Source organism: Calidris pugnax, unplaced genomic scaffold (assembly GCF_001431845.1).
Source record: "Calidris pugnax isolate Ruff unplaced genomic scaffold, ASM143184v1 scaffold24, whole genome shotgun sequence".
Classification (NCBI taxonomy): Eukaryota; Metazoa; Chordata; class Aves; order Charadriiformes; family Scolopacidae; genus Calidris; species Calidris pugnax.
Window position 1 is genome coordinate 27,308,391 of NW_015090922.1, and position 72,089 is coordinate 27,380,479.

General features: G+C 42.9%; 1 protein-coding gene across 1 annotated transcript; it reads right to left on the reverse strand.

The window, feature by feature from the left end:
- Positions 1–8,527: 8,527 nt before the first annotated feature.
- On the reverse strand, positions 8,528–53,883 carry PGBD5 (piggyBac transposable element derived 5). Its single transcript, XM_014951150.1, has 6 exons — positions 53,461–53,883; positions 42,512–42,646; positions 30,418–30,598; positions 23,266–23,463; positions 17,913–18,018; positions 8,528–16,463 (listed from the first exon to the last, which is right to left on the reverse strand). Exons 1-6 carry the CDS (start codon positions 53,872–53,874, stop codon positions 16,268–16,270), a joined length of 1,230 nt encoding a protein of 409 aa, XP_014806636.1. The 5' UTR covers positions 53,875–53,883; the 3' UTR covers positions 8,528–16,267.
- Positions 53,884–72,089: the final 18,206 nt, after the last annotated feature.

The window sequence follows — 72,089 nt, forward strand, 5'->3', positions numbered from 1 at the left end:
TAAAGTCAGTCCTACAGAGCATTGTCCAGTTCCTGTTTGGGGTGTTACTGCCATAACCTTAGTTATTTCATTATATTTTTATATACAAATACCAGAGTGTACTTTGCCATATTTAGATGTATATTAAATGTAGATACTCTGTAGAATTTATGTGGTCCTGAGTTGCATACATGCATCACCTGTGTCCTCATTCAGCCGGAAATACAATTAATAATTTTGTAGTAATAACTTGTTATAGAACACTCTAGCAAGGGAATGATTTCAAATGAATAGAAACCACTGAAAAAAAAATAGCCTGGGATAATAAGCCATGATTACAGAATGAGCACAAATGCCAGGGTTGCATCTTTTGTGAGACTCCACGTTCTATTCACAGCTTAATATCCAGTAGCTATTTTAAGATCTGCTAGTAATCAAGCTTAAAAATTGGGAATAAAGACAGTCAGCAGATGTTCTCTCTGTACAGCCCTCCAAGAAGTTGTCTGAATGGGTGCAAAATACCCTTTTGATTTGATTTCTTGCAGCACAGCAGCATGTTGTTGCTCTGTATGCAGGAAGGGGGACCTGTTTGATTTGAAGTCCCTATTTCTACCCAGCAGATGTTTTTAATCCAAGGAATATTTTTTTTAATTTTCATTATTTTTATGGATCTGGAAGTAGCAAATAGCTACGCTTTCTGCCAGACCTGTATTAATGCCCAGCTTACCAAAGATGAGGTTTCATTGTGGTAAAACAAGAGTTAGGAAATGACTATGAAGAGTCTGCTCTGCTCTGGTTGCGTGGCGAGCACACTTCTGCAAAACCCTGTTCTCTTAACTTTTTAACTCTTGTGCCACCTTTCTTCAGGGCTAGAGAGAGGAAATAAGAAGTAATGAGCCTAGAAAAGATCTGGAAACTAATTTTGTGTTTTATTGTGAATAGCAGAAGTCTAGTGCTTTCAGGGATCAAATTCCACATGCCATTTTAAGAATTTCCTTCCTCTTCAAGACTGCTACAGATATAAACCCATAAGACCTGGCATTCTCAATAGCCTTTTAGGTAGAAGATGGCATCTTTGACATTCTGGTGTCTCTTCATTGCATGGTCCCTAAGGACAGTCTCGGAGAGCTTCTGAAGAAAACAAGTTTTTTCAGACTTCTGAAAACATGCCATGGGATTTTCCATTAGCCTGGATGCAATGAGCTTTGTGCTACATCTGAATTTTGACCTTTATTAGTGGTGCTTGGAGAAAGGCTTGTATGAGCTTCTGAATCTCCTCACCTGGCACAAAGGCGGTCCTGGGTTCCAGATGAGGCACCCTGGGCTATGTTGCTGGAGAAACGACGACAAAAAGAGGCAGTGGTTTTTGCAACCTGGGAATTCCTGTGCTGTGGGGTAGGTGAGAACCAGCCCCACTGATTTTGTTAGTGCCAATACTGTGCTTTTGTGATCCGTTTTGTACAGATGAAAACAATTTCTGGCAATGAAGGTGAAGAATTGCCTGCTCTGAGCAGAACTGAGCCTGGCAGGAGTGAGCAATGCCCTTGGAGCAACTGAGTGACTTTCTGGAAAGTTTAAAAAAATGAAGAAAAAAAGAAAAGCATTTTCTTTAACATTGAGAGGGAAAGGAATCTCTTATTCAGACCAGGCTAAATAAAAAGTCGTTTCATAGGGGCCACAAGGTGTGAGCCCAAATCCATGTGAGTTGAAGGTGGGCCTTCAGCCTGCTCGCTCTGTTCTGGCTCTGCCTCAATATTTGCGTTGGAGGGGGAATTCATGTGGGCCTCGCTCCCTGCGTCTGCAAAGCCTGGAGCAAGAGGAGCCTCAAACGGGTTTTTAAGCATTTTGTTGAGCTGGGTTGTAACATGTGAAGAGCTTTAGTGAGGTGAGGTTTTCTCAGGGCAGGGAAGGTTACCTCTTCTTCCCCTCACGGGGTTGCCCAGCTACCACCCCTCCCCTCACGGGAGATTTGGGGGGATTGCACGTACTGAGGGGAAGGCACCCACGGAGAAGATGTTTGTCTGTCTCCTTCTCTGTATGGTACGGTTGTTGCTGGGTTCACCTGTACATACCAGACCACTGTTCTTTTTTATCTGTGGGAAGTGGTTGTCCCTTTCCCAGCCGATGAGCTCCTGCTTGCCCGGCTTCCCTCGCGGGGAGGCCTCGAGCCCTGCGTCCTGCTTTTCTTTGACTATGTGCCCTGGAGCACAAGTTTCCTCAGGAAAGCCAGAGATGGCAGCAAGACAAGTTTCCTGCTGGTTCTGTTGTTCCAGTGTCCTCCTTCTGGCAGAACAGAATTTAATTTTTATTTTTTTTTTTTCCCCTTCACGATTATTATGGGCTGCGAAGAACAGCTCTTAAATTAGCCCTGAGGAGGTGGAAAGGTAGGGAAAGCTCGCTGCGGGGAGTTTGGTCTGACGCATGTAATGAGCACAAGCTCTACCTGATTCCACTGATGAACCCTGTCATATGCACAGCCCTCTCCTTAGTTTGTTTTTGTTGTTTTAATTAACTTTTGGCAGCCACGCCAAACAAAAGTCCTGTGCCTTTTTTTGAACCACTACTGCAAAATTACAGCAAAGCTCTTTGGCTGTAGCTTGGCTTGGGAGGCTCGGATCCATCCAGGGAGTGTTTCATGAAATTCAAGGCCTGTGTGAAGGTGCCAAAAGTCCGAAACATCCCACAATAGTGACCCTTTATCACCTTTTCCTAAAAAACTCCTGCTCCATCTTCTCCCCACTCGTGTGCTGTTTGGCCAGACATGATTTTGCTGCACGTGTGCCCAAGTGATCATTTGCAGACCACTTTGGGTGGTGGTGGTGAGCTGGGAAGGGCCAGCTCTGGGTCCTTTAGCTGTGCTGTGCCAACATGCACCCATGTGGGTAAGGGCCTGGCATGTGTGACGTGTCTCTGAAGGCTGTCTCTCTGTGGGGGAGACCCTCCCTCAGCCCTGGGGGCTGTGGAGCAGTTGTGTTGCTCCACACGGAGAGGATGCCCCAGGTTTGTCCTGTGGTGGCTGCTGGGGGTGAAAGCATCCCAGAGCATCTACCTGATGGAGCGGGAAGGCAGCACGTGAACCCCTTCTGTGCCTGGCAGCATCGATGGGCAAAGCAGGATTTAGGTCACCTGCTTAGGGAGCGGTGTGTTTTCTGCTTAGTGCCTCAGTCACACAGCCACGAGATGGCAACAGGAGGGAAGGGCAACTTTTGAACCAGACTGTAAATCCCGTAGACCCCAGATAAGGTGTTTTGCTTTGTTTTCAATGAGGGAAGATGACTTTGCAATTGCTCAATTTTAAGTAAATATGTCTTAAGAAGATAGAGCTGCTCAGCTGTTTCTGGATGCTTCAGCCTTTGTGTAGGATCCCCAAGAACAGCAGCAACACAAAATCTCATCCACTGCTGATTTTCATTAACCACAAGAGAAACTGGGTTAAGCTCCCTCAGGCAATAAAGCCCTGCAGGCTGCTGCGAGGCTGTCATTGCTAGAGAGGCTCTCTCAGCTGGGAAAGGGCACTGCTGTCTCGCAACAATGAACCTAACCAGGTTATAAATAACTCCTTGTTGTTTAAAAAGAAGCAGTTAGAGGAAATTCTTTCTCTCGTTCTATTCTAGTTTTCTCCCTTTTGGGTAGTGTCAAAGTGATTTGGTAATTTGCAGCATGAAAGCACCCGTAAAACTGAGGAGAAAACAGGGTGGTGAGCGCATGGAGAGAAGAGCAGGGTCTGGCTGGGCTGGCATGTCTGGTGGTTAAACCTGCTGCTGACACATGAGGTTGGGTTCCCACTACATCACTGCAGGACAGGATTTCCAGCACTGCTGAGGTCAAGACTGTAGCAGGAATGCTCCCCTGCAGCCCAGTTCTGTCAAGCACCAGGTCTCCCTTGCTCAGAGCGTGCCTGGTCATCACTCCTGCAGGCTGCTCTGCTGGGAAGTAATGGGAGAAACATTCATCCCAGCACCTTGCAAGATGTCCATGATATGTGATTTACAACTGGGCTGCTGAACCACCCTCTCGCAATAGATGTTTCCACTGAAATTTGGTGTTGATGTTAATGGAGTCCTGGGAAACAGATCATTCATGGTGACCTGTGGGAACCAAAGTTCAGGAATCTCTTTTGCTGACTGCATGAAGAATAGAAAGCTGTTGCTGGCACCAACTCAAGTCTGGCACCTACTTCAGTCTACTCAAGTGTCTACACTCAGCATGTGTGCCTTCGCCCCAGGCCAGGGGGAAGGCAGGTCTATTTTATGCAATATAAAACTCGCTTCTGAAATCACTGTAGTGCACAATGCCTTGAAATTGGCTGCTGTTATCCCAGGTAAGAGAGTGCTGCTGAATATGGATGATTTGTTTAAACTACCCAATGTCTGTTTATTGCATTGGCCAAGACCCCTGTAAGGAATACAGATGTTTAGCAGCTGGTCTGAGTTCTACTGGTCCTTTCAGGTAAGTCAGAGCTTCTCCTTCCTGGGGTCACATGAACCAAGTTCCTGGCTGCAGTAAAAAAATTTCTTCATTAAAAGTGCTGGTATCTCTTCTATTTTAATAGGTTTATTAAACCTGATTTACAGTATTTAATAGCACTGATTCCTCAGTCTGGCTGCAGACTGTGGGTCATCATCTGTGTTTGGTTTAGTAAATACTTGATATTACCTGGTGTCTGAAAAGGCAGAAACTGTGGAACTCTGCAGTGGCACTTCTGAAATTGCTTTTCTGAACAGAGCAGTGCTCTACCTGCTCTATGTTAAACATGGGATAGAAAAAAAAAAAAAAAAGATTATTTGAACACAAAGATGTTATGCATGTTATGCTAACCTAGCATCTCTTTCATCCAGTCTCAGAAGTAGCTCTGTACCGGGTGGTAGTGGTTTGCTGGGCACGGTAATGGAGAAGACTGAGAAAAAACAAATTGAAGAGACAATGAGAAGAGGAACAGCATGCACAAACTGGAGGAAAGCTAACAGGTATAGAATTATATTTTCCTTTGCGAGTGTTTCCTCTTTGGCTGGGTGGAGATACAGTTGCTTGTGTTTGGAGACCAGCTTTTTCAGTTCAAATGTTCAAGAGGTACATAAGTTTTTGTACATATGTATTAATTCATGTGTTTGTCTTCATCTCCAACAGTTTCAATGTTAAAAGGCTTTGAGATACAGATAGACTGGTAGGCAATGAACTTTTCCAATTCCTGAGACTGGTTTGCAATTTATTCTGGTGTGTCTGGCTGCAGATGCTAATCTTCTTCATAGCAAATTAAATAAATGTCTTCCTGCCTCCTGTCCTTTCCCTCACAACTTTCCATTTTTGTAGATTATTATTTGGCATCATTGTACCTTCCTGTTTGTTTTTAAATTTTGTGTCTGTCCAGAAGAGGTTGAAGTGGTTTGCTTTGCTGTTTCCCCAAGGGGTATGAGACAATGCTGCAATTTTAAATCCAGCCTTGTTCTTAGGGAGCCTGAATCTGGCAGAAGGAATATCTCACCCTTCTTTTAAGGTTGCAATCCAGCCTCAAGTCATGGCAGTATGAAAAGGAGCATATTTTGGCTTGTTGTACCTCGGCATCTTCACGTGGCATTTGCCTCTGGGTCAGTGCAGGGCGGGGGCTGTGCTGCGGTAGGTGAGCCTGTCTGCCCAGGGCAGGTTATTCTCATCCAGGTTTGTGGACTGTGAAGTCCCCAGGAGCCTGAGAATCTGCTTTACTGCTGCTCTTGCTTCTTGGGTGAAGGAAAGCTTGTGGTTTCCCAAGCAAAAACTGTAGCTAGAAACAGATTCTGGAAAAAAAAAAAAAGCAAGCTAAAGCTGGTAAAATACTTGAATCCTGTGCCAGTACCTTTGGTGCAGGTGTTCCCAGGGAATCCTGTCCAAGCCCTCACCTGGGAATGTAGGAACAGCAGAAGAGGGAGAGGTGTCTCTGGCTCCTCACTTCTCATCACCTTTTGCCTTTTGTTTTCTTGAACTGTCATTCCCAGAGACAAAGCGTGGCTGGCTCTGCCTCTGGCCTGGGCTGTCACTAAGGAAACTGGAGCAGAGACGATCTCTGAGGAGAGTTGAGATGGCTTTGCTTTGCAGGGGTCTGATGAGAGGCTGTTCATTACCCAGTGTAAAGTGCTTTTTCAAGCCTCAGATGAGGATGCTTTAAGAGCTGCTTGTGCTCTGACCAAATGATGGCTGGGGGGATCCTTCTTTGCATTGTCTGTGACTTGGCACTTTTTTCTCCCTGCTCCCCTTTGGGGATGGAGGGGCAACCGGATACTAGAAAACACCGCAAAATGGAACATTAGGTTTGGCTTAATTAAGAAAGGCTACATTGATGGAATTATTAATTGCAAATTCTCTTGAGAATAATTTCGCAGGAGATTTAGTTACTGCTGGCCCTGGCCTGATCTGAATGGATGGCATTGTTTTAAATGACAGTGCTGAGGTTGTGTGTGTCTTGATGTTAATCAGATCCTGGATTCCATAATTTCACAAATTAAATTCCTTGTTTTCTTCAATGAGTGTGTAAAAGACAATAGACATTGCTTCTTACACCTCTGATTATGTAGCCTGATCACACACAGCATTAGCTCTGGTCATGGCACATCCAGGGACCAGGGAGCAAAGCGATGTGCTACTGGGGTGGCTCTGCAACCGTGGCAGTGAACTCGGAAATTCTCATTTGCCTCATGACCCAGCTGAACGTCTAGACTGGTGTGTGTCTGGTCCCACTGCAGGGTCTTGTAGTCATCTCCTTAGGTCCCCCCTGCCTCTGTGTGCCTGTGGAGTGACATACAGAGCCACCCGTGGGTGCAGGTGCTGTGCAGTGTGTGGCTGTTTGCACCTTGTGGAGCCCTGCCACCAGCCAGGGTGTGTTTGTGCCCATCCATCACCCTGATGACGCACCCAGATGTTTCCAGGCTTGGCACTCACTAGGGATGAGCCAGCCTCCACTGTGCAGGTAAGCACTGTGGTTTGGTTGCTTCTTGATCCTGGATGTGATGTCTCAAAATAGAAGCCTGTGGGTTCCCCCCAAAAATACAAGGCATAGGAGAAAAGGAACCTGTTTCTTGAAGGAGCTGACTGTATGAAGTGTCCAGAGTGCCTTTTAGATCACACTAAAATGTCTTTCAGACTGGCAGACTAAGGGATGTTGATTCAGCTGCCTATAGGCTGAAAAGTTTTCTGAGAGCTTGGCTGTGTTGAGCATGCCAGAATCTTCTGCCCTCCAATTCTTTGTTACTAGCTGAGTAATTTAAAGTAAAAAGTCACCTCCTAGAGACTGGGTCCATAGAGATATTAAAGAGGTAAAGGAGCTTGCTGCTGGTTGCTTCTGTTAATGTTTTATTTTCCCTGAATATCTGGATTTTTATTTGGACAATTTAGATGCAAACTAAATTTCTTCCTATGGGAAACACAAGTTAATATGAAGAAATACCCTTGTCAACTTAGACACATCAGACACCTGAGAGATCACAGCAAGAGGTCAGTGTTGAGCCACACTAGCACCTACTTGGAGGATGCTCTGCATCCTGGTCCCTGGCAGACGGCTCTGCGGCCATGGGGGAATGAGGGACACAGACCCAAGACTTGGGGGACATCTTTATTGTGGTTGTTGGCTAAGACCCACTGTAACCCCATTTACATGTTCTCCTGCAAGGTTTCTTCTCCCTTTGTGGATTAAGGTTTAAACCAGGTCATAGTAACTCGTTGGCTTGGAGCTGTGAAAGAGGGATCATCGCTGGTTTTGCCTGCAAATGTCACTTATTTGCCGTGGAGGTCATGTCTTACATGGGCACCACTGGTGGTACAGACAAACCTTGCCAGGAAGTGGGTGTTGGCCTCTTCTCCCGAGTGAATAATGACAGGACCAGAAGAAAAGATATGAGGTTGTGGCAGGGGAGGTTTAGATTAGACATTAGAAAGAATTACTTTACTGAAAGAGTGGTCAGGCACTGGAACAGCTTGCCCAGGGAGGTGGTGGAGTCACCATCACTGGTGGTATTTAAGAAACATGGAGATGTGCACTTCAGGGCATGCTGTAGTGGCTGAGATTGTAGGGATTTTTTTGTGTGCGTATGGTTGGACCTGGTGATCTCAGAGGTCCTTTCCAACCATGACGATTCTGTGATTCTGTGAAATTTTCAGGAAAACCAAGATTGCATCAAAGTTGCTTGATGAAGAGTTAGAGCAGTGAGGGTGAAGGGCTGGTACCCTTTCAGCAGAGCCACCTTTGAGAGCTGGGACAGTTCCCCCTGTCCTTGTGCCCACTCCTCCCTGCCCTGAGGAGGCTGGGAAGCATTGCTTACTGGTGGTGGTGGGGCAGCAGTCCCCTTTCCTATGCTTGTGTGCGGACTGTGTTGAAAGGCTTTTAAAACTCAGTTCTTAAAGAAAATGCCTTTGTACACAGTGGCTGGATAAAGATGTCAGGCTTTCGCCTCTAATGGTCTTAGATAAATTACAGGCTCTTACTTCAGCAGTATTTTATCCATGGCTTTGCGCCTACCCATGCAGAGAACCATGAAATACCTTCCCCACTTATTTCAGAAAAGAATGAGACAGAAAAGCAACCGGTAATATATCTGACTGTATTTCAAAGTTGTTGATTGTAAACAAACTTTGTTGAAGAAATAAAATCACATGACAAGATATCAGAGTGATACTATAAATCCATTTTGTTATTGTTGCCACACTTCACATTTTTGGAACTCAGAATTTAGCTCATGGTGTACAAAACTCGTAAAAATTTATTGCAAGCGTGCCTTTGTGTAGAACAAAACTGGTGTCACAAAAGTAGTTCCCTGTCCCATGCAGAAACACAGTTGTGTGTCTCTTACCATGAAGAGGTCACACACCTGCATTTCCTGAAAGACTTGGCTGTTACAAAATTGCTCTGAGTGTTTGAAAAAAAAAAAGGGGGGGTGTATGCTTTGCCTCCGAATTTTAAATTTTCAATGGAAACCTTTAGAATTATAAAGAATATAGAACTTTTCAACAGAACTGGAGTCGCTGATGTTGTGAGCACAGCCCGATGGAGTTAGTGGGAAAGCACTTGGCCAGGCACGGCCGGCCTTTGCGTTTGGTACTGTCACTGCATTTGATGGAATGTAAGTGGCACATACCGAAAGGAAATGAAAACAAAACATAGAGGGGAAGATTCCTTTTCCAGAATCCCCATTTGTCCTGTTTCTACTGTGGCACTTCCTCAGACTGTCGCTTCCATGCTGTGCTGACATGCAGCAGTGCTTTGACTCCAAGGCTGACGACTACTGAACATCTATAGCATAAGGACAGGCACGGAGTGAGGCCAGGGATGTAGCTAAAGCAGGGTTGGTGTCACTAAAGCAGGTGTGTTAAACATCGGCCTTTTCTTTGTAATTCGAAGGCAGCAGGGGAGGGGGGTACACATGCTGGAAAGATGGGAGTTAGAAGGGATCACCTGGTGCCTCTCCCTCTGTGTGCCCAACCTCTGAACTTTCCTCTGCCTCCTCAAACCCACTGCTCCCCTTGAACTCCTCCTCCTAGCAGACTGTGCTGATCAGCCTCACCTGTATGGATCAGATTAATCTCTGGTATAAATCTGAGTTTTGCTGTCTCTCATCTCATGGGGGGCAAGTTATTTTTAATTTCTGTACTGAAATGCCAGGCAAAGATTTGGCTTACAAGTAGAAGAAAAATCCAGGTTGCAAAAGTAAGTCAGAGAGACCTGCAATTTGTTTTCCATCAAATGAGTAACTCCTTTCACAGAGAGGTGTGAATTGTTCAGCAGTCACGTTTTGCATACACCTTTTGACACAGATTAATTGGAGAACAAGACCACAAAGTTACTTTGACACCAAGTGGGTTGGGGTTCTGGACAGATGAACCTAGTGTACTGGGCTTTGCTTTTCAGTTTCCAGGTTTGTTTTTTTTTCTTTGTAACTAGTGAAAATAGGACAAAATGCTCTGTTTGAAGTCCAGAGCACAGCATAAATACTTGAAGAGTGAAAGCATTTGCCAGCTGCTTTATTTTAGAAACAGAGTTGCCAGGGCTGGGAGGAAACTTCATGGGCCTGGAATCTTCCCGTCCCTATTAAAACTTCTGAGATTAGCTTGACTATGAAAATCTCTTTATTCAAGGATCCTGCATCCCAAATTGCACTCGTCCCTTCCCTCTTTGTTTATCCAATCGGGTCCTGCACATCGTGGCCCCAGAGGACAGCATTACAGTCCTTTCCCACTAGGTTCTTCATCCAGGTCCCCCAGGCATTCAAGGGTTGTTGCAGTTACATCAAATGAGCACTTCTGCAGAGTGATGTTTTCACGGATAAGATTTTTTTGCACTACACATCGTGTGGATCACCTTGACATCTAATATAAGCAATTATTTACTTCAGAACAGTGATACAAAAGGGATTTACCACTTAAGGCCTTTTCGTGATACCTAACAGCTGTTCACCAGACCCATCAGTGTGGAAGGGTTTAAAACAAACCAAAACACCAAAAAACTGCCCAGACCACGTCAAAGGCCCCTCTTTGACAGCGATCCAGAGCTGAGGAATGTTGCAGCCATTCCAATGGGAGCGGTGGGTGTGGTGATGCTGATACCTGTTTTGGGTCCATACAAACCCAACTGGCAGCACTAATGGGGCAAAGCAGGCAACACCTTCACAGTGATTGCAATTAGAGTATAGGCTTCAGAAATAATACCCTGTTCCATCTGAGATTTGCAAAATAGCAGAAAAGATCAGCAAAGTAATACTATAAAAGTAAACTGAAAAGCCAACTCTCTGTTGTCGCATCTGCCAGACTGACGAAGAACCTGCAGGATGATTTGGATGTGCTCTAAATCCATGGAATGAAGCAAGCATAGGGCAGGAAACTCCTCCAGGGCTAGATTTCTGAAGACACAGAGCTGCCTCTCAAAAGAAGAGGAAGAGACCTTTTTTTACAAAGCACAGATATTCTCCGCTGTGCCTCAACAATGAGATGACGATACAGAGGCTTTTCCAGTTCATAATGCTTCTGGAAACAAAGGTAGGATCGGGAAGAACTGTTACAAGAAGGACTGTACATCAAGTAGCACTGGTGATAGGCTTGCGTTAGAGCAGATGATGACATGATCTGTCTGTGCACAATATCCTAGTTAATCACAGGCCCGATATAAATGTGTTTTGAGCCTAGAGTTCCTTGCCTTTGTGAAGCATTGCTAGCAGTCCTTTGAAACTTGAATGTTCTCAACCAAATTGAGATGAGCTCTTGTTTTACAAACAGCTAATCTTACATCAGTCCTAGCAACAAGAAAGTGCCATGGCAAACTCCACAATAGAGATGGATGGAAGACTTCATATTCCATCTAAGCCTCAGTGACTTTTCTCAAGTCAATTTAGTAATGATTTGTCTGAATTTCGCATTGATTACTGGACTATAGCAGAGCTTCACGTTCTCCGTTTATCTCCTCTAAGCCTCTCTAGGCAGGCTGGGCTGCTATGTTTTATCCAGTCTTCTCTTACCTTCAGTGCAACTTGGTTTCAACTCATTCCAGCCTATATGGAGTAAGGACCCTGTGCTGATGAAGTCCCACAGCCCTTAGTTCATGGTGGAACTATGTTCACCATGCTTTCATTTCTTGTTTGGAAAAGTGCATTTGAACAAGAACTAAGTCACTGAAAATGCAGAATATGGACTTAATCAGCAAGAGTGAAAACTCTACTTCACAGTTTCATCACCCCCTTATCTGTGCTGTGCCTTGGTGTCTGATTAGGAAAGGGGACACTCCTATTTGGGGAGTTAATGATGTCTCATGAGTAGTGCTGAGGTCGTTAAAGCACTTTGCAATCCTTGCATGGAAAATAGCACAGATGCACAAAATTATTATAATCCCCCACTCATGCCTAAAATCAGCTCTAGGACTGGGGGACTAAGACATGTAAGACTGAGATAGTTTCACTACTCACCAGTCTAGAGAGACTACTAAATAAATGTCAGAAGGAAAAAACCTCTTCAGCCAAAAAAAAAAAACCAAAACCAAAAAAGCCACAGAAGTATAGCTGGAGGTAAAGAATGGGAATCCTGCTTTGAGTTGCTGTCCTTAATGTCAGTCTGGAAACAGCTGAATTAATTTTTCTCTTGGAATTGTCTGAAGGAAACAAAGTTGTACCTATTAGAGACACTGAGACTTCTATAAATTGGGATTCTTGAACTACTTTGTAACTGCTGAAAGGTTGGGGCTAGAGAACAGAAATCGAAAACAGAGAAGAGATTCCTTTAAATTGTGCCCTAGTGTCAAGTGCACAGATGGGCTGAAGTAAAAAGTGGCAGAGTTTCTGCAAGCCCTTGAAGCATTTTTCAACTGAGACAACAGCAGTGGAAAAAGGTTTTCCAAGAATGGATGGTGGCACGATAGACATTTCTTGAAAGAAGTACTGTGCATAGAATGGTCTCAGTTCTTTGAAACAAAGTTTGCATACCATAAATAAGTAATTTTCATTTTTCAGAAGTACGTGAACAGAAGTTCAGTTCAGCAGGAGAGAAATGAGCTTTGCTGCCTTGTCTATCAGCTGCAAACTTTTTTTCCCCCCGGAAAAAATTAGAGAAGTTCCTCTGTAACCTGGTTGGCATTTCCACTGCTTTTTAGCTACTGCTGAGCTTAAGATCTCTTACCCAGATTGTCTCAAGGCTACAAAAAACCCCCAAGGAATCCCAACTTCCTGTCATTTCACAAGCCATTGCACAATTAACACACACATACACACACACTATAGCTAGCCTCCTTGCACTACTTTGAGACTAACCCCCACCCTCATTTTTCTCCCTTTAACTGGGGAGAAACTTTAATATTAGTTACAAGCAGGTGGGGAACCAAATCTAAGCCAGTCTTTGCAGTAAAAGGTAATGCTACAGAAGCTGAGCTGCAGTTAACAAACTTTTGCCTTTTAAAAATGATTCCGTTTCTTCCTTAATTACTTTGCCTTGTTTGTTGTAACATAGAGAAAGTGCAAGATGCTTTTTTAAGAAGGAGAAATCTTAACTTTCCCCAACCCTATCCACTCCTAGTCAATAAATGGAGAAGATGATGTGGAATAGTCATCTGTGGATATAGGCTATGCTTTGGTGGGTTTTGCTTGTTGGCTTTAAGAGCCAGAATGCAGGCATTTTGTACATATAAATATATATAAATATTTTTGCTTACTTATGGAATGTTTGTGCATATGTAGGGCACCAGTTCAAAATGATGAGGGATGGTTAAGGCTAAGAAAATGAAATTCATTGCAAAGCTATAATTTTGTCTTAATTTTTCTCCTTTACAAAGGAGACTAAAGCATCTTCCCTGTAATAGTCAGCCACTGTGTAATCCCCTGTCAACACCAATTCTAGGGAAAACTACTCAGGACCCAGTCCCTGAGGCAAAAAGCTAGGACCTCATGATTTTAGCTCAAGTATTTCACAAAATTAACAGCCTACATTAGTGGAAAATTAAACATTCCAAGGCCTTGGACCTACTGTCACCTGAAAAAGAAAAGGCATTTTCTGTATGGGATGGCCTAGATCCACACGTTTAAGCATACAGCGCAATGTAACAATTGGCCAAGGGCTTCAGATCTATCTCAGGGGTCTACAACATAGCTGGAGAGTGCTGTGCTTACTCCTCAGAAGTCCTGTGAACCTCCCCACCTCTGCTGGGGGCATGTTCACTTTGCAAATGCTCCAGCATTGCAGGGGAACACAAGGAAGCTGGGCTCCCAGCAGCTACTGTTCATCCAAGCTGTCCCAGTAGCAAAGTTCCAGCCAGACCTTCCTTTACTGCCCCAGTTTTGGCTACTATATAAATTTACAGGGCATAATGAACTTGTAGCTACTCTTCCTGTTGCAATATTGGCTGGCATTGCCTAAAGCAGGGCACCAAGCAATAAGAACACCATTTGCCTTTAGGTACCTTGGCGGAATTCCCTCAAAAAAGGAAATCGTGGACTTATATTGCTGAACATTTCTTTTTCGTGCCTCACACTAGCTCTTTTCCCTCTTTGAATACTTCCAAGACCAACAAGAACCAGTCACCACACAAACTCAGTCTGAAGAGGGGTGGTCTCAGTTCTCTGCAGGACCAAGAAGTTTTGAACTCATCCTTGGGCTTCCATGCAGCTTGGCATTGCCAAGAACCAGAGTGGTACAAACCCTCTCCTTCCTTTTGAGGCCAGGAGATCTCAGTGCACAAGGTTTTGTCCTTTCTCCTGCGTTTCTTGGGTGGAGACCTTGTGGACTGAGCAGTGAAAAGGCATGCTTAGGAAACCCGCTGCAGTACATCGTGCAGCTGGCAAGCAGAGCAGGATGTGTGGGACAGTGCCAGGCTGTATTGTAAGCAGAACCACCATGGAGCTGGCCATCCCCTTACTCTCCCTGCAACCAGCTGAGATCTGCTTCTAAGTCTACTCCAAAAAAAATAAGACTTTGGTGGAAATAGATGTCAGTGCAAGGATACTCTTTGGGCTAGTCAGTAATTTACTAACCCCTGCTGGACTCTTCCTCTATTATGATTTCCATGCTATGCATTTGCACATCACATAATGATGAAATCTGATGAGTTCTCAAATTCATGTTGATTACCCTCTGTTGTCTCTTGCCAGATAGATGCATATAACCTGGTGAGGTTTACACCGATAAATAAATCACTCCATCAATCACTCCATTCCTCTTCAATCAACCACAGTCATTCTTCAGTAAAATGTTTCAGGCTTGGGGCCCTAAAACCAGCTGGTCCTCTAAGCAACATGTTTTCTGCCCAGGAAGTTAATGCAATTGTGTTTGTGTCCATCACTGCTAACCTTTAGAACACAGAGTTTTTTGCTGATTGAGTTGTGGACTCACATCAGTAATGTGTAGAGGGCAGGGTAGTATTTTACCCCAGTATCAATTCTCCCGTTTTTCAATCATGTCTCTCTCTCTCTCTCAGCATCGTCTTCCAAAGCTTCAGTGGCCTTCAGATTCCACCAGCACCAAAATGTGGTGTTTCAGCCATGGACACCAGCTCATGACGATGCTTGTCCTCTGCAGCGTTACTCAGGAGAACTCTTTGGGCTTGCTCTGTTTTAGTGAGGTTTAAGGTATGGTTGCAACTGGGCTTCTTCCTTTTTTTGTAAAACACAATGCTATGTTATTTTGCTAAACATGTAATCTGCCTAATTACAACTACTGTGACAAGCCCTGCATTCTAACAAGAATAATTCCTACAGAACACCCCGCAGTGATAATGGGAAACACACTGCTATTAGTGACTTATTTTTTTCTTGCCAACTGTGTATTGAATGAAATTCTAAAATGGACCAAAAAAGTCTTGACAGTTACAAAAGGAAAAGAAAGAAATCATTGTTCCTAAAAACCTAACAGTCTGTTACATTAGATTTTTAAGCAACATTTAAGATACAGTTGAAATCAAGAAAAAATATAATTGTTATACTTTGATTTCTCACCTGTACACTGACCGTGGCAGTTAAGATGTGAGGCAGTATTTACTTAGTGGTTTACTTACTGTTAATACTTACAGAGTTACTCACTGCTTGTGTACAAAATGTTTCAACTTGGTTAAAAAAGAAAATAAATGTAATGTATTTTCCATTTTAAATTCACTAATGTATTTGGTTTCTCCAAATTTTGCTGTGCTCTACACCTGGGATCAGATTGCCTTACATTACGTTAATAAAAATAGAGGAAAACCAAAAAATAATCAGAAAGAAAAAGTCTTGACTCGTCCTCAGCTCCTGGCTGCCTGCGTGTGAAGGTTTTGTTTGTCAATACACCTGCTTCAGTGTTCGTGCACCTGAACTGCTTCGTGTAGCACACCGGGAGGACGGCAGCCATGCCTACGGGGTGGCAGGAACTCTCCGCCACAGCCCACGGTGCAGACTGATGTCACTTTGTCCCCAAATTGAGTAACACCAAGTAAGGTATAGAATTCTCTGTAATGCCCGCCTAGGACTGCTGAGCTACGTCAGCTTATGATAAGCTCTTAGCCCAAGAAGAACTTTACAAGATGACCCTGCTCAACAAATAGTATTGAGATGATGACTAGCTTAAGTCTGTTTCTGGTGTACAGATTCCCACAGGGCATTCACATAACGCAATTTTGTGTCAGCTTTTCCACTGGCACTTTCTGCAGGACATGTTTACATCCAGCTCCTGCTAGGAACAAAGTTTCCACCTCTCTAGTGGCATCACTTGGCATTTTTGGATAAGGACAGCATTGGTGGTGTCACAAGTTCCTTGCTTTGCCGTTCCAGGTGTGGTATCTTCTTCTGCTTACCCTCCACCCCCTGCCTACCCCACCAAGAACAATGCATCAATGGGAGGGTGAGGTGTCTTCCAAACCCAGAAGCTCCTTTACAAGTCTTTCACCAAACTGTGCGCGGCTATACCTTGTCACATGGTAGGCCTCTGACATTTTGTAGAGGATGTAGGCATTGTTTATAGCGATGCTGATGGCAAACCAGAATACTTGCTGCCAGGTCTTGTTTGGTTTGTGAGAAATGAAATACCTAAAAAAAACAAGAGAGAAGGGGAGGGAAAAGCACTGTTCAGCTAAATGCTTGCAGCTGAGATGCAAGAAATAACCCCAAAGATTCTGCAGTCCCAAAGAGAAAGCAGGCCCAGGACTTAATACCTAGTGCAAGTATCATCTGAATAAATTTTGTACAAAGTATGTAACAGTCATTTACGTTTAAGTTGCACAATTTTGGAAATTTCTAGCAGCGTCTAAAAGAACCCCACTTCCTTGCTCTCAGAAGCAAAACGTCAGCAACACTCTCACCTCTTCACTGCTCTACATAAGTAAGACACTGATACAGACTCCTTGAGCTCACCTGTGACAAACATCCACGTGATAGGAGCTGTGGGTCTGAATCCCTTCAATTTGTAACTAAAAAAAGCCTCAGGCACATTACGTTACACTTTAGAGAGGATTGCTGATGCTTTTCTCCTCTTATTTATCTCTATTGCCAGCAGAGAATGATTTCTGCTGCTGTCAAGAGTAGGTGGGAGGATGTGGGGGTAGAGCCAGAGCATGCAGTGCTGGTATGTGGAGCACCTCTCCATAAGGCAGAACTAGAAAAGACTGACATCCTTATATTTAGGTTCTGACTAATTCTAGGACTGCCAAAATATTCACTCTTTGGTCATAAGATTTCCCACTTTCCTACTTTCATTTTTTTAGTAACCATTTAAATCTACTACCTCATCTCTTTTTCATATTGATTTCCTCAAATCAGATGCCAGCATCGGTCTCCAGCAAACACCTCTTCCTCTTTTATCTTTTCTACTGAATTCTTGCTGCCTTGGAAAATCCCTGCTGCTTTTTCTCTCTCCTCAAATTTTAATTCTTGAAATGTTCTGTACCTCTTCACTATTCCCCCAGCCAAGCTTCACCCCTGTTATTCTTACTCTTTTCTGTTTCTCCCTGCTACATTAAGAGCTAACACTGAGGACCCCAACTGGAATTCAGGAGCCAAAAGTTCTACATTCTGCTCTCCCAGATCACCTAGATCAGCTTTACATCCACAACTGATTGTATTTATCCTTCTGACTCCAGGTAACACAAGTATTACAAGTATCAAGATTATCATAGATAATCACTTAAACACCATCTGCTGATAGGGGTGGAGAGCTGAGCTAGCCTGAGAGACTTGTGGGGCTGGTAGACCCTTGTTGAGTTTTCTATTTAGCCTTCAATTTGATGTTTGATGCTAAGAACATGTGTCTCAAATTTTTTGTGACTGGCAGTTGGGAAGATAGAGCCAAAACACTAGCCATGCAGCTTTTGCCCTTGCGCAGAGGCAGCTTCTGATCTTTGATTGAAAGAGGAGTTTTGTCAGAGATTAATTCCATGAAAGCAGTATTGGTCCCTCAGCTGCAGCTCAACATGGACAACTCAAACATTGCAGCAACAGAGAAGAAGTGAAAGAAAGACACATGAACACATTCTTACTTACTTGCTGTATTTGTCATCATATTTGCAGATATAGCTAAGGTGAGCAGCAAAGGCTTCAACTGCCAACGGGCATGGAATTTCTCCGCTTTTTCTCTTAATTATAACTCCTGCATCAATTAGAAACATAACAGTTTTAAATCCACATGATAGATCTACCTATTAAAATAACAGTTTCTATATACAGTTTATTATAAAATAAATCTTATTGACATTTTCTGCCCTGAATCTATGAAGTTATATGTAACAGAGATGCTAATTTGATTTTTTTTTTTTAAATTGGTAATATATTGAGCTAGTGGAAGGGGAAGAAGAAGGATCATTTTTCAGTTGGAAATGGAAAGGTTTTGGACACAAACCCTTTTACTATAGGTTTAGATTAGCTATTAGGAAGAATTACTTTACTGAGAGGATGAGTAAAGCAAACATACAGTACAGGAATCTGTTCCCTAACTTTTGACTTTACATCCCCACAGAGTTTGATGATCTCCAGGGTATGGATCACCTCTTGCTCCAAGTCTATGACACACTGTCGAGTGAGGATCTCCACTCTCTCCTCAGCACAATGCTATTTTTCTCCAGGTCTAGAGAAGCACAGGCTTGATTGCATCCTTTTTCAGCGTTATTTCACTACAGGTACAGTTCTGGGTTTTCTCATTTCTCAAGCCTTCAAACTCTCATTGCCTTCCTTCTGCCAACTCTTTTATAATCATCCCTAAAATGCTCCTCACGTTCTGATTACAGACTTCATCATTTCATTCCTTCAGCTGGAAGTCTCATTCCATCCATTATCCCTGTCAAGCCCCCTGTGCTGTCCTAGCTGGCAGGCTCTATTTTGAAGCAAGACTTACGACACATACTAAATGTCATGTTACAGCTGAGCCACGCGGCAATTTATTTGGAGTCTTTAAAGTCTGATTTTTCAAGAGTCCAAAATTATATCACCTCTAAATTGTTCAATACGCTCTCCTTTTACCTTTGCCTCCTCAAGCTAGGTGTAAATGTAGCCCAAGGGGAGGGGGAAAAAAACCCAATCAAATAAATGAACCCTTCATTACAGTCACATACTTATTGTAGCACTTTAAAAATCCTTTTAATGAGTTCTACAAAAATCTGGCCAGCATGAGGTAAAAAGAACTGTTATACCACCAGCCTGCTGCATCAGTGCTGCAAAATCATTTACCATCCCACCTGGGCAGGTCAGGAAAGAGTAAGTATATTCCCGGTGCCAGCTTTTTACAAAAAAATCCCATTTCTCCTCATGCTCTCCTCTCTTCTCTTTCTTCCCCTTCTCTTCCTTTGGAGGATTTAGATTTCCTTTGCAATTTGCTTTGTATTCACAGCCCTCAAAAAATTGCATTGCAGTGGCAACTATGTGGGTACCATATACTCCCTCTCGCTTTCTATTATATTCCACATAACATTCCTCTATTTTGAGAATATAAATAGCTTTATAGGCACATTATTTGTATAGCCTTTCCTAAGCTTGTTTCGTAGCCATAGGCCACCTCTCCAGGGAAGACGACTGCCAGAGCTGGGTCATTCCTAGCTGCAGGTCTCTCTGGCAAGTGGTCCCAAGCCAGCTGACTCACCGGCACAGTCGATGAGTTATTTCCCCTCCTGGTCCTCCCCCAGCATCGCTGTGTTCCCATCCCTGGCAGCACTCCAGGGAACACACCGCCCGCGCTGCAGCCCTGGCCTGCCTTTGCCTGCGTGCTGGAAAAGGTGGCCTCCATGCTGCCATGGGGGACAGGCATCACCTTTTGGGTTTGAGGGGGTTTTTAGACTTTTTTTTTTTTTTTTATAAAAAAGGTTTTTTTAAGCTGTGTGCTCGTCAAGCAAAGCTTGAGAAATACCACCCTGAATGAATCAAGCAGAAAGAAAAAAGCATACATATGTCTGCTTCCTCAAAACACTTATTCTAAGCAAATCCGTGATTTTAGGAGTTAGAATCGTGTTTTTTTTTAATTGGAGGCTCAGTAATACTAGCACTTGCACTCACCTGGGCAAACACTGAGATTGCACAACCTAACAGAGGGGGCACTCCATGTTTGAAATGCTGTGTGGCTTTTTATCAGGGCTCAGATTTGTTACAATTCTTTATCAGAATTGCAGACAGTACAAGGCCTAGTTTTCAAGGTGTTCCCATTAGTCCTCCAGCCCCATCCACACTGTCACTATACTTGGACAGGACTCCCTGAATGTAGTTTTACAAAGGACACATGGAAATAAAGTAAAAACCCTAAGTTTCCCCATCCTGAAACATGCTTTTTAACTAAAAAGTATGCTTCTTTCCACAGACTTTCGAGTTCTGGGCCAATTTCACAAGTGTATTTTTCCAGGAAACTAGATTTCCACCAGACAATCCTCACTCCAGCTTCTCCTGGCCTATGAACTACACAGGGACTTAAACAACCGCTTTCTACAATTGTGATGCCTCCACATCATCTCCCATCTTCTCACAAGTCACTTGTGAAGTGCCAACATACCATTTGCAGCTCTTCAGTCCTTGTATCTGTGGCCCAAGCTTTGTTTTCTATCCTTAGCTATTGCTTATTTAGCTTTCTAATACAGCTGGTTAGTGAAGAGCAGCTGTGAAAGCTCTTCTCAGAAAGAAGCTACTTCTTAAAAAGATCTTGGGTTCAACAAGCTTTTGCTAAAGATGTCATCCTGCTGTGCAGCAAGTGAGGCTGCTGCCTACTCTGTCCTGCTTCATATGAAAAATACAAAAGACTGTAGTTATTTCTAGAACATAGCAATGAAGATGCTGGGAAAGTGGACACCAGATCTATAGTGGAAAAACAAAAATGCAGCTTTGATGACCCCAGAGATGGAGTGGTTTGGGACAGCAGATACATCACATGCTTTAGAATAAGGGTAACCTTTTACTCTCTGGGGGTCCCAATCTCTTTTGGTTTCTCAATTCTTCTGTAATACAGGCACAAAGGAAAATTAAACTCAATTTAAAGCTTAAGGGAAATTAAAAACCCCACTGAATTTTGTTCTAGGAAGAAACTTCATAGTTGATAGCACAATAAGCAGGACATTTTTGCAAGACTACAGGAGTAAGATTCATCCTTTACCATCTGAGATGATGTATTATGACATGTTGGTTCAAAACATCCATAATAAATAACTTGCTGCATCTAAGAATAGTATTCATAGATCAGCTCTGACAAGTGTACTGCCCTCCTGGTGCCTCTGGCTTGGGTGAGACTTACACTCTGAGTACAGGCAAGATTTACCTTCTCAACTTTCCTTTAAATTGCAAATAAGTATTAGCTACATCTACCTCTTTTCTCATCATAAGTTTTGGGTTGACTGTCCCTTGCCTTCTGTTTTTAAGGTTTTTCTCTTCACAGCCTCCTCCATCGCTGTCAACATTTATGCTCAACCAAGAGCAAACGTGCACCATGCACTGTCAGGCAATCCCACTGGTGCCAGTCTCTGCCCAGCTACCCTGCCTGCTTTAGTCCCCTGTGCCCCTACCTCCTCTCCTGTCTAACACGTGTATAGCTGGTGTCACTGGTCTGTGCTGCAGGCTGACCCAAGGAGCATAGACTCTTCCTCTTCCTCTCTACTGACATGCCTTAGAGGAGACTTTGGTGGTCCATCTCCAAGTTGGTTTAAACTAGCTTTCCTGCACTGACTTTAGAGATGCCAAATCAGAAGCAGGCAATCTGGTTTCCTGCCTTCCTGTTGAGTCTCCATCTGTTCCCAGTTCTCCATTAGAGACACTTTTCCCCCTCAGCACCACTCTTTAAAAAGCCAGTCTCTGTTTTCTGCTCTGATTCACCATGAACTATGTCAGCTGTCCCAGACAGCATTTGGTGAGCAATTTGTTGGGCAAGTCTTGCCCATCACACATACAGGTCCTAATCAGTGGACGTTAAACTATCTCACAGATGCAGCCTAAAATCCCATCTATGTCAAAACAGACCCAAGGTCAATCACAAGCACAACAGCTCATATCTCTATGTGCTGTTTGTAAAGGAGGTTGCCAGTGCAGAGTCTGCTTGTGCTCCCTCTTTTAACAGGGCAGTTAATACTGACATTTACAGTTACAGACAATTTTTCTAGTGATTTTTATTAACTATAAACAAATGCTCCCTGATAGCCTATAAAAACCAGGTGACAGGTAGTGGTAACTCTTGTCCAGTTACTGCAACTGAATAATCTAAATCTGGAAAAGGGCACAAGGGAAACAGCACGAATCCTGATGGTGAACACCCCTCGTAGGGAGTAACACTACTCCAGGGACTGGCATCAGCAGGGCCCCCAAAGTGTCATATTTCCTTCATGTACGTATTTTCAGCATTTGTGATCAGACACTGGTTCATCCAAATCACCAAGTCCTCACTCTGCTGGGGTGCCTGGCAGAATTCCTTGGGATCAGCCACTCTTTGCAAAGGTAATGAACCTTCTGCCAAGGCATCAACCAACACACTAAGGCGACTTCTCAGCTTACCAGACAGTAAAGCTGAAGTCCTTAACTTTGCTTCTGTATCCTGTACACACATGTGAGAGTCACTCAGGATTCAGCACACGAGTGTACAAGATGCCTTTGAATTGGTGGCTTTACATTTAAAGTTTGAGGTTAATCTTATTTGTCTGAAGCAGTTCTACATAAATCTGAATAATAAAAATGAAAAGTAACTGAAACAGTAATTTCACTGAAAGATGAATTTCAAAGAGTTAGCTTCTTACAGAAGCTTCTTATAGATATTGCATCTTACAGAAGTTTCCAAACCTTAGAACCATTTGTATACTTTCGAAAAGGACAGTATCAACAAGCTCTTTGCAATTATTCGAACTGTCAAAGTTATATGTTTTGGTTTCTTCTCATCAGCTGCTAAAATCAATTTAATGTACAACAGGAAGCCTTAATCCTATTTACTTCTGGCAAAAAGACATTTGTTTGTGACTAAGTTTTTACTGGATAAGATAAATTAATTGTAGGATCTGCTCAGAGTTCTAAGTACATCATGACATTTATTAATTTTTCTGTAGCAGCAACCCTACGAGATGCTTTGCAAATGGGGCTAGTATAGTGTTATACAACAAACATCTTCCCTTCTCCTACCATCAGCAAAGATATAATCTTTATACCTAAAAGGACACTGCCTCCACCAGCTCAGGCAAAGGACGCTGCATTAGCAGGAGGCTTTTAACCTTTGTATGGGGAAAAAAATAGCTGTAGGAAGACACAAAAGGGAAGTAATCACTACTGTTACTGTTAATCTAGGATATTATGATCAAGCTTTGTGTTCAGGCTTATTATCAATCTCAGTGGCTCATTTTGCCTTGTCACATAAAGCATGTGCACTTTAGAGATGAGCAGTAGGAATATTGCTTACCTTGTTGAACTGGTGAATAGGCATTGGTCAGAAAACGAAAGTGCCCTTTATTGTACCAGCAGATCAAAGACATGTTTCCCTTCATTCTTATTCTGTACTGTCCTCTGGACTGTGGAGTTTCAGGGTTGTTCAGCATGGATGGAGGTAGGCCTGTGCAGTCACTCTTCCTGGTGCTCAGCAACCCGCAGCAGTAAATCTCTGCATGTGAACAAAAACATTCCCTATCAGCAAGACATTGCATGGACCCAGAAAGCAAGAGCCATGGAGCAAGTCTGAATGACCAGATTAGACAAAGAACCTGTCCTACAACATTCTAGTGCAGCAGATATGTTAGCCAACTGGCTGTCTCCTGTAATAACAATAGGATACAAAGATTTGTACCCTTTATCAATGTCTCTGGAAACCAAGAAAAGTGCAGAAGGCTTACTCTCTAGATGAAATGTATTGACATCTCCTGCACAGTCATGATGAAATGACAAGGAGAAGAATTCAGGGTATCTTCCCAACAATAAAATCTGTGCAATAATCTTCACAACATGTTTAAAATTGGACTGAAAAAAATCCCAATGGCGATGTGCATTATGGAACAAATCGGAATTCATGATCCAAGAGAATCTTTGATGTTTAACTAAGAGAATAAATTGTGGAGGGAGCAGAGAGGTAGGGAAACCTATAGCATCTTAGATGTTAACTGAAATAAATTCTCCAACATGACTCGCACGATACTTTTAATCACAGTATACATAGCTGACAAACTCTGGTTTACTGCTTCACTGTGCTGCCTGGTTCTTGATTTTCAGCTCACTGCTCCTTGCACCTACATCACCTGGTGTGTTAAGGAAATACTGCTTAAGCAATTAAGAACCACTGAAACCACTGGCTGATTTAAAAAATGCATGTGTCAGAAGGATGGAGAAGGTGGAAATACAACTTCAATGAAAATGGATTTTAGGGAAAGGAGATAAACCAAACAGTGCCCTAGTTGAGTGAGCACTAACCTTGTCCTGCACAGACATAAGAGGCTCCACAGGCAACACATTCTGCTGTTCACAGCTTCATATGTGTGAATAAAATCTAACACCAAAAAACATGTCTCAATGCAGCCAGGTGGGTACAAACAGGATTTGGAAATAATATTAAAAATTACAATGCTTGATTTTGTCATTTGGCTGTGAAATAATAATTTTGTTAGGCCAAGAGAAGCAGATCTTCTTGATCAAACTAATTAACTCCTGGAAATCTTAGATGGAAACTTCCTTGGTCTCCCTAGGTTTTTGTTAACCCACCTGAATGGAAAAAAAAAAAGATGGGCATTGAAGCAGGTGACATCTGTGCACATCTTTCATATGTCAGCAGAGGCTTTTGATAATTTAAAGCTCATCTGTCAGCTAAGTCTACTTGATCAAATTTTTCATCATGCTGAATTTTGCATGTTGAATAACTGGACAGCCTTACAAGGATATAGTGTCTGGCTTCCCCTGAGCATGTTACCATTTATGTGGCTCTTCTGCCTTTGTCCTTCTGGGATGACTTAAGCTCCCAAATGCAGGTGCAGCCTTTGTTCTTGGTTCATATAGCCCTGGTACACTGAGCATCCCCTCAACAGCTCACAGATACTACAGGAATACTAATATAGTAATTGCTAATACTCATTATTTGGTCCAGTTGCTGCAGGCAGGTCTACAAGGAGCTAAGGCTCTTCCATCAGAAATTTAAGACTCATGCCAGAAGGTGGTCAACCAACACAGCAATGGGCCAACTTCATTTGGAAGGAGAAAATCTGCACTCCATTGTTATTTCTAATGAATGAGTCAGTCCCTGGTAAGTTCTTTCCATAAAAGACAACGAAAAAAGCCTAAAAAGTCTCACAATCTATATAGGAAGAAGTGCACCACCAATGGAAGGCTGTTTTTTTTTTTTTTTTTTTTTAATTTCTTGTCTTGCTAAGAGGTACACAAGCAGTGAAGGTCATGTACCTGCAAACTTTGACATTAACATAGCAAACTTTTAGAAAGCTTTATTCTAGCCAATATTAAGATCTTCCTGCCTTGATAACAAGCCAGCCTGAGAAGCATTTCCTTAGCCACCTAAAATTTATGACTCACTGAATGGAGATGCTTATTCTCTCCAGGAGAAGCAATGGTATAAGAACAAGCTAATAACTACATTATTGTGCTAGAGTTTCAAAATAGCAACAGCCATCTCTGAGATGCCCATAATAATTAATTGTAGCCTTTCTTTTAGCTCAGGCAATAAGCCTGCAGAAAGCTTCCAGCAGATGTTCCACTCTTCACACAGAATAATGGGAGCCATTTCCTCTCTTAGGAACACGCTGTGGAATTTTCCTGCTGTATAGTCTATAAAAGTGCAGTACTTCTGCAGATTTATTAGCGTCTCTCATCATGGATAACACCCTTAGTCTGTTGAGTTTTTAAAAATCACCCAGTTACTATAGCAATAGAAGAAATAAAAATTATGCCCATCTGGCTCAATGAAGTTTTTGTGCGTAATTAAATCAGAATCACAACAGGTGTTTGCCACATACACAGGAGTCAGTGGAGACAGGTTTTCCTCCTCTGGTCTTCTTAAACTGTAACTGCAATGTAAATGCATACACCTAAGCTAGCTTAGCAAAGATGGGGAAATGGGGTGTAGTCACCCAAGATTCATTCACAGGGTCTCCAGGCCTCAGCTTGTGCTGAAGCTTTTTTTACCACATCTTCATTAGTACTATTTGCAAAGGCAGCCAGGCTTGAGTTAGTTCAGGCAAAAATGCACATTCTGCACTCATTTATCCTGCATGCAATGGGCTGAGTCAGAGGTAGGGCAACTAGCGGGCCTGCTGTGGGAAGGAGATGAGACCTTGCTTTAGTCCATGTGCTGGAGTTGCAGGATCCTGCAGAGCTTGTGGGGGCGTCATGGTCACCCAGGCTGGCAACTCCTGCAGCTTTGCCAACCCCAGGCACTCTGCTGAACAGAGCCAGCTGCTCCTGCTGGTTCAGAAGGTGCAAAAGGGACTTTTGGGGAACATATGTTTAAGGAAAGCCCAGGACACAGGGCTTTAGGAGGTGTTGTCCTCTTTAATGGACAGCAGTAATGTTTAAAGGGGGGGAAAAGAAACATGCACTATGAATGAATGTCACAGCAAATAACAGTGACAGCTGTCTGCTCACAGAACAGAGAATCTGGGTCATTTCAGTGCAGGTTTGCACTTCTGTTCAGAGGCCAGAAAAAGAAATGCTTTGCGTGTTCCCTGAAAAACAAAAAAGAAGTCTATTCAGGTTTCTGATTTTGAAAAAAAATCAAAGTGCTTTGTCTTATTTTCTGAAGCTTTCTCAGCTCTTGATACCTTCATACACCTCAGAATTATGTTCCCTTGACATCCCTTTATATTACTGGGCACATATTCTCTACTGCGGTACAGTGAAGGTCCTATGTAGCAGGCTTTCAATAAAGAACGCTGGTTTTTGCAGTAATACATCTGTAGGTTAAGGTTAGGAAAAGCAAACAATAGTTTAGTTCCACAAAATTCTTCATAGGATCACAGGATCCTATGGATTAAAGGATAATTCAGGTTGGAAGGCAACTCAGGAGGTCTCTAGTCCCATCCCCTGCTTAGAGTAGGGTCAGCTCTGAGGTCAGACAGTGCTGCTCAGGGCGTTATCTTGTCTGGGCTTGAAAACCTCTGAGGACAGAGACTGCACAACCTCTCTGGGCATCCTGCTCCACTGTCCTCAGGAAAAACCTTACATCTAGTCTGAACTTCTTCTTTTGTTTCAGCTTATGTCTGTTGTTTTTCATCATTCCACGATGCACCACAGTGAAAAGCCAGCTCCATTCTCTCAATAACCTCCTCGGGGAGTGTAAGGCTGCTATTTAGCCCCCACACCACCCCAAAGCTTTCTCAGGCTGAACAAGTGCAGTTCACTTCCCATAGTGAACATGTGGTCCAGCCCCTGGTCAGGTTGGTGACCCTCTGTTGAACTTATTCCAGTTTATCAGTACCTTTCCTGTACTGGGAGGGTGTTGTCCAAAAACGTGCTATATAGGAGGCAATACACATGGGGAGTAGGAGACAGTAATTGCCTCCCTCAGTCTACTGCAGTCCTGTTAACACAGCCCAGGATAGTGTGGACCATCTTTGCTGCCAAGAGATGCTGCTGACTCACGTTCAACTTGCTGGCTACAAAGTCCCCCAGGTCCTTTTCATCAAGTGTTTTGAGAAGAACAAATACATTTTTGGTGGTTGCCTGATTCTAGATTTTCCAGAATTTCCTTTAGTTCCTTTAAATGTTAGTTTAGGTTCCCAAAATGTTTATCGTTTCTAAGCATTTAAATCTCCCCCTATTTTCTGTTGATAGTTACAAAAAACCCCAAACAACATAAAGCAGTTAAGATCAATACCAATTTCTTTTTGCTTTCAGTTCTCAATGGGATCTTTCTCTTTCCACTACTGATCCTGCTCTAGCCCAGAAACAAAATTTTCTTGAGTAAGAAAAGTAAATTTGTCAGTTTAAGAATAGAGCTTGAACTGTCCTGAGCACCTAAGCATGGATGCTCTTCAACAGGCTTTTGTCATACTTCTTGGTCATGGTGTGGCTCTGTTGAGATTTAGTTGGCTGTACACCAAAAAAGCATTAAGGTCATTGCTGAGGACAACTGTGTGAGAGAGAGATCTCTCTGCTGAGTCCAGGCGTCTCTGCCTGCCTCTCCCCAAATGTCCTGCCAATGCAGTAGGATCCCAGCAGGTGCTGGCAATATATTAGCTGCTTTGCAGCAGTCAGTAAACACCATCTCCTCCCAGGGCTCTCACTGACTTCAGCACTGCTTGACATCTCTAGCATCTTACCTCTCCCAGTGTCTCATAGTCATTCCAGTTCAACATTCCCTCACCAAACCTGTGAGCTAGCCCCTCAGTTCCATTTAGTTCTGGAAGCAGCTGTCAATTATCATAAAAAGTCTCATGAAGCCATATAACAAATCATGAACCAAACTGGAATCTCAGTATAACATTAGCATATTTGATCAGATAGTAAGTCAAAATTGTATGCTTTAAAAAGACATTACTGAATTTGCTACCTGCTGGAAACTGTTAATTTGAACGATCTGTTCAGGGTAAAGACCATGAATAATTCACCCCTGTGAACAATTTGAATTATCTGTAAGTAATAAACACTCAGCTGGTTTAGTAGCCACACATCTTTTTCACTAGGGTTATGGACCAAGTGCGTCATGACATACTGTTTTTATCGTTCCCCAGCTGAGCATAAAGGTTGCAACTCAGCAGTCAAATTTTTGTCTATCAGTCTTTATATTTAAACCTGACATCACAGGTACTATGAGTATGTGGGGTATCCTCTAAATTTTTTGGACCCTCATTTTGCATCATTGCTTTGGTAGCCTTAAAATTGTAATGCTTATAATCAGCTGTGAACAGAGTCATTTACTAAAGAACAGTCTCCGCTCAGAGAAAAAACTCCAGTGCACTATAAATATGCTTGACTTCCTTCCCATTTGGCTGTTTGAAGCATTTGGGAAACCATGACTCTTTTGTGAGAATATAGCAGTATTCCACTGTACTCTGTGAGCTTACCTAAAATAATGTAGGAGTTAAGTCCTGCACTGACCTCAACAGAGACAGCCCTCAGTGCCAGCAGTCTTAAGTGCTCAGCTACAGCACTGGTGCAGCTCACTGGTGTTCTCATTTCAAATTAGAATCAAGATACGGCCTACAGGAGAGATGGGGAAGGGCTCTTTATCAGAGAATGTAGTGATAGGATGAGGGGTAATGGTTGTAAACTGAAAGAGGGGAGATTTAGATTAGATACTAGAAAGAAATTCTTTAGTGTGAGGGTGGTGAGGCACTGGAACACGTTGCCCAGAGAAGTTGTGGATGCCCCATCCCTGGAAGTGTTCAAAACCAGGCTGGATGGGGCTTTGAGCAACCTGCTCTGGTGGGAGGTGTCCCTGCCCATGGCAGGGGGGTTGGAACTCGATGATCTTTAAGGTCCCTTCCATCTCTAACCATTCTATGATACTGTCTCAATTCCCAGTTTTTTCCCCTGCTTTGGGCCAAATTTCATTAATATAATGCTCTAAGTGGATATAATATTCTGCAATGCCAAAAAACATGCCAAAAGCAAAACTCGGTTGTCAGTGGTGTGTTGGAAAGGGAAATGGCCCTGCAGCCTCCTCATATGTGACGCATAATGGCAGAGTCCAGTCTTACTGCTACGAAGGATCAATTCTATGCACCACACTGACTCTGAAAGGCTGTGCTGACTGAAAAACGAGCCAAGAGTTACATTGAGATGACTGTCAGTGGTGCAGGAGCCTGTAATTTAAGGGAAGTCATAGAACTGTTTGGGTTGGAAGGGACCTTAAAGATCATCAAGTTCCAACCCCCCCACCATGAGTCACAAGTCCTCAGTATTTCTGAAAGCAAAGTAACACGTGGCTCTTTTACACCCCAAGATGAAGGGGCATTTGACAGAGAGAATGTCCTGAGACTACTCTTTGGACTAAAAAGAAACTGGCTGGGAGAGCCATATTGATGGACACTCTGCTAGTAAGCGTGCTTTTGCTAACGTAGAGTTTATTATGCTTTCTAAACTAAAAACTGTGCTACCGACGCATGTTGATACCAGCAAAAAAGGCAAACTTTACTAGGGCTTTTGCAATGGAATAAAATGTCATCTAGAGAAGTCACATCTTTAACAGATATTAAACCAGCAATGATTTCTAAGGCACAGCTTTAAGGATTCATCCCATAACCTAGTCTTTCACAATGGGAAGAGAAAAACAGCAGGCAGCTAGGAATCCCCTGAAAAGTCCCCCAGGCCATATAGGAGATTAGACCTCACATTTCCAAAGCAAAGAACAAAAGCAAGGGCTTTAAATAACCTTATTTAGAATGTTTTTACATCCTCATTTTGAACTTCAAGAAGATTGAAAGAGGAAGATTTAAAGAGTAATTTCGAAAGTCCTCTGCATAGAACCTTTCCATGAATGAGAACTTTTCTTAGAGATGACCAACTTATCTATACAAGGATTGAAATATCAGTGAAGCCTTTTGGGAGTTTTTTTTAATTCAGTGGCAGGAGACACTGAGGTCTGTCATTAATAAAACCCAGTGAGTCACCCGATACACACCTTGCTTCTCAAATTCTTCAAAGAGATTCAGGCTGGTAATGCTTGGGCCAGTGAAGATGATGTAGTTCTTCCCAGAGGCGTTCTGACAAAGGCTTTTGGCCACCATACTGTGAAGCTGCGGTTTGTTCTTCAAAGCATCCAGCCCGTCAGCACCACTCCCTTCTTTGAGATGGACATAAATCTGAAATGAGAAATGGTAAGAAAAATCAGAAGGTTATAAGGAATCCAGAGGAAGCAGATGCAAATGCTAACGTACCTGCTCAGCTCAACTGGAGACAAGCTGAGAATCAAGGCCGCAAATACTTTTTATAAACTGCTAATTAATCTAAAGTCGCTTTCAAGGGGCTGTTGCTTTAAAAACCCCTCAGGTTAGCTGTCACAGCTACCTATAAATGCAGCGTCCTTTGCCTCAACTTAAGGTCTTCCTGAGGTTCTTGTCACTGTTGTGCAGTTTGAAGATTGTTTGCTTGGCAGGAAAAGACTCCAGTCATAACTGAGATTACGTGTTGTACTGAATCTGCATAGGCTTCAACGCTGCCAGCAAAAGGAGAGCATGGGAACTTTGGTTTCAAAAAAGGCCCTTCCAGGATGGCCAGAAGGAAATGTCCCATTAGCTTCGCTGCAGTAATGTTCAGATTTATTTCTGCTGGCAGCAACCATTAGGCTGTGACGCAACTGAGTGTGCACACCCCTAAATGAGAGGAGCCAGCAACACACATACCCAACCAGCCAGAACACCCTCACCAAACTCTCCAGGCACAGCGCTAATTCTTACATCCTTTACTTCCATCATGATTTGGAGACAACCCACCAAAACAGATTGAACCAGGAAGCAGGGTACGGAGTGATATGCTGCTGCTAATAAAAATGCCTGGCTCATTTGTAGCAGGCTGCAGTAGCTTTAGCATGTAGCCTGTGCAGTCCACAATGCTATGGATTTCAAGAGAGCTGTCACCATCATCTGTAGGTGAACAAACATGTTTGTGTTAGAGTGCAGGAACATTTATCCCTTTGTAATATGACTACAATTAAGCAAACGCAGTCCAGCTAGTATACCCAGCAACTGAAAGAGCACTGAAGTAAAGCTATTCCTTCATTCTTGCAAGTGGTCCCTCTAGAAGAGGAGTCTTCTGCATTGTCATGCAGAAGGAGAAAGCACATAACCCCTTCCTTTGTACACAGGCCTTCAATTTTATTTCACTGATAGCATTTTACAAGCATAACATTCACCAAAGTTGAACATCTATTAAAATAACTAGGCAGCTGACCTTCATCTTGTTCTAAAAGTCAGCAGAAATAACCTGCTGGAAAGAGAAATGAGAAGAAGCAGACACTGTGCTCAGTCACTCAAACAGTACTGCAACACCATGGAACTTGCAAAGATTTAAAAACGCACAAAAGTGCAAATTTTCTGAAAAATTTCATTTTTTCTGGAAGGCCTGCCTTTGAGACTTTGGCTCTGAAATACTTTGATCTTTTAGGAATTCCAGAAAATTTTACCCATCACAGACAAAGTTGAAACCTGCTCAGTATTCAGGGGCAGGGAAAAGGAATTTTGCCTTGTTTCTTGGAGTGATGCAGCCACAACAAGCTTTCGTTAAACTTGCTTGAGACTTCAGCCACCCAGATCATGAAGCATAGCATCTGGTTCTCTTAACAACATACTCCTTCATAAAGGAAAGTTCATTACACTGCTCAGAGAACAAAAATGGTCACGTTTGCAGTAGTGCTCCCAGTAATTTATATCTCAATGATCTTAGAGGGGAACAAAATTCAATTAAACAGCTTCTCCCTATTTTAGATGGTGTATCTCCCAGCACTGGTATTCTAGACATATTAATGTAATATTCCCCAGCAATTCATGTATCATGGAACAGACCCCAGAGGAGCATGTTATTTATGAAATCTCTGAGAAATGAGACATATTTTGTATATTAAAGTAATTGAAGTGCTAAAGAACCAAGTTGGTGCAAGGATGAATACATGGTAATTCCAAAAGAAAATTATCACAGAATTGTTGGAGTTGGAAGGGACCATCTACAGATCATCTAGTCCAACTCCCCTGCCAAAGCAGGATTTGCCTATAGGACATTACTCAGGACTGCATCCAGGTGGGTCTTGAAAATCTCCAGGGAAGGGAACTCCACAACCTCCCTGGGCAGCCTGTTCCAGGGCTCTGTCATCCTCACCTAATGAAGTTCTTCCTCATATTTGAGTGGAACTTCCTATGTTTCAGCTTGTGCCCATTGCCCCTCATCCTCTCACTGGGAGCCACTGAAAACTGTTGGGCTCCATCCTCCCCCAGACTGCCCTTTAGATACTTACAAGCATTAATAAGGTCTCCCCTCAGCCTTCTCTTCTCCAGGCTGAAGGTCCCAGCTCTCTCAGCCTTTCAATAAGGCTGAAATAATATTTCATTATATTCCTTAATAATCTATATTAAAACAAAGTCTTAAATATACATTATTTACCTTAAAAAAAAATAATAAATCCCTTCTCTGATAGAAACACTTTCCAGATGAGGACAAAAGCAGGAATGTGTGCAGACTCCCTGACTGTGCTCCACTCATTTTTGAAAGCTGTCAAATTTGTGCCTTCCCCAACGCTAAGGCTGAGGACTAGCTAATTACAGTAAGTAATTTAGGTTATTAATCAGGGCTCAAGAGAACAGTTTAACAGTGGAATGCATATAAAGGGCAGATTGTTCCAAATTTACAGCAAAGGTATTTCATGATTATTGGCATCAAAATTAAGATTAGGTTACTAGTATGTCAGCACAGAGACCACACATCAAGCCATTTTAAGGCAGTGGAGACAAAAGATGCAGACAGATTAGTTTTGACTTTGGATTAGCAGTTGAGCTGAAAACAAAACAGGAATCTCTAAGTCCAGGAAAGTGTCTTACACCTTCCCTCCCCTACCGCAGTAAGTCTTTGCCAACCAAGAGCCTCTCCTGCTCCGTGCTCCCTTTGTGTTCCCCTCTGTGTACCCCCTAAGGGATGAGACAGTCTGCTGGTAACCCAATTGGTCCCTCAACGTGACCTGGTTTGGGTCTTCAAGCAGCTAGTTCAAAGCGCACGCCCACCATGCAACTGTCTACTGAGATATCACTGTTTTCCTACTAGGATACTACATGCTCCATAGGTTCTGTCAGCAGAGTTCCCCTGTGCACCTGGCACCTTCCTCCTGAGCTCGGCCCTATTTCGAGGGTCCTTGTAATGGCCACCTTGTGATTTTCATTCCCCCTGCTCTGTTCACCTTCCCAGTGCCCTTTACAAAACATCTATATCCACTACTGAACCTTCCCTCCTCCTCCAATGTTAAATATATCCCCCTTTTTTCTCCTTGGGCATTTTCCTGCCTGTCCAAGCACAGCCTTTGTTCTTGGCACAATTTTTCCTGTTTTGGAGAAGCATCATTCAAAGCTTTATCATGCTGAGCTCTACTGGGAAGATGGGTGACGGCAGCATAATGTTGGAAGGCATTAAGGCTGCTGTGAAACAGCAGCTTGGTGCAGACAATTGGCAAAGGCATAGCTTTAAATATCCTTGCGAGTGCCTAGGATCTCATATGGCCTTTATTTCCCCTCTCCCTGTGCTCTCATCCAGCTTATTTTATTCTACCTCAAATGATTAAGATCCTACCTACTGAAGGCCACAGCATTCCCTCCTGTTCTATAATGCCTTAGAAGTGGTATTTAACAGTTAGCAGCCTGCAGAAAAAGCAGAGTTGCCAGAAATTGGCTGCAAGGTCTTCACAGGCACAGTCAGAAGCTGCTCCCCAAAAATATTTGTTCAACTGTTCACCAGAGCTTCTGGTTTGCCCTGTGACAGCATCAGAGCTTTGTGTTCTTTCCATGTGCTCCAACAGCAAAATGTCATCAGAAGTATAAGCTCAGCAACTGCTGCTGGACAACAGATGGAGATGTTGGCAGCAACATCCCCTGCTTCTGCGGGTGACAGTCAAAGTCGTGCTTCTCGAATATCTGCAGAGATCATTTCCACTGTGTATCCTTTTCTAGTGGCTACTGATCCATTTGATCTACAGCACCAAATGGCATAACTTCTAGAGATGTAACATCATTTGGTCTTAGGAGCCAACTACATGCTGAAGGTCTTTATTCTATAATGCTGAGACGAAGAAGGAGCTTACTCTAGTCATCCCTCAATTCTTCTTTTATCAGAACAGCTATACATTCAGCTCTACCATCTTTCTATCATTTAGTGCAGCCCTACTGCACCAGATACTTTTAATCCAACATGTTTTAATCCCCTGCACACAATATCAGCTCGCTCTCTGTTAAACTCACACTGTTTAACTCATCCCTCAAACCCTTCTCTCTTCTGCCTTCAGTTTCCATGCAGCACTCTAATAGCCTCTTCCCCTTAAATGCCTGACTAAGAAAAGACCTTCACAGTCTCTGGCTTGTCTTTCCTTCCACCTACAACTGCTCCTGCCTCCTTCCATCACAAACACAAAAGTAAATATCAATCAATATACCTGAATGCCAGAGCGACAGGGTATGGTTGAAGGCTGTGCTGAGCTCTTCCAAATCAAGAAAAATAGCACAAACTGTTCTGGGAAGACCATTTGCCTACACAGAGGCAATCAGAAATGACATCGCATTTCTGAGCAGGAGAGATGAGAGACAGGTCAATCACCTGTCATTCAGAAACTCAAACCAAGTATGTTAGGCTACTGAGGCAGACTGCTAGAGAGAGTGCTTCCAGAGGAAAGAAGATCTCAGAGTAGACATCTGTGGTACAAGCCAACAGGAATTTCTCTGCTCACTGCTTCTAATTTATGGAAAATTCATGTGGAAAGTTCATAAGGTCTTGCTAGAAACAGAGTAAAAAATCGAGCACTTAGGAACAAAAGCTGCACGTTTAAGAAGTGCCCTAGAAACTAAAATATTGGTGATTCTGCTAATATTCAAAGCTCAGATGGCAAATTGAAAGCACTTGTGAATAGCTCACCCCAAATACTCCACATTCATACATAATTGAAACACCCCAGGGTACAATTCTCAAATGAAATAGATGACATTTGGAAGAAAAAAGAAAGGGCGGGGGTAGTAATAAACAGAAGGAAGATTTTGAAGGCTACATTGTGAAAAATATCTCACAAAGGGCAGACCCTAAACAACCACAAAACAGAAGCCAAGTTTTCAGATGACACAATTATAAAAGCAAGAGAACAAAGAACAGAACTGACATACTTTTTGGATCCTGAATAGTTATTGAAAAAATAATTTCATTTTTCTATAGACTTCACAGGCAAATAAAGAACTTCTTCCTAGCACCACTTTCTAGATCCTGCCTTATTCTGTCTTCACCTCTCATCCTAAGCCCCATCTTTAACTGTTGCTGTTACCATTGATGTTGGGTGACCCTCCCCTCCATTTCCACCCCAACCCTTCTGCATCCCATGCTCCCCCCTTCTTTAATGCCCTCTTCTCAGCCAGCTCTTAGGCCTAGCTCTTCCTCAGCAACTGTTGGACCACTGATGGTGCTCTTACCGAGACTGGATCTTTTCATTGGTTCATTGTTTTGAGCTTCTCTTCATTCTCTGCCTACACTTCTAAAGGCTATTTTGCAAATAGCATGCAAGGGCCATGCAGCTTTCCCAATCTGTTCCCAGCTAGCTTTGGGGTTCCCTACAAAGCTCTTTCCTTGGCCCCCCTCTCTTCTCCCTCTGCCTCCTTCTTTGGGTGATTTCAGTCTGAATTAACACACAGATCCAGCTAACATATTTGTGCTGAGGACTGGCATATCCCTGTCTCGTCTGCACATGTTCTTCAAAGTTTCTAGCAAGATCTTCGTGAGGCTGGCAGAAAGATCCTGGTAGACTTGACAATGCAAGCCCAATATGGCTTAAAGTAAAGCTCTTTGTTTTCCTTCCCATGATATCCCTCTTGTATGTGATTTCTTCATCACATCACAACATCTTACCTATACCTCTTCCTATACCTTTTCAGTATACTGACTCCTGCCTGTGTTTGCCCTGTGAAGCCAGGCATCCAACCACTGATGCCAAACAAGGCTATATCTTCTTCCTTCGATGCTGCCCTTCTCCTGCCTGGTTGGAAATCACCACCAGCCTCTGCAAAGCTCTTTGTTTTGGCTCTTCAATACCTTTTTTAGGAAGAGCGTGCTAGAGCTTTGGCTCTAGTTTTACTAAGAAAATTACTATTGAGCCACAAGAACATGTAGGGGATAATACGTAGTAGCTCAAGGACAAAAATACTTACATAAAAAGCTATAAAATCTTAAGGAAAAAAACCAGAAGATGGCAATTCAGTAACATCAAAGGACCCATCTCATTTCCAGGAAGCAACCAAACTGATGACCGCCTGGCCTCTGCGGGCTCCCCGGGAGTGGGGAGCATACTGGTGGCCAGCAGGGTGCTGGTCCCAGCTCCCCACTGTGTGAATTAGCCAGCAAACACTGCTGCACACATCCCACTTCCAGAGTCTCTGGGCAGCTGAAAGGTGCCCCAACTAAAGTGACTCACCATGGGAGGCTTGTTTTGCCTCCATCTTGCATGTAGATGCTAAACTTGCTGCAGCAGGGATTGCCTTTTTGTTCTGCCCACAGCACCCAGCACAAAGGTGTGGGATCTGTGAGGGGCATTCCTACGGCAAACTATTAAGTGGGGAATAGAGGAAGCTCTGGTGCTTTTATCCTCCTTCCCCAGGCAGAGCTGCACTGAGTGACAACAGCTGCAGAGAGGAGGCAACCACACAGGCAGTTTTATCATCAGAAACTCCAGGCACCACGGATGGGAACTGAAAAAATAACCTTAATTCCCACCTGCAAATAGACACTAGGACTGCAAGTAAACTCTAGGAGAGATCTTTGTATTAGGTCTCATTTAGATGTTTGGTTTTCCCATTTACCTAGAAACACGGTAAGATTGTGAACTCTACAGAAGTGAATGGGGCTGGCCCATTACACATCTGCAAAAACTACCTTCCCACTTAATGCCAGTGAGCAAGAGGAAAACAGACTTTTAATTGAGATTTGAGATTCTCAGAAGCAGACAGAACCGCATGCATTAAAAAGCCAGAGCCTGGTGGGAGCCAGAGGAAGAAAGCAGATAGGATTTTCCAGCCACCAGTGACTAACAAATGAAAGCGATCAAATTTCCTGGGATCCCCTCCCAGCCGGAGCCTGACCTTCAGAACCTCCTCAAAGCAGCCGCTGCATCTGTGCGTTCCAGATGCAACTGTTCCAGCAACAGAGAAATTATCAGGGCACTGTTTAAAGAAACCCAAGGGCTCAGACTAATCTCTAAACAGAACTTAAACAGGCTGAAACGCCAATATTTCTGAGCAGCTTTATTAAACAAATGCACAGATGGCTAACTCTCCTGCAACTCTGACCTTGAAAACAAAATTCACTCCAGGCTTATTTACCCCTCCCTTTCGCAGTGACTGAATGCACTTATGTGCTGTGATGTGAAATTAGAAATTCTTTGGGGCATCATCTCAGTTTCCCTAAATTCTGGAAGTTCTTACTCTGTAAAATCAGCAGGGTTATAAAACATTCAAGCTGACCGGACTTACCCTGTTTGAAATCAAGAATGAACTACGACATTGGCTTTAAAAGCGTGATTTTTACAGTGTTTTCTTTTTTTGCTGCAACTGCGAGAGACTGTAAGAAAAGAAGACATGATGCAGCAGAAAAGGCAACAGAAAGCAGCAGATGAGGCACTGCCGTTCGAGTGGGGTGAGCTGAAGTTATCCCCAGCTCTGCCACTAATCTGTGGAGCAACCTCAGACACCTCACTTCACTGAGAGCTGCTCCTCAGGAAGAATAATTTCTTACTCCCTCATGGTGGGGACACCCTGATCCAGGTTGCACTCTTTGAATACCACTATAGTGCGAGTCGCTGATCGTTCAGTAATGTGGGAAGACTCACGCTGCAGAGACACAGTCCTTTTCCTTAATCTGTTGTTCTTCAGGGTAAGCAGGGGAAGGTGGAAGCTCAAATTTAGTCCCACAGTGCAAGGATTTAAAGGACTTCATAAATCTTAGTGACACATTTTCCAGGGATATTAGTGAAAATGAAATGCATTATTGGAAGAACTTTCTGCCAATGAATAAAAGCAAGTGCAGAGCCCATATAGTTGGGGGCGGGGAGGGCCTGTAGGAAGGGAAGACTGTCCAAAATAGCCTCAGAGAACAAATTTCATCCCAAGGAATAGGAAAGGATATACACATCCATAAAGTCATCTCTTCTCCACCATGACATTTTTCTAAGTGAATAATTAGGTTGATGAGCTAATTCCATTACCACCTATCATAGTGATTAATATTGCCTGACTGTCCCTTTGCAGTTCTCTCTACCATCTACACACTGCTTTCAATTTTGTTGATTAATGGCTCTTTGGGCCAGGGACTGTCTTTAGGGTTATGTTTGTGCCATGGGCCTATGATCCAGGACAAGACACCTATGGGAATACCTTGTCCTGCCGGACTACCCATGGGATTCAGTGCATGGCACCAGCTTCCTTTGCTTCCTTCTCCTTCTGCAAAATGACCAGAAAACCTTCTTGTGCAGGAAGAGCTATGCAAGGACTAAGCATCACTTAGTAACAGTTACTCATGACCATGTTCATTCCTTATGAGCCATACAAGAAAAGGAAAGAGAGAGCATGACATGTCCTACCAGGACAAAATATCTAGCCTTGATCAGGTATTTGTGAACTTTCAGCATTTTTTTATGAGCTTTGTTGCTATATCTAAAATGAAAGAGAGCCCTACTAATCATATTTATGCTCATCTTTTACAAGCAAGTGCTCCAGAGTTTTGAGAGAAAAAGAGAGAAATAAGAACTGACACAAATAGAGTTTTGATTTAAACAGGATGACTTAACTCAGCAAACACTCTAAGAAAGAAAGAAGCAATTCTAAGCTCCTGTGGTCATTTAAAGTGCAATCAAGATATTGAAGTATTGGTTTGAAAAGTGTCTTAGCGGTAAGACATATGTAGGGAAATACATTGGAGGGAAATGAGGAAAGCAGGGAGAAGATGGAGCAGAGGACACCTGGGGTCCTGCAAGGTGGGTTTGCTGTTCTCTCTGAATTAGAAAGAAAGAAAGGAGAAGGCCCCAAGCCTTCTGCTGCAGCAGCAGCTGCTGCCACCTTGATGTCCCGCATCAAGGATGGGTAAAAAAAGCAACAGTATCAGGGCAGTTTTGCTGCCTACTTTGCCAAAGTCAGCCTTCCTGGAGCCCTTCTAACCCTCTGAAAGGTTTTGCTCATGTTCCCAGCTGCTGTAGACGTGTATTTACTTTGTTTGAATGATCTGTCCTTCCTGCGTGTTCCTACTTGGCCAGTTGACCGTGAAAAGGTACTCAGTAAAGCAGCTATTCACTGCAACAAGATGCTTTGCTTGAGAAATTCCAAAGCAGAGATATGATCTGAAATTGTGCATCCATCTCCTGGTTTGAGGCCCAAACCACGACAGTCCATCTTAAAACAAAGACTTAACTGTCAGGGTGGATTCAGGTTATCTGTATTACAGAAAGCAGAAAAGTAGTCTAATAGGTATACATTATTTATGTTATGCATATAATGCCTATGCACCTTATATCCACAAACAATATTTGGTTTTTATGCCACTTCTGTTCCATGAATGGCTTATTGGGCTGGATTTTTAACTGAACACCATTTGCTTAAAAAAAGCAAATAATGGGCCATCAAACAGAAGTATTCACTCATACTAAAAAAAATGATTCAGTTTTTTTCATGAGAACAAGCAGACAGAGCTAAAACTCCTAACATTAACAACTGCCCAGTGAGTTACCACAGAGCAGCTCAACACATGGCTTTAAAACACTGATATCTGTTTTACATTAGGAAATCAAACCTATCAACTCTTTTCATTGTAAAAAAAATACAGCACTGGGAAAACTGAGATGACCTCAAATGGAGATTTTTTAACATCAGACTCCTCATTCAAGTTTAGAGGACCTTGCTTTCGGCAAGGAACATCACAGACCTCTGGAGGTTCATTCCATTCCTGAGAGCCAGTCATATGTATCTCATTTTCCTCTTCTGCCTCACCTTTTTATAGGTATATATGATTCAGGCTTTTGAAGCTGAATTAGCCTGATTTATGAAGTGTTTATAGTCATATTTTATCCTGAATAAAATGACCCTGATGTAACCATGTGGAAACAATGAAAGAGGGAATTCATCCAGACAGTATTACAGAATATCTACATATTTCCAATTGTGTGCTGTAAGGTTTTTCTGACAGCAGACAGACATTAGACCAGTCAGTCCTTAACTATCAGGCAACATGTCCTTCCTTCAGAGATGGAGGCAAAGGTGTGCACATGAAGGGGGAAAACATTGGATTTTTTTCTTGTTTAGATCAATTCTCTTCCTATATTAAACACAAAATAAACCAAACAACCACCAAATAAGTGTTTTAAATTCTGCAAGATCCCTCGTAACTGTGACACATAACTGAACGTAACATTTCAAACATACCGCAGTCGAAGATCCCCATCCTCCCTAGACTAGGTTTTTCCATTGTAGCATGAACGTTCGTGTTCCTGTATATTCTTTTTCACCCTTCCCTAAGGTCCCTCTCACCCAATCATTTTAGCATGATGATAATTACAGCCGTCATGGAATGAAAGCAAAAGACAGCTGGTAAGATGATCCTGGACGTCATCCGGATGCAAGTCAAGCATGAGTATCTAATTCATCAAGGGAGCAGCAGAAATAGGGTGGTGCTGAGCATCTATTCTGTTTCATTTGACATTCCATTAATTTATTGTCTCAATGGACAGGATGGGAGGTGCAACATAATTATAGCTGGGCATCTGAAACCTCTGGCATGTCTGAAGACTTATTAGTTGGGTGGCAGTTGGCTGGGGGGGCACAGCAAGAGAGATCAGCAAACTTTGTGCTCGTTGTACCCATTACGCTTCAGTAATAAGCTGTGTGTGGAACTGGTGGAGTTCACCTTGGAGATTAAGGGCACTGCCTCTGTGTAGCAAATGACTTTCCAAAAGCCTTGAGAGAGGAAGCTTCCAAGGATGCTTCACAAGATTAATCTATTTTGTATTGGACAAAACAACTGCTTTAAAACCTGGGTGGAAGATGTACGATCCCAATTTTCTTCTCAGAGTGAATAGCATTATTGAAAACGCAAACCCCTGTTCCCAGCGAGTCCCTTTCCTTGCGGAGCTACTCAAACAGTCATAGTGATTCACGGATCAAATTTTACTGTTAGCAAATGTTCAACCACAGCAAATCCATGGGCCCTGCAGTTTTGACATGCATTCAGCCTGAGCAGGCAGCGTGCATGCACATCCTTCCTGCACCTCTGAACTGCTGCTCGGGAACATGCAGGACACCACATTTTCACAGAAGCTCTTGCAAAAGAGAAATATCAGAAGATATCTGCCCCCTCTACCCCTCTAGGTAACAAAATAAATGGCCAGATTTTTTAAGAGCTCTCAAAATACATCAGCAATTGGGTAAACTGAGAAACTGAAAACTTGTTCCCAGTTCTTTTCAACATGAAACCCAACCCTTTAACACATCTCCTGGTCGTCCTCATATCTCACCTTGAAGTCACATCAGATTTTATTTCTTTGGTAGAGAAGTAGAGGTGTGAAAAGATATGCAATAGGAAACCTCACTAATATGTTTCTCACAGAAAAATAGACATCTTGATACCGTATTGATTTAGTCTATTGGACACCACTGGCTATCACAGATGCAGGGTTATACTTAGAGAGAGAAGCTGACTCATTAAAAATGACAGACGTCACAGTATCTAGACATTTAGACAAACTTAGGATGTACAAACAGAGAGGCTTTTTAAGTCCATTTCATTTTAATTAGCTTAGGGCTTGCAGCCAGATGGACAGTATCAGAGACAGGCACCCTCAGTGAAATCATACAGCAAACAGAGCACCGGGAACTTGTCATCACTGTCCTTTGGACCTAATATCTGTGGGAGTAAGAGGCCTGCTGCATTCAGATTGTATGAAGAGAAGTGACTGGTACCTTTGGTCCTACAATACACTGAAAAGGAATCGAGACACCTGAAGAGGAAAAACCCACCTGGCAGATGAAACCAGTGGATGAGCACTGCCGGACCCAGAGACTGAATTTCCTCTTTTTTCTCTTGCGCAGCTCCCTCTCTGTGCATGTGGCAATGAAAACAGGATCCTCGTCAATCAGGGGCTCATGTAGCACCTGCAATTGGCAAGAAAAGAGAGGTGGGGGGAAGAAACAGAAGAGTACACAATTATTGGGAAAAAAATGGTGCTTTAAATTCTTCCAAGGAAATACAATTATTGTATTGTGCTTGTGCACATCACCTCATACAAAGGAGCGAACCCACTTTCGTTCAACGCTACCATCCAATAAACCCTAAAGCCTGGCCAGGCACATTCCATTGTGGATGGTTCTGCTACACCTGGTTTGCAAACATCGCAAGGCATGGCTCTCACTTCTCACAATCAGCTACAGTTTAACATCCATCCAAAATGTAGCCTCTACCTCTCACAATCAGCTGCAATTCAACATCTCTCCAAAATGAGGTGCAGGGTAGGGGGGTGGGGGTTGTTAGCAGCATCCTTCTCCAAGCTTCATCATGAGCTTCATCTTGTTTGGCAGAATGTCTTCCACCCAAACATCCCCTACAATATGTTGTAAAGTACACTCCTTGGTTACAGCAAAGGGAAACACACAGCAGAGAGGAAGAGAAGTTAAGGGAGAAAAAAATATTTTCTGCTGCCACTTAAGGAGGTGGTAAAGAGACAGAAAACATTTTTCCTGGTGGTGGCAGCTTCAGGGAAGCCTCTCTTGCCTCAGGAGCTGAAGAATTTGACAAAAGGAGACAGAGAGATAAAGGACCGGAGGCAGGAATAGAAAAAGACAAGGCAGACTGGAGCAAGTAATGAAAATCTGTGAAAGTGAAGACATTTCTGCATTCTGCATCCAGATGATGCAATTGGTTCCCTGTTCCTTATAGCTGTTGTGTCACACTTCTCTCCATTAATTCTATAGCAAAGTCAATAGGTTTTGCACTACAGAACCCACCTATAGAAAAGCACTACTACCTCCCTCCAGCACACAGGTAGCTGTGTATGACATACACATCCCTGGCTGCATGAGCTATGAGTTGTCTAGCAAGTCACTTGTCTTGGAAACTGTTGAAAAGTCTCAGCTGATGAATGCTGACCGAATTCAGACGTCTACATCTCAATCAGAGCAAGTCACTGCAGGCTCCCCTCCTAGTACACGCAGGGGAAGCAATCCCGGCAGGCCAAAACTAATACCCTTTTACAGACGGGTAAAAAGGTCAGATGGGTTATGATCTAAAGGAGACCATTCTTTCCCAGTGACCACCACCCCAGGAGGCAGGCTCAGATGTATCCACAAGGCAGAGGTGCTCCCCCTCAGATGGACCCTTTCCATGTGGGCGGGTGTGCTACTTTTGTGCACATCTGCTGGCAACCAGTGGTGGAAATGAGAACAAAGCTGCAGTAAACCTGAGAGCGATGCTCCTAGGAGAGATGTGGTGGGTGAGCAGTTAAGCACCAGTGAGGAGCAGCTGCTGGCCCCCTCAACACAAGACGTTTGTTGAACATCATTCTGTCAGCCCAAAATAGGCACCCTGTGCCCTCCCCACACAGCAGCGGCTGCAGACTTTCATTTATACGCACTCCACTTCTTAACAGCTCATAAAACATTCACAGGACCATCTGAAAGCACTCTTGTGAAATGTTCAAATTATAGACCAAAATGCAGATGCGAGCAAGGAGAGCTGCACACAAAGCTATTTGTTCTTAAAGCTGCAGCTGCCCCGTTTCCCCGCTGGAGCCAAATCCTCTTCCTCTTTCAAGGTCCACACAAAACACTGCCCTTCCTTTCCTAAGGCCACCTGGGGCATTTCACGCTTCCACCTCAGTGAATTCTGACAGTCTTTTGCAAATATTAAATGTGCCCTCATTTGCTTTTGCTTTTCTGCATCTTCCATGCAGAGGGGAGGACCATATTGCTTGGGATGGGGTTGGTTATATTCCTCATACTCCTTATTCCTCAGCTTCTGGAAAAGGCCCTCTTACCTGCCAGATCCCAGAGTGGTGTGGTTCAACTGTTATAATCTTCCCCTCTGTAGGATGGAGAGCAGCAGAAAGAAAAGGTTGTATAAGCATCACTTGAGGACATTTTTTTACTCTCTGTCATTAGTTCAGCTCCCTCCTCTGCACCACAGCATCAGCTCCCATCACAGCAGCTCTACTGCATCCTGCTCACCCTTCGCACTCACTCTTTCTGCATTCTAAGACACAGGAAAGCCTGTCAGCCTTAAATTTAGAAAGCAAATTAAGATACTGAAAACCTTTCCTCATCTTCCTCTTCTCCCTGCCCACACTCAGACCTGCCTTCCCCTAGGACCCAGAGCTTCCCCTCCTTCCCCTATCCCAAATGTTTAAGTCATTCCCATTTCTTCATAAGAAGACTAATGCTGCATCAAAATCCCCACTGAACTGCTAGAAAAAGTGAATGAAAATGGAAACAGATTAGGGCAAGATTTGTGGCTGCTGCAAAGAGGGAATGTGGACCGGCAGGGAAACAGAAATGAAAAGCCAGGAGCTTGCTATTCTTGCTTCCTCCAGACGGGAGGCAAGTGTTGTCACCCCTCCATATGCAACCACTGCTTCAACAGCTGTAGAGGACTGCAAGCAAGTCACTGTATGGGCTGTCCCTGCTGCTGGAAGAGCTGATCCCCATCTCATTTTCAAAGGCGGCAATTTTTGGGGGACTTTGACATGGTTTTCTTGTGACAAAAGTTACCCCTGTTGTCACTGGCCAGTCTTATTAGTTTGTTTACCCTCCTTCATTTGCAGTCTCCTTGCTCCATCCGTAATCTCAAATCCATCTCTTCACCAAATCCCCAAAGTGGTGGTATTTTCTCCTTCCCCATTCTGGCTGTCGCTGCAATACTTGCTTTTCCAGGAGTGAGCTTACTGCCCCCATGGCATATTCTTTCCTGCTTCTCATCTTCCCAGATAAAAATCTACTTGCAGCCTTAATTGACTCCTACATATATTCCTGGCCGCCTCTTCACCATCTTTGACTCACTCCCCAAACCCTCCCATCTTCCTTTCATGTAAGTTATATTGTGGATTTTTAAATATAAATCATCCCCATTTTCTTCTCTCAAATTCCCAGTTTTGTTCAGGTCTAAGAAGCTCCTAATCTAGCTGCTGCGCTCCCCCAGCATTGTGGGTTATTTTTCCTCTTCTTTATAGCCATCCTCTTCCTTGCTTGATCTTCTTGTCAAGCTTTCATTCTTTGTTTTCCCCTCAGTATGTACATGCATTCCAAGTGTTGGAGTTCCACCTTGGGGTCTTGCCCCTCTAGCAATCGCTCCATGTCACATCTTTCATTCACTGAACAAAACAGCTACCCATTGTCAGGAGTGCCTGCCTTCCTTCTCCATTTTAGATCTCCAAAGCTCCACAGTTCCTCTGATCCTGCTCTTGCCACAGCCCAAATAGGCTTTTAGGCAAAGTACAGAGCCACTAATTCTTTTGAAATTGGACTTCCTACACTCCATTTCCCTAGATAATCAACCAACATGTCCTTGAGATAGTTCATCTTCTTTTAGCTCCTTGACCATCCCCAACACAGGCTGTGTCTTCAGCCTGCCTCCTGGAGAAACTGCCTCAGCTTGCCTTGTCTCTGGTTTTTGGTGGGTACAATCCAGTTGCAGAGTCCCCTGGGCAACTGCACCTGTAGGCACAGATTCAGCCATTGCTTCTGCAACAGTAGCTTGTGCTTCTGCTTCTTTGCTCCAAAGCTCCTCCCAATTAAACTAAATTCTCTGCTAGTATCTGACATCTCTGCTTGCGTATCTGTCAGTTCTGATTTTATTACGCTGTGTTTGAGAGCATCTCCCTCCCCTTCAGATAACCCCTTGCTATTTCCTTTTTTGGTCATTGCAGACATCCCTCTTCTCCTGCTGCAGATCTCACTGGCCAGTGAATCTGAATGTCAGTCTTTACCTCCACCTCCTTGCAAAGTCTCCTGAGCCAGGCAGTGCCTGCATTTTTCATGCTTTCTGAGTAACAGCTCAAAAATATTACTCCTTTTAGAGTAACAATCCACCCACCCAGTCAAATTTTCATCCAAGCCCACAGCCATCCTTCAACAGTTTTCCTTTTAGCCTCAACATAAGGCAATTCTGCCCTACAGATTGCTGTTGGAAAACTGTTCTTAGTCCATCACACTGGTCACATTACTTTTCTTTATTTCTCTCTGACAGCTCTTCTGCAATGTATCAGACAGATCCTTTCTCTTCAATTTCAAAGTCTGTCTGGCCTATCCACATTTCACTGATCCTCTTTGCCATCACTCAAAGGTTAACTCCCACTTCCGATGGAGCCATGATTTCATGCTCCTCTGCCCATTTGTTCAGTCTTCAATTGACTCTCTTTAAAGAAAAAAAATACGTTCTTACAGCGCTCCATTACCATTAGGCAATTTAAAAATAGCCATAACAGTTCATCACTTTATGCTGTCAAACTCTCCCTAAAATCTGGCTTCATATGACGACCAACTGGCCAAGAGGTAGAGGATATCAGAAATTTAACTTGCTATTCAATATTGTTATTGCTTCTCGGTCTTTCTCTTGTTCCATGTCTTATACTTGGCCAACATTCTCTGAATACTTACATCTTTGTGTTACACTCACAGAAGCCCTAAGACAGAACAGTCCTTGTTTGGGATCAGCACCCTTGCTCACAAAGAATCATTCTGAAAACAGGAAAACTGAGATAGAGGCGTCACTTGATCAAGATCTCATAATTTGGAAATGCCCAATACCAAAGCAATATTTAATCATGAAGACACAAAAGAGCTACAAGTTGATCAGCCTGGTTTTGCCCCTCTGTTTTCAGAGAAAGCTGTCATCTAATGCTGTGAGCTGGTTTGGAAAAACTATGTTGAAACTGCTTAGCTGTTCCCTAAGACACCACCAAAAGTGGGACACAAACAAGCCCCCTCATAACTGGCCAAACTTTAGCTAGAGGTCAGAGATCTCTCTTTTTACCTGGGAGTTCACACCTGCCCGAGGTAAGGACTTAAACCAGCTGTTCCCAGCTGATGTTTCACTGGGCAGATGCAGAACTCTTTGGTTCCAAGATGTCAAAGAGAAGGTACCCTGGAGGGAGAGGGAAGAGGAGAGTGCTCAGAATTGTGCTCCTGACTTCTCCCACACCAGTCAGAGGCAGGCAGAGACAGCAGTCCTGTCTAGTCACATCCCGCTGACAAGCATATAAATACTCAGCAGGCACAGAAGGATATTTGAGCAGTGATGTTATTTTCCTGAGCTCCTCTGGTTTCTGGAATTCAGTGTATATCCTTGGCAGGTGAGTACCCTTGAATTTGTTGCAGTATACCTCCTCATCTCAGGCAGGGCATCCTCCCTGTCTTCAGGCTTCCACAGTAGCACTGAGCTGTAGACAGCAGCAGAGCTAAACAGCAAAGAGACGACACTGATTCCAGGAACAGACAGAAAACTCCACCTCTTCTTGCTCAGGTAGAGCCAGTAGTTATCTATACAGAAGATGCTGGGGAAGTATGGGATGCAGAGAATATTCCTGTTATTCCTATCCAATCTAGGTCAGAACACCATTTTTTTTTTACTTCAGAAATTGAAGCTAGCACTTCTGATACACAATTATAATATTCTGGGCTTTCAATAACTTCAATGAGCTGGAAAGTAATTATTTCCTTTTGTTTGCCTGGTATATTTAGCAAAATAATTATAATTCACTAGATGATTGTTTTCTTTGTTTTGGTATATTAGCATAGTTCTTTCTGTCTCTGTGTTTCCTTTCATAGAAACTGTGGTATCATTTTTTCATGCACATTTTTGGGCAGGGGGCTACACAAGAGAAAAAACCCCTAAATATTCTCTGACAAAAATTCCACTTGAAGAATCACAGAATGGTAGGTGTTGGAAAGGACCTTCAGAGATCATCTAGTCCAGCCCCTCTGCTTAAGCAGGTTCACCTAGAGCAGGGTGGACAGAAACACATCCAGGCAGGTCTTGAATATCTCCAGAGAAGGAGACTCCATAACCTTTCTGGGCAGCCTGTTCCAGTGCTCTGGCACCCTCAAAGTAAAGAAGCTTTTCCTCACATTGAGATGGAATTTCCTGTGTTTCAGGTTGTGCCTGTTGCCCCTTGCCTGTCACTGGGCACCACTGAAAAAAGTCTGGCCCCATCCACTTGACATCTGCCCTTTAGATATTTATAAGCGTTGATGAGATCCCATCTCAGTCTTCTTTTCTCCAGGATAAACAGACCCGGGTCTCTCAGCCTTTCCTCATAAGAGAGATGCTCCAGTACCCTGATTGTCTTCACCGAACTCTGCTGGACTCTCTCCAGTTATTCCCTGCCTTTCTTGAAATGGGGACCCCAGAAGTGGACACAGAACTCCAGATGTGGCCTTACCAGGGCAGTGTAGAGGGGGACAATAACTTCACTTGACCTGCTGGCCACGTTCTTTTTCACGCGCCCCAGGATACTATTGGCCATCTTTGCCACAAGGACACATTGCTGACTTTTTTCACAAAAAATGTGAAAGCAGACGTTGCACTGCTGGCTGGACGCGGACTGTCTGCTCTGTCCATAGGAATGAGTTAAACATGGCATCTTCCTAAACTATGTTCTGTGAGTCCACACTGCCAGAGGAAGCAAGTCAAGCAAGTCAGTAACAAGTTTACCTACAAGTCTGAACAGCCTTGCTATATTCAACAGCAAAGAGCCCAAGTCATTCCTCTGCTTGATGCCATTTACAAGACATTAGCCTAGAGCTTTAGCATAAATCATGGCCCCAGCACAAGCCACCCAGATCCCATGTCACCCACACCCCATGAACCTCATGTTTAAGATACAGGTGTACAAATCCATTTTGAACTTGGGATTCCAGATATTACTGATTACAGAAATCTGTGCCCCTCTTCCCAAAACGCTTTCAGAGGCAGCACATCCAAAAGCCCATCTGAATTGGTCTTTCCTCTTGCCTTTTCCCTTTCTTTCTGTGCAACTGCGTTATTATTTTTAATTATTTCTATTATTTCTCACTGGGCCTGACATTCTGGGCTTGATGTTTACTAAAGTCTGCTAATCTGCACTCAAGACAATTTCTAGGGAGAGGTTTTTCCTGCTCTTTTGAGCAGATGGGGTCCACGTCTCTTGAGGTAGACAGTGTGCAGCCCTGTCTGATGGCACCCAGGAGGATGTTAGGCACAAGGCTCCTTTCGGGAGGAGGCCTGGAACATCCCTCAGTAGGCTACCAGTGCCACAATAGAGTATTTTTAACAACAACCTTTTTTCTTTCTCACAGAGTTATTTTTGAAGCTGTATTTTCGTGCTTTTTGTTCTGCTCAATACCACTGAAACATGTTGTATAGAAATCACTGACGTAAACACTGACGAAGGAGCAGAGAAGTGGAGGGGGAAGGAAGAGAACTGGGTTGTCATTACTTCTCCCCCCACATTTTTTTTCTTTTTTAAAGTAGCATCTCCTTACCAAGCTCAGCACAGGCACACATTTTGCTTGTAGAGAGTTAGATGTTTTGCATCTGCAAATAGGACGCTATGATTTTGTCAATTCAATTCTCAAACCTTGCTTGGGAGGGGGGGAAGGGAGAAGGGATATACATGCAAATCAAATTTTATCCTTTAATGGATTTGCACTCACAGCGTGTCCCACAGCACACCATTATCTGCTTAAGCAGGTTCACCTAGAGCAGGGTGGACAGAAACACATCCAGGCAGGTCTTGAATATCTCCAGAGAAGGAGACTCCATAACCTTTCTGGGCAGCCTGTTCCAGTGCTCTGGCACCCTCAAAGTAAAGAAGCTTTTCCTCACATTGAGATGGAATTTCCTGTGTTTCAGGTTGTGCCTGTTGCCCCTTGCCTGTCACTGGGCACCACTGAAAAAAGTCTGGCCCCATCCACTTGACATCTGCCCTTTAGATATTTATAAGCGTTGATGAGATCCCATCTCAGTCTTCTTTTCTCCAGGATAAACAGACCCGGGTCTCTCAGCCTTTCCTCATAAGAGAGATGCTCCAGTACCCTGATTGTCTTCACCGAACTCTGCTGGACTCTCTCCAGTTATTCCCTGCCTTTCTTGAAATGGGGACCCCAGAAGTGGACACAGAACTCCAGATGTGGCCTTACCAGGGCAGTGTAGAGGGGGACAATAACTTCACTTGACCTGCTGGCCACGTTCTTTTTCACGCGCCCCAGGATACTATTGGCCATCTTTGCCACAAGGACACATTGCTGACTTTTTTCACAAAAAATGTGAAAGCAGACGTTGCACTGCTGGCTGGACGCGGACTGTCTGCTCTGTCCGTAGGAATGAGTTAAACATGGCATCTTCCTAAACTATGTTCTGTGAGTCCACACTGCCAGAGGAAGCAAGTCAAGCAAGTCAGTAACAAGTTTACCTACAAGTCTGAACAGCCTTGCTATATTCAACAGCAAAGAGCCCAGTCATTCCTCTGCTTGATGCCATTTACAAGACATTAGCCTAGAGCTTTAGCATAAATCATGGCCCCAGCACAAGCCACCCAGATCCCATGTCACCCACACCCCATGAACCTCATGTTTAAGATACAGGTGTACAAATCCATTTTGAACTTGGGATTCCAGATATTACTGATTACAGAAATCTGTGCCCCTCTTCCCAAAACGCTTTCAGAGGCAGCACATCCAAAAGCCCATCTGAATTGGTCTTTCCTCTTGCCTTTTCCCTTTCTTTCTGTGCAACTGCGTTATTATTTTTAATTATTTCTATTATTTCTCACTGGGCCTGACATTCTGGGCTTGATGTTTACTAAAGTCTGCTAATCTGCACTCAAGACAATTTCTAGGGAGAGTTTTTTCCTGCTCTTTTGAGCAGATGGGGTCCACGTCTCTTGAGGTAGACAGTGTGCAGCCCTGTCTGATGGCACCCAGGAGGATGTTAGGCACAAGGCTCCTTTCGGGAGGAGGCCTGGAACATCCCTCAGTAGGCTACCAGTGCCACAATAGAGTATTTTTAACAACAACCTTTTTTCTTTCTCACAGAGTTATTTTTGAAGCTGTATTTTCGTGCTTTTTGTTCTGCTCAATACCACTGAAACATGCTGTATAGAAATCACTGACGTAAACACTGACGAAGGAGCAGAGAAGTGGAGGGGGAAGGAAGAGAACTGGGTTGTCATTACTTCTCCCCCCACATTTTTTTTCTTTTTTAAAGTAGCATCTCCTTACCAAGCTCAGCACAGGCACACATTTTGCTTGTAGAGAGTTAGATGTTTTGCATCTGCAAATAGGACGCTATGATTTTGTCAATTCAATTCTCAAACCTTGCTTGGGAGGGGGGGAAGGGAGAAGGGATATACATGCAAATCAAATTTTATCCTTTAATGGATTTGCACTCACAGCGTGTCCCACAGCACACCATTATAAGCATTTACATTAGACACAGTGATCACATTTCTGAAACCTTTATCTTCCACCCATTGAAGTCAGTGGCCAAAAGGATTAGATTTCATATCTTAATGAGAGCTCGGTCCCAACAATACCGTGTCTCTCACTGCCTGTTTTGTCTTGATGAAAATGCACCTTGCTGGCACAGCTTAGTGAGAGCACTGCTCCCTCCTCCACCCTATCAGCTTTTTAGACAGCTGTGCTGTCCTGTATTTATACAGGTATGATTTTTTTATTGTCTATAAAGTAGAAAAAACCCGTAATCACTCCCAATTTTTTTTAGGCACACTTCAATAGATGTAATGCATCTATGCCTTCATTAATTTTGTGCAGTGGGCAAAAATGTGATCCTTCAGAGTGGAAACAGGAAGAAAAAGAGGGCGACGGACACAACACCCTTTCCAAATGTCTAGGACAAATCTTTATATTCTGAAAACAGAGAGTTGATTGAAAAGTTATTTCAAGCAGTAACATATTTCATCCTTACTCCTTTATCTTTCCAGGCTTCTGAATATGACCAGTAGCAGCAGCTCCAAAAGGAGATCAATTATACTGGAACAAAGTTTAAATAGTGTATGATGAATATGACAAAAACATTTCTTTGTACTTTAAAAAAAAAATAAAATTGTTCAACTGTACAGCTGTAGTCAGATAACCACCAGCTGCAGAATTTTCTATATTTAGCTCCTTACATTGTCTGCTCAGTCTACGGAGCAGTCTCCCTACAGAACAGCATTCTGCTGTACCCCTAGCTGTATCTGCAAGTGAAAATTTATTGGAGTCCTGTTTATTTTTTTTCCTGGTACTCTAGAAATAGTTCCAGTTCTCTGGCGCTTTGGTTACAAATCCACAAATCGATAAGTTTTTCCATAGGAGTATCACCTGCCATTAAAAACCAGGACTGGCACAAGGAAAGGGGGTGCTGCTGAGGGCAACTGACAACCACAGTGAGCAAAGGCACCTACCCCCTGCTTATTGTCCCTTGGCCCAGTCGTGAGGAGGTAGCTGTGCGGCTGGACCATATGCCAAGCTAAGGTCAGGGACAGTCACTCCTAGCAAGCTCAACTCCTGCATCCAACCCTCCACCTGTAGCAGGAGCAGCTATGGGTTCTCACTGCACCAGCTCTGCCTTTTCCACTCTCCCTTACAGGAGCAGCCTGCAACCTCCCATTCTCAGGAGAGCAAAACCTAGTGGTGCCAACCTCACTGAGAAGTCTTCAGGCTTGTTTAGACCACTAAAGCAAGCAGCCTCAGCTCGGAGAGCATCATTCCTATTGAAAGATGTTGGGTACCTGCACTGCAGAGCTATAAGTCAGACTTTGCTGAGCACTGGGATAGGACAGTGCTGCTTTCTCTCATGCTTCGTGGAGGCACTGCAGCATGGCTTCACACTGTAAAGCCCCAGCTCTTTCTTCAGGCATCTGTGCTCTGTGCTTTCAGTCACAGCGCAACAGCCTAGAGCATGTAGGTTAGATGTTCCCTGCCAACAGCTTAACTCTTACCTGGGCTTGTGAAGGTCTAAAAGCGGAGTCAAAGCCATTCTGCAGAGAGTCCAGAAAAGGCTGGATTTTATAGAGGCCATGCGTTGTCTGGCTCGAGCGGAAGGCCACAATGTGGAAGTACTTCAGGATCTTCTCAAACCGTGATTGTGTCATGATGAGTGCAATGCTCTTGTTGCTGTAGAAGCCACTGCTCCAGATGCTGAGAACGGACTCACAGTGGTGGATGCTGGTTGATATCATGTAGCCTAAGAAGGCCTTCATTTCCGTCAAGGTGACATCAATCCAGGCTTCATCACTACCGAACCTCTCCTGGTACTTCTTGGCATACATGTTGGTTTGGACCACCATATTCTTTAGTACGTTGTCAGGGACAAAGAGCTGAAAAAAGTCCATGGCACTGGCAGTCAGGGGCATTTTTCGTGTTGGACCTAGGACAAAAGCAAGAAGGGAAGATAAACTCACTCCAGATCATCTCAAGGAATTTTAAAGCAGGATTAACTTTCCTAAAGCAGGAAAACAAGGCCAAAGTGACAGCAAGTCAGCTAACTCCTTTGAAAGTGTACTCACAGTCTGACAGATCTCATCAGGAAACTTTCCCACTACATTCTCTGCCTTCCTCCTATATGATAGAAATGTAACACACTCTGCATAGTTTATTCCTCTGCCCTGCACACTCAATAGTTTGTAGTGTGCAGGTCTGTGAGGCAGCATGTGTTTCATTTTTCCACTTATACGCTATCTATATCTTTTACCCTCAGCAGCTGTTGAAGCCTTTCTCTGGAGAGTTTTTTCCTTGTCCATATGCATGTCAAAGCAGTGCCTTCCCCAAAACAGCCCAGAAGGAAGGTGTTCGAGCCCTCCAGAGGGAGAGTGCTGCCCCCATCACAGCTGACATGATTCCTGGGCACTAGAACCTGAGCCCACCTTTTATTTTGCCCCTCCAGTTCCTGCCCGGTTCATTGTCGTTATCCCTGTGACTTTCAGATCTGCTTCCACTCCACACACACAGCCATGCAGGTCATGTCTATGCGCTTTTGAGTTGTGTGTCCCTGCCACCCCATCGGAGCCTTACCCTGCACTCTGACATCGCCGTGAGAGCACATCACCAGAACAAGTCAAAGACACCACGTGGCTAGTGTCACTGTCCCACGTCACAGGGAATTATTTTTAGCATTGCAATGCATAGGCCGGTCATCTTCCTCCCATAATGTAATAAAACTTGTGGTCCTGTGCTGTCATTACTCTAGCTTTTCACTGATCTTGCAGCTTCTCTGCCAGTTTCAACTATTCCATAAGAAGAAAGGGGTGGGGGGAGGAAAGGGAGGCTGTAAGGGTTGTCAGCACTGTATCAGTGTAACAAGGTTATCCTGTCGGACCCCAGATTACATTAAGCTGAATTAGGAACGTTGAGCCTGCAATACCAGTGACACAGACACCATTCCTTACATCCCTCTCTCCTCTAATTCATTCCATAAGCTAATCAAGCTCCATTTTAAAAGTAGTGTTTTTCATGCTCCCACCCCGTGGCCGTGCTTTAGTCACCAGGTAAGGGCTATGGAGACAGAGACATTCTCTATTTACCTACAGAAGGAATGAAAATCAATACACCTGAGAGGGGCACCATGGATAAACCCAACGGACAGGGCAGTGCTCGAGAGCAGTTCTACATCCCTGTGTGAAAGACAGTGTCGTGACTGTAGCCCTAAGCTAAGAGCTGGATCCAGTAAATACTGTGCCTTCGTTTCACAGCCTTGGGACTGTCTGAAAAACACTCTTCCTGACCAAAAGCAGGAAGCAAACTTAGGAACGTTGAGCCTGCAATACCAGGGACACAGACACCAGTCCTTACAGCCCCCTCTCCTCTAATTCATTCCATAAGCTAATCAAGCTCCATTTTAAAAGTAGTGTTTTTCATGCTCCCACCCCGTGGCCGTGCTTTAGTCACCAGGTAAGGGCTATGGAGACAGAGACATTCTCTATTTACCTACAGAAGGAATGAAAATCAATACACCTGAGAGGGGCACCATGGATAAACCCAACAAACAGGGCAGTGCTCGAGAGCAGTTCTACATCCCTGTGTGAAAGACAGTGTCGTGACTGTAGCCCTAAGCTAAGAGCTGGATCCAGTAAATACTGTGCCTTCGTTTCACAGCCTTGGGACTGTCTGAAAAACACTCTTCCTGACCAAAAGCAGGAGGCAAACAGCTTCTCATTCGAAGTTCTGCCTAACAAGAGCAAGTCTTCCTTGCACCACATGGCTGCTTGGATCTCAGCATCAGTTCTCCCAGATGAATCAGAGCACAAGATTTGCCATTCTGCGATCTGGCTCTGCAGAGATCCACTAATTTATTGGTCAGTTTGCATTGTCCACTACCCCTGTATCTCAGCTCACATCCTAAATTACAGCAACAACTATAGTTTGCAGAAATTTTTCATGAAACTTTACTATAAGGAACCACATAAATACTATGGTTGGACTTGCTCTTAAGCCTTAATGCTTGGGTGCACTCTGGCAAACTCAAGCTATTAGAAGGACAGCAAAAATAGCACCAAGACATTGAAACAGTGAATCTTCAAATTGAAAAAAGATCCAAAAATCCAAACAAAAGTGGATTATTTTTTTCCAAGTGCGGTGGGGAAAGAAACATATATTTAAAGATTACTTTCCAATTTCAATTTGTGAGATGATTGAGAAACTGGAAGCGAAACAGTTCAGTTGAAAGCAAATTCCTCTATATAGCAAGACCAGAGTAAAGACCCCCACACAAACCATGTTCTGGTTTCTAAGCAGAAAATGTCAGCTTAAATGGCAAAGGGTTTTCATTAACAAGTGAAAACTATGGGGCCAGATAGATATATTTACTTAACCTTAACTGCTATTGCGGTAATAAAGCCTCTTAACAAAGAGTTCTCTTCTGCTCAGGAGATTTATATTCTGCTGGCACCCACTAGACTGTTGTAGCTGACATAAAATGCTCTACAACTGATTCTGTATGAATGATTTACAGCACATCACTTCCTCCTTCCACACAGCTTAATCAGGTTTTGACATCCTACAGTAGATATGGCTTTCTGATACCAACACACTGCACCGAGCATATTCCTACTTATACAGAAAGTCTTGAGCAGCTATCGAATACAGCTCCAGTGCCCAGGCAGCCCTCCAGGTGAAGCACAGAGGCAGTTTTTAAAGTCTTGCCTTTAGAAGCAGAAGTTGGGAGTGGGGGTAACATTTTAAATCTTGCCTACAGCAACCAAAATGCAGCCATAAAGCAGTAAGTCTTACCAAGTGAAATATGTCAGTCTTGAGACAGGTAGACATGGACAATAGGGTGTACTCCACCTTTAGGAAGTCAAGAGCAATTAGAAGCACAAAAAGGTATGTTTGTATGTAATTACGTTTCCAGTAGCTGCACAAGTCTACCTTGAAAAGTGATTATGGAAAACTGCCAGGTGTACTGGATAGGACCGACCCTTCTTGCCCAGCAGTCCTGCTCCAGCCACACAGAATCTCCTATCTGCTCTCCTTCAAATAAATGTGCAAGATTTGCAGCCCACTCACCATGCAGAACCCACGCAGCTCTAAAAAAGTGAGGTGAATCACTTTCTGACTCAAACATCAACCTAATTGTTGACTAAATATAATTCTGAAAGCCCCTGTATAAACTCATTGTCTTAAAAAACAGCCTTTATTGGCAAAGCGAGCAAAATTGATTCATAATTTACTGATATGCAATAAAACAGGAGTGACATTGAATTTCTGTAGGAAGATAACTGAATTTTTAACATGAATTGGGTTTTGCATAGTTAATGACTAGTCTAAAATGAATTATTTAAATACGACTTTCTATCTAAGTACACAACATATCCCATATATAGAGCCAACTGCGTAAGAAACCTAAGTAGTGAATTCGCACATTTTAAGGATTTTTACATTGACTTAAATGGCACTTACCCAGATGAAAAGAGTTCAGTGTTCCATACATGCACCACTCACCTTTCAAAGCTTTACTTAGTCAAATAAAATAGTGACTTTGCCTAGTCTTCCATTCTCAGAAAGAATACACAGTTGTGACTGTAAATTTTGGATTTTTCTCTCTCTTCTGCCCTAAAGTGTGTGCATGGAGAATATCTTAATTTATGTAGGGTTTTTTTGCTTTATAAACCAATCAGGCTGCGGACACCCAGGGTGGGACAGAGCTCTACTGAGTAGCCTCTGCCCAGGCAGCACCCATGCCAGCACTAGCACTTTGGCCTTGCTTAAGTGACTTTGCAGAATGTGTAAAATAACATAAACTTCCTCTGTTATGATACAATGTGCACACACAAACTCTCCTTCTTCCTTCTCACCCTGTCCACCAGCAAAAACTTGCACGTGCAATCGGCAGCAAGTACCTTGCCAGTCATTCCTGCTACTAAAACCTATTTTGACCAGGTTCATTCCATTTTCTGTTTTGCACTCAGAAGCAATGTCTCCCCCGGAGCCATAGTTATTTAAATTGTAAGAATAGACTCAAAATAAATGAAGCAGCTAAGCAGGGAAAGCCATTTGTGTTCATACTGGAGATAGGATCGTGGAGCGGAGGCTGGCACCTCGCCCTTGGACTGCACACTCTGCAGAGCCCATTTTGGCTCAGCTCAGGGCAAACTGCAGCAGCCTTGCTGGGTCCAAAGCCTGGCGAGATAGCAGGCTGCATGCTCAGCTTCTCAGCAAACATACACATTGCAGAAAAAACAGAAAGATTTAAGAAAAAGTTCACGTGAAACTTCTGTGTGACCATCCTTCAGGCAGTCCCTGCGTCTCCTCCTACAATCTCTGGTCTTCTGTCTTGGATGGGCCCCTACCAGTCATATTTTTTCCCCCTGCTCCAATCCCACCAGCTTCTAGTCTTCCCTACTGAGCAGCACATTAGGAAAAAAAAAATAACAACTCCAAGTGGATTAACTGCTTCTTCCTTACTTAATTGGTTTGCAGGACTATGTAATTTGAGCACATTTTTAATAGGTTAATTTATCCTTTTCCATTTTTCCCATTCTGATAACCAACCATTATTTAGTAGCTCACAGTTCATAGACTCAGAATAAAAGATAGAAAGTTCCAAAACCTACCATAATCTATTGGTGGTTACAACATAATATACAAATCTTAAGGAGGTCAAAAGCATTGTCATTTTGGGTAGGATAAATCAAATCTGTAAGAAGAAAATGCAGTGCAAGAAAATTCTCCTTTTCCTCTCCTGTGCAAAAGAGTAAGTGCTCTCATTCAAGGTGTAACAGAGGTTCGTGATAAAATATCCTTGTACCTTGAGAGGCCCAGGTATCACCATATGTATGTCAATCCAAATTTCATGGTTTGGAAAAAAACATTGTACAGAGCTAATCCACGTTGACTTTGATATTAATTTACCTTCACTAGCAACTGGGCAGAACCTGAATAGGCACAGGAGTAGTAGAAGCATCAGATTAAGAATTTAGAAGTAATTTTATTTTCCTTTTTGCACAAAAATCTAACAATTCATAGTCATGCATGAGAGTAGCACATTTAGATGTGTTATGTACAGACAGATACCTAAGAAAAATCTATCCAGAACCTGTTATTTTTGGCAATTGGGAAGTATTTTCTCCTCTGACATACGGCATAGCTTTCAAAGACCAGGGTTTGAGAAGCCAATTAATTCCTTCTTCCCAAGTCCAAGCAATTAAAGACTGTTTTATATTCCTGAGAAGTCACCTTTCCAAAAGAACACAACATGATTTTTGGGTCTTATTTAAAGAACATAAAAAATTGCTGATGGAAGATTTCTGTCAGAAAATACACATTCATCAAAAAAATCATGATGTTTTTATAGAAAGTGTCAATTGATAAAACATGACAGACAGTTTAAACAATTGTTTATCTTTGTCAATGAGTAGAGACCAATAGAAAGAGCTGAAAAAACAGCAACAAAATGAAGACCAATGTTTTAATATTTCCCGAGTGAGTTTTTCAGAATTTGGTTTCACACTAAATTCCCTCACACAAGCTTTGGAAGCACTGGAGCTTACCTGGCTTGCCAGAAAATCAGTTTTCATATCAGCTCTGTTCTTAATGGCCTGGAAGAAATATACATCAGACCATTCTCAAACCATAGCCAGTTTGATGGCCTTATGACAAGCTTGTCAAGATAGCTTGAAGTACATGCATCTAACAATTCTCTTCTGCATTTTATTCCAGTTTATTTCAGATACCGCTCTCCTGTAGGAACTGGACAGCAAGTATCCAGGTCTTTAATCTAGGATATTATGCAGCATGTATTTTGTTCATCTTCATTAAAAAAAAAAAAGCAACCAAAGCTTTAGTGACAAGTCTACTTTGGAAAGTCAAAGGAGTCATCCTAATTTATACTAGCTGTGGTTCTGACCAATAGTTCAGGGCAAGTAGATGTTTGCATTTGCTATTTTGGTAGATGAATCTTACTTGCCTTTAGTAGCACTTGGCACAAGAACTCTACATAAATGATCAAAACACCATCCATACTGTAGAGTTGCTTGGAGCTCAGAGCCAACCTACGCAACAAACCACTACACAACTCCCAAACAGTCACTATATCAGCTTTCTTACATGAGAAACATGAAACCGGATGTGGTCCTTCCAAAGATGGTTCTGTTAGACCATAAGAACTCCCTCAGCAGCTCATGCTTTTGAGTAAGTTTTTACTAGATCACCTTCCCCAGAAACTTACTCTGTACTCTTGCCTGTGCACTTAGTAATACACACTCTTTTGCTCTACATTTGGTTTCAGTTAATTTCATTCTAAGCATTTTAGCAAAGTGTGATTTCACTGCACTTTTCCAACATCTATAAGCAAGCCTCTGACAATGCCTCCACATCTGCTCGTAATAATAGTAGTCACAAAAATTGCTCCAAACAGCTCCCATGAAAGGGCATTTTTCCCTTTCTTGCCCAGCATTACAAAGAACCGTTCTCCTCACAGCATCAGCAAAAAAGTGATCCACACCTTGCACTCTGACTTCTATTCATAGAGAGAATTAATAACTGGGTTGAAAAGTGATCCTAGGACAAATGAAAAAGGAGTGAAAACCAGCACACAGTTGCTTCATGCTGACTCTGGTCAAAAGAGTCTTTGGCCTCCACACCAGACAGCACAAGATAAATAAAAGAACTTATTTAGTAAACCAAACAGTAAAATTGAAACAAAATGGTAAACATTTAGCAAACTAAGGCATTTCCTGCAATTCAGCTTGCTCCCCTGGTAGGTACTGGACCCAGATTCTCATCTCACTTTCTTCAGCCTTATAGCAAAAGCCTTGAGCGTCAAGTCTAGCACGTCAACCTGGCACAGGCCAGGGACGAGTAACATACCTGTTCCTCCCCCATATAAGGTGGCCTTCCCACTTGATGTGACAATGGTCTCCCAAGGCCCAGGGTGATATAACCAAGACACCCTGCCCACTCCTCCTGCCCCATGCTGCTGTGCTCTAGCTGGCTGTTCAGCCTGGACAAGGTGGAGAAGACACTGTATGAAAACAGTTAAATTTCAGGGCATTCTCAGGGAACCAAGCAGGTGAGTCTTAAAGCTTTCCCATTGGCCAAATGTGTGCTGTGCCACCAACAGCATTGGTCTGAGAATGCGAACGTTTGAGAGATGCTGTGGCAGTCTTCCACGGAAGCATGGCTTGTTGTAGATTTAAGCCACAGTCAAAAAACAATTAAGAGAGTATTTATTTGTGTTTACCATCATGTTTAAAGCTACAAAGCCTTCAAGCTGCAACAAGTGAAGTAGAAAGAATAAAAAGCAAGTACTTTCACACCTTTAATTATACACTTACTTCATTTCTGTTGTGAAATCTTACAACCTACTAATCACCATTATCCACACCCAACAGAACCTCCTAAACACTGGTACACGGTCTTATGGTTAAAATAATTTTAAAAAGCCAAACACCTTGAAGCATCAGAGTCAATGCTGAAACAGTAGCATATCGTGTCAGTTTACACAATCTTTTGCACATTATTTATTTGGCTGTGGGACTGAACAAGCTTGTCCCCCTCATCAGAAGAATTCCTGCTACAGCTACTTCCATGGCAATAGTCCATTGCCCTTCATACTAACATTTTACTGCACTCCACCATCAGAGCAGACTGGCTGCTCCTGACAGTCCAGCTGACACTGAGCATATCTAGCAAGTTAAAGACAACCATGAACATGCTGACTCCATTCATCATCTGTAATACGGCTTTTGGTAGATCACAGAGCAGTTACACATCTGGCTGTGGGCACAGCTGTGCACATTTATTAAATAACTCTACAAAGCAGCACAGATAGTTTTATGTCAGCACATCTTCCCTTACCAGCAGGGTGACCTTCGTAACTAAATCCCAGAAGGCTGCTTTGGGATGATCCCATGGTGGGGCCCCCCCTGCACGGGCAGCTCTGGGAGATGTAATCCATCTTCACGTTTTTCTCTCCTGGGCTCCTGGTCTGTTCTAGTGCACACTGTTCATGAATACCATTACCTGTATGCAACTTGCTCCTTTCTGGCAATTTAAAATAAAAATCCACCTGTATAAGCATCAGCAATATTTATGTCAGGACCCTGCCTCCAAAGGGGAGGATTTTGTTTTCAAAAGAAGAAAAAAATAGCCTAGGCAAATCATCAGGACATTTAATTTATCTTTTGTAAATAAAAGTCAATAAGCAAGTGACCCAACTAATGAGATGCTGAAAGCCTTCTTGTCAACTTCTGCATTTACATGCAGCGCACAAATATGCCACTGAAAAATGAACTTCTTAGTTTTGAACATGTCTTATAAGGAAATGTTTTTTTGTCTTTTTTCAAAAATTGATTATTTAAAAAAAAAAAAAAAAAAAAAAAATATTTGGCTATTATTTTAAAGATGCTCAGTGGAGTCTACAAAATGCAAAACCTATTAAGATATATTGAAAACCATGAAGCTGAATGAGACTCATTTGGCATATCAACGCACATTCGAAGTATCTTGGTCTCCTTTGAATGCATATCTCATGTGAGTAGTTATCTTAACTTGTTTTTTTCACTGAGTTGACTGCCAAGGCAAAACCAACAAAGAATGTCTCATGCATTCAAGGTGGAATTAAAAAAAAAAAAAAAAAAAGAAAGAATTTATCAACTGGAAATCCAGACAGTTCAGTAAAGCATGAGAGACAACCTTTTCATACAAAAACATTTGTTTCAGTACATCCTGGTGATTCATCTCCATCCCACATGAGCTAAGGTAGATACAATACCAGTCTCTGCAATTGCTTCCCGACATTACAGCCTCTTCCTGGAGAAGACAGAGAACAGTTGTTAGGGTAAGCACGTAGGCCCCAAAGTGTTCAATGCTTCTTCCCATGCACAGGACTAAGCACCTATTGCTGCACCCACTTGGGAGAGGGCGATGAGTGGGGCACTCCTGCTGCAGCCAAACTAGAAGGGCTCAAAAGCCAGAATCTGCCCTAGGAAGCTGGTGCAAGGAACTCTATGGGAATGATATTCAGGCTATTTTTCCAAACCAGCTTCCTTTGGGCTGTACCAGCCTCCTTCGGATGTTACTGCTGTCTGTAGGAAAGCATGCTCATGCATTTCTAGGTGAGCTTCACAAACTGCCCAGTAAGACAAGGTTTCTCTGCTGTGCTTGCCCCAGGCTGGGAGACAACGGAACTCTTGTCACTTTAGAGATCATCATAATAAACAAATCAACACTTCTGTCACAGGCACCCTCATTTAAAGGCTGCACCATCTCTATCAGAGAAGATCATAACGCACCTGCATTTAAACAGCTGCTTTTAAACTTGCAGTTGTCCCACTTCATATTCTCCATGTTCCTCCCCAGGACCCTCAAAAACCTTGGGACAAACAGTTACAAACCACATGTTCCTTGCTGGTGCATTAGGCTTAGAGGCAGAAGAAAGTCTAAATATTTTCTTAGGATAGCTAAGAATATACAAGTGGAGGTCATGTATTTGCAATCTTTGCTAGGTCTAGGGCTTCTTTATGCACACACAGCATCACTTTGTGTGCTGTTTTCTTTTTGCCCATTTACTCCTGCCCCTTTTGTTTGACTGCCTTTTTCCATCTTTGTTCTGCCTGCCCTTAGAAGTGACGTCTGCCACAGGCTGTCTGAACATCCGAACTCAAAAATAGCCAAGCTGATGGAAAGTTCAATAAATGACTTCTATATACCATGCACATCACCATCCCTAATCCTCTTACTACATGTAGGATACATGACACACTCCACAGCACTCCAACTGCTTAGTCTTCCAAGTAACTCTTAAAAACTCACAACTTGCCATTTTTAAGAAGCCGGAGCATATCTTCAATTACAAAGTGTAAAACAAAATAATTAAAAAAATACAATCATCTGTGCAAAAAGGTGGATTCACTACTTGTACTGCTTGTGTTAACTCCAGGGTGATGCAGACATGTTTATAAACCACCGTGCCCCCAGGGAGGGCTTTCGGGGAGTTGTATCTGCAGAGAGTGAGCCAGAAGCACAACTTGGAGCTGAACAGCGCAGGGAAGTCAGAGCAGGATCTAGAAATAGCAGTCCCAAAGCAACACAGCTGCTCCTGCCACCTCTGCCCAGTTACTGTGTGCAGCCAAAGTAACCGCTCAGCAGCCGGCTGCCCCCACGGCCCACACCGTGCCCCACAGCTGGCAGGGCACAGGCAGGCAGGAACTAGACAGCAGAACTAGGTTTGCAAAGAAGAGCATCATCTGTTTTCAGGAAGGAGCTTCTCTCCTTCAGGAGAGATGCTTTGTAAATTTGGAGCCAAAGTACGTCTCCTCAAGCACAGTCTTAGTGTGCTGTACTCTAAGGTCAGGCAGGGAACAGATTTGGGGTCACCAGACAGGCACTGCTTACTCATAGCCATCCATCAGATCAAATCACAGCTACACTTAGAGATCATCTTCTCCACTCTTCTTGGGGGCTGCCAACATATTTTTTTTTAAATTTTTTTTTTTAATTTATTTTTAGAGTTGGAAGGGACCATAGAGATCATCTAGTCCAACTCCCCTGCTAAAGCAGGACCACCCAGAGCTTGTCAGAGCATGTTACTCAGGACTGCATCCAGGCGGGTTTTGAAAATCTCCAAAGAAGGGGACTCCACAACCTCCCTGGGCAGCCTGTTCCAGGGCTCCATCACCCTCACCGTGAAAAAGTTCTTCCTCATATTCAAGTGGAACCCTTTATGTTCCAGCTTGTGCCCATTGCCCCTTGTCCTTTCACTGGCAACTACTGAAAAGAGTCTGGTTCCCTCCTCCCTCAGCCCGCCCTTGAGATACTTGTAGGCATTAATAAAGCATTAATAATATGAACCAATTAAAGCTGAAAGAGCCCGTAGGATTTAATCACTGTAATGACATAAAAGGAGGAAGTAGCTTGTACTTCTCATTTTGGACCTAGCAGCAACAGAGACATCATACAGCAGAGATTTTCAAAGAAATTCACAGTCTGCTCACATTAAATAAATAAATAAATAATGGTTCTGGTGATGAAATCTGGTTCATATGAAGTAGTAGAGTGAAAGACAAAGCCAATAAATCTTTCTGCTATATAAAAACCCGGCCCAAACATCAGCTCCTTAAATCTTTAGGTATAGTTAACACAGGATGCACCTGCAAGATAAATTTAAATTAGTAACATGGGAACAACCACTGCAAAGCATATCCTTCTGTTTGCAAATTGCTAAGCACTTCACATTAAGGAATCCTACAGAGGCTTCTGGGCTTTATCACAACAGAAATAATAGCTTCCTATTCTGTAACCACAGATTAGGACATTTATAGCACAAGACCTCAGTGACTGGAGCTTCACATTTCCTAGCTATATTCTTCCTCTTATAGAAGAAGCATGCAATCTTCGCAGTAGGTTTCAGAGCAGATCTTGGATTACTATATGAGAGCTAAATCCTCCACAATTTGGAAAAATCTGTCTGGAACAAAAGCCTCTGACTGATTAGAGACCATAGGCAGAGTCAGTGGCATGCTTAAGGTAACGTCTTAGTAACATAATAATATGGAAGTTTCCAAGTATGTTTTTTCCTCTGTAAACCCTGGCCCCACGTCCTTGTATGTTGTTATCTACTTATTGATTGATTTTCTTTAAGGGGAAAGACATAAGCTGCTTTTTTCATATCAGGCCAGCTTATGATTCCATGATATGATGAAGGAGTGTGTTTACTCGGTGAGAAGTAACTGGAAAGGTTCCCATTTACGTAAGGGCTGTGAATTCTGACTGCTGCTCAAATACAAAGTGGTGCTTCCCTTCAAACTGCCTGCCCACCAAGCCAGAGCAAGTATTTCCTGAGTTCAGGAACTAGGAGTCAGCCTCCCTGAATGTTTTACTCTGTGACTGATATGCTCTGTGACTGATATCTTAGGCTAATCTGTGCTTCTGACTTATCCATGTCTCAGGCTGGCACTGGGACCTATGCCCTGTTTTCCTTTGCTCCATTCTGCACATTCCCAGCCTTTCCCAGCTGCTTGCTGTTATCTGACCTGACCTTCCCCAGGCTCCACTTCTCTGCCGTTTTCCCCACCTTTCCTCCTGCGTTTTTGAGACACTGCCATGCCTCAGTTTCCCATTCTTGGCATCTCACTTAAGTGACGAGATGAGGCTTATGTTAGTATGAATTCTTCAAGTCTACCACTGCTGTTTCTAAGGATACATTTTGAGACAAGGATGAGCTGTCAGATAAAACAAGTGGTCAGCTGGGTCACTGCTGGTTAGGAGCCTGTCCAAGTGTATGTTATTCAGTTTTAAGTCACAGAATAAAGATCTGCACGTATGCCAGGCCAGCCTGTGGCTGCTCAAAAAGAAAAATTAGATGTCTTAACTTCCTCTGGTTCCTGTTCCTCTTCTATCCCTTGCTCCCAAGCCCTGGCCCATGAGAATTAACACAGTACTGACATCTACAGTCATACTTCCATACAAATTTTTTTCCATCAGACCCTTTCTGGCAAGGAATACCTAATTAGCAGGTAAGCACAGATCAAATGATATAACTACTGGTGAAGGAGGTCTGCTGCTGGAGACTTTTTCATTTTGAATACAGTGTAATGTTACATGAAAATGTTGAAAGTTGTATTCCCTGCCTCTTTTCCTACAATCCACAGGTATGAGCATGCCGCACCTAGACACTCTTCAATCATTCTCAATGTTATGGAAGAAGCATTCAAAATCTTAAAGTGCGGATTCAAATTCTGTGGGCTTAAAAACAAAACACCAAAAAGGTGACATATGTATTTCTGCAAGTGAGCAAAGACAGAAACATATTCTTCTGTATAGCCCAGCCAGCCAGCTCACCAAAATCAATTTAATTTCATATCAGATGTGAAACAACTTACATAGAGCTGCCGTTCCAAGTCCCTTTCTTGCCTTGGCCAGTCCCTGTTGTCAAGGAAGTGCCCAACATCTGTGTGGAGCACATCAGCGTTTATCTGGGACCACAGCATTTTCTACAAGGACAACTCAATTCTCTTGATGCCTCACAGCCTCCACTTAAACAACAAACAATTGAGGGTTATTTAAGCATGGCAAAACTCTTCTTCCTTTTATTGCTACTGACATCCAACCATCTCTGCCTCTTTACCACTGTGCTTTCTAGAAAGCAGAGAGCCCCCATTAATGCCCTGAGATGCTGCCTCAGTCAGTGTTCATTTATCAAAAATGCCAGTGCCAGCTTGCTTTCCAGGAGAGATCAGTCTACGCTGCTGCTCCAGCTGGGTTAATAGCATTGCAGCTCTGGTGTCAAGAATGCTCATCTCTTTCCAGACCTTCTTTCATTTTCTGGTTTGGTTTTTCTTTTGAATATGGAATCCCCCAGGAAAAGGAGTATCTGAGAACCTCAAGTTTTGATCGCTAAGTTTCTCCTTGGCTCTCTTGACTTTGTGTGCAGAAACAACAAGGCAAATACATATTCTTCTTCTGTATCTCCGCAGGGAGGCTCCTGCTTCCTAAGCCTTCCAGACTTTACTGCTAAAGCTGGTTTTATATTATCAACAGATTTGCTCCTTTGTATTGCCCTTCCACTCCCTCATCTCTTGTTGCTACGTTCACAAAGTTCTCATTTAAACAACGGTTCTCTCCATTCATTATTTATGTTGACTGCCTCATAAAATAAAATTAAGAAAAGTAAGAGACCTGCTGCGTCTCATTCAACCCCATCAGCTTCTTCCATCATCTTTGATGCGGCTTCTTTCCTCCTCACTAACTGTGAATAGCCCTAAATAGGTACCATTTTCTCTTCCACATCAAGAATTGATTACATTCCTCCCTTAGGGCCAGATTCAACTAGGTCCTAAGTGCTATAACACCCGTCAATGTTTTAGCAGGGAAAAAAACTCTCCTTGAGATTATTAGCAAGGCTGTGTCTGGAGTTTTTATAACCTAGTGTGATCAAAACCTCAAGCCCTCTAGGCAAGTTAGAATGTTATTTATTTGGGGAGGAGGGAGAAAGGAGAGAGAAAACAGAGGAAGCAGGTGAACATACTGCTTTTCGTGACAGCTAAACACTAGCTCTGGGTCTGGTATTAAGAAATTCTCTCTCTGGGCCTGGACTGAAGACATCTTCTGCCAGAAGGTCTGGCAGAGCTGGACAGAAATGACCGCAGTCCTGCTTGCCAAGCACAGTTTGTTTGCCTACATGAGAACTTCATATCAAGATCTTGACATAGACCCTAGTGCAGTGGTCTCCAACATAGAGTGCACCTACCCCAGGGAGTGCACAAGACAATCTGTTTGAGTGCTGGAAGAAACTATTTTTTGGTTCTGTTAATAAATAAAACGAGATTTTTAAATAGCGTTTATTTCACCTTTATCTCATCCTTTTAAAATTTCTATTTTTGTGTATGTTTTATAATGTACATAGTATATTAGTACAGTAGTACATGTACATATTTCATAAATAAATATGCATAGATCAGAGTTACCTGCTCAAAAAACTTCTACTGATAGGGGTGGAAAAAGTGTTCTCCAAAAGTGTTTGGAGAACACTGCCCTACAGTTCTTCAGTAATAGCATTCAGGATTAAAGCAGCCAAGCAGACACAGTTCACCCTCATTTTAGTAGAGAGCGAAGTGCCCATTTGAATCCTATAAGCTTCAGCTGGTCTACCTGTAGGTTTTATACCAGTATAACCAGTTTGCTCTGAAAAGGGGTCATTTCCCTTTGCCCTCCCTACAAAATTGGGTTTTTTCTAAGAACCGGTTAATGGTGGTACCAGTCACAGGTACTTTTGCATTAGTATAGCCGTTTCTATGTCAGTCTGCTATAGTCTAGTAATATGCTAATATCATTAAAGTAGTACCCCATATGCATTTAAGCATGTGCTTATATGCTTCTCTGGATTAAAAGGATAAAGTACTATATTAATATTCCTCACCATTCACCTCAGGAGTTTTTTAATTTGTGTCATTCACAAATCAAAAAGATGTTTAACAGTCTTATGTTTTTCTCTAGTGGAAATAAGTTTCCAGAGCACACAATCATGGTGCAGTCAGCCATGCAAATTATTAATCCTATAAGCAAGACTGAGGCTGTAATACGCATAGTGGTAGGAAAGGAAGGAAATGTATTTTTATCACAAAAATCCTCTATAGTCTCTTCTCCAGTCCCATTGTTCTCCCTTCAGAGCCTTACGATGATCACTCAATAGATTGTGGTTGTTCTTCTCAAACCTTGGCAAACAAATTGCAAGTGTTGTGTTCTTCAGGGAACACCCGTTTTCCGTTTTTATCGTGAGTCTTAATGTTAGCTTCTGCCGCTTATACTCAGATCTGATAGCAAACTTATTACTGTTGCAAGTATATAAAATGTGTATCAAAAGCTAATTAAATGCTATGTTTAGGGAGAAATCCAGTCACACAACTTGCCTTGGAGTTTTAGGCATGTAACAGTGTCAGGCACTTAAGCTCCTCGCATAGCCAAAGCAAACAGGTTATATACTTTTCAACAAACATCAAAAGGGATTTCTTAAGAAGTTTTTGAGACTACAGTTTTGGAGTTAACTGACAACACTCATCTCTATTAGGTCTCTTAAGGTCCAGTTCAGCAGAGAGCATTTGAGGCAGATACTCAAACTTAAGCTACAGGGAACAAACTATGATTAGGCACCAGTGCAACACTACACTGAAGTGCCTGTATTCAAAGTGAGATTAGGCATGTTTCTTGTAGCTCTGGGTTGCTCCAAACAAGTTAGTGGTAGAAGTACTATAATGTCAAGTGATGCAGTCTGCATAAAAACAGGAATAACTATAAAAGAATGCGCAGTGAGAAGTATAACAGTGAGTCCTTAAGGACACAGCAAAAGAGGTACTTAGAAACTCTGCTTAGAAGACCTAACTCTTTCTACTTGAGTTTAAAAGCTTGCTTAGTTTCTACTACCCCATCTAAATTACAGAGAAGACAACTTAACAATGGCTGTCTACACCCGTGTTCACACAAAACAAAACTTAAAATCTATCGCTGTGTGTCCTTCTTTAGGAAGCATTCAAGCTCCACCAGTATGCAGAACAGTGAGTTCAGCTGGTCTCACAGAGGAAAAGAAAAGCAATAGTCACATCAAAATGGCTTAAACATAACATTTTGTTTTCTTTATAGAAGTTATCACTTGGCTTTGGCCACATCCTCCTGCCTCTAGAACCAATGTCTAGGCTCCAGGGTATACTGTGCAAGTAAGGGAAGCATCAGACATAGGAGACCTAATCCTCACCCCCACCAACAGAGGTGAGGGAGGAGAAGGGAGAACATTCCTTAAATGCTTGCCACAAAGAATTGGGCCTATTATGCAGTACATTAACCTCTAAATTTCCACTAGTCTCTTCCACGAGGCAGCAGGAGCACAGGTGCATTCACACCTCAGTCCCAACAAAATGCTCACTCAAAACTCTGCAAGGGGAGCTGACAACCCCAAAGCATAACCTTCACCCAAACAGAAGGTTGATTAATCATGGATTAACCAAACCCATGGATAAGCATCACTCCTATTAGATCTGAAACTCAAATTTTGTAGAACTGCACACTGCACTCCTTCCAGCATTTTAATGCTAAATTTGATGTTGTGGTGGGTGTGACAGTTGTTCACATATCGCATCTCCTATGTGCTCAGATCTGGAGCATGAGCTGGAGCGGGTGTGGGTGAGCAGTGTGGTCAGGGGCATCTGGCCATCACTTCGGTTTGTTAGAAGTACCAGCTGTCATTTTGATGTGACACTATGAATGCAATAACACACAGAGTCTGTTTTCACATAGTCTTGTCTCTCAACATCGACTAGCTTTTTCATTGCAGGAGACCCTGTTAGAGCCTACAGGCTCTTCTCACTTCAAATGTGCTGTCTAATAAGGATTGAACTCAAGCAAGCCATCTTTCAGCAAGGACAATTCAAAAGGCAGTCACCCTTATCTGCTATTTTTGCATCAGGTAAATGAGAACTCAATACCTGGAAGACCTTTACCTTTTCCTCCTGCAGAAATGAACCTGGACACATGGTGCAGAGCAAAACTGCAAAAATTCTGGCTTACTAAGCAGCAAAATTTGAACAATGAACCCCTGCCCCAGACTACCTGCAATTTTAACAGGAACAGTGGAGACATGGTGCCCAGCAGAGCCTAGAAGAATAAAAAAAGGAAGTTTCATAATGGCAAAGAACATGATGTTAAAATGTGAAGTATTTGTAGGATCTATATTAAGACGCAAGAGAAACATTCGTTTTTATGACAGCAAAGGATTCTAGGAAGCGAAATACAATTAGAGAAACTATAAATGCTGTAGCAGAGAAGAGCAGGTTACGAAAAGGTTATACTACAGATTAAAAGGATTCAGTAGAAACGGAAAGCTTCAAAGTAAAGTTTTGAACAGCTTTTGTTCTACTTGTTTCTTGCTCCTTTTCTGATTAAAGTATTGTGCTGAAGCATTCTCCCTTTAGCTGCCCATTTCAGTTTAAAAGGAAAGAACCCTATCTCCCTTTTATCTTAGGAAGAAAGCTGACATTAGAACAATTGGTGGCACACTGCTCGATGTCAAGCTGCTCCAGGTCAATACTCAGACCCCTTTTGAGTCAGCCTTTCAGCAAAAGACCTGAAGAAAAAGCACGGTTTGTATTTTAACATTTCACTCACTCAACTGCAATATCTGCCCATAAAATGCTATCAGATGTTTCTGCTTCAGCATACAATTCAAATGGCTGCTTTTAGAAAGAAACTAATGCTCACTTAGTTTCTTTTCATTGATTCAGGGAGTGATAGCCAACAGCCAAAAGAAAAGAGAGAGAGTCAAGAACTGGTAAAATCTCAACATTATGAACAGTGTCAAGTCCATTTCACATTCCTAGAAAAATTTCTTATTCAGTATCCACTTTGACAGTACCAATTCAAATATATCTATAGCTGAGTATTTTATACCCACCATCTGTCCCAGAAAGCAAGTAGGTGCTTGAACTACAATTTGCACTTGACAGAGCTGAACATGGTTTGTATTTGCCCCAGTTTAGTGGGGACTGCAGGATTAGGTATTCTCTCTCCACTTTATCCAGATCCTTCACTGAGAGAGTAGTTGTCTGGATGAAGGTAGATGACTTTGGGAAAGAGATTGTTTCATTTT

What these genes read in the sequence shown, in the direction of transcription:
- PGBD5 (XM_014951150.1), bottom strand. Translation starts at nt 53,874, where the DNA reads ATGCCCCTGACTGCCAGTGCCATGGACTTTTTTCAGCTCTTTGTCCCT. An exon ending in TTAGACCTTCACAAGCCCAG is followed by an intron (nt 42,647 to 53,460) that starts GTAAGAGTTAAG and finishes TGCCAATTGCAG; the next exon opens with GTGCTACATGAGCCCCTGAT. An exon ending in CCACTGGTTTCATCTGCCAG is followed by an intron (nt 30,599 to 42,511) that starts GTGGGTTTTTCC and finishes TTCTCATTTCAG; the next exon opens with ATTTATGTCCATCTCAAAGA.